The sequence below is a fragment of the Colletes latitarsis genome, chromosome 1 (genome assembly GCF_051014445.1).
Source record: "Colletes latitarsis isolate SP2378_abdomen chromosome 1, iyColLati1, whole genome shotgun sequence".
NCBI lineage: Eukaryota > Metazoa > Arthropoda > Insecta > Hymenoptera > Colletidae > Colletes > Colletes latitarsis.
The window spans coordinates 24,492,236-24,564,324 of record NC_135134.1 but is presented as its reverse complement, the minus strand read 5'-3'; positions in this window follow the sequence as shown (position 1 = coordinate 24,564,324).

The following is a 72,089-nucleotide window of genomic DNA, read 5'->3' as shown; positions in this document are numbered from 1 at the left end:
GCTCGGCAACTCGGCCGCTCCCTGCGGCCAAGTTGCAGCGAGGGCAGCTGCCATCAGGGCGTGGTTGTCCAGGCGCCGAAGCGCCCAGCGGCGTGGTGGGGTGCCACGCAGACGGCCGTGTCGGGATGCACTCGCGGCGGCAGAGACCTCCATCCGGATGTACCGGTGATCGGAGAGTGTCTCTGCCCCCGCGACCACGTGCCAACCCGACACCATGCGCACGGCGTTGGGGGTCGCGAATCCAACATCCACGATGGACCCCCCATATCGCCGCACGCATGTGTGCTCCGACCCCCGGTTCAATACCCGGAGGTCGAGCCCCGCCGCCCAATCGCCCAGAATCCCGCCGCGAACGGAGGTCCTGGGGGATCCCCAAGCCACCGACTTGGCATTAAAATCCCCCAGGACCAGCACCGGCCGGGCCGCGTAGCGCTGCACGCATGCCGCGACCTCGGCCAAGTACAGCTCGAACGCAGCGTGACCGCTACGGGGCGAAATGTAGCACCCCACCACAGCGACTCCCCCCCAGTCCACGGCGACGAATCCCCGACCGCGCTCCAACAAGGAGAACGGTGGGGACCCGTCGCCCCCTCCCCATACCGTCGCCACCAAACCGTCCGCGTCGCCCACCCAATGAGGGTGATCAGGGACGCGGTACGGCTCGGCGGCGACCGCCAGGCCAACCCCCCACTCCGCGAGGACTTGGGACATCAAGTCCTGTGCCGCGCGGCAGTGGTTGAGGTTGGCCTGGAGGAGGAGGCGGGGCGGCATTAATTAATGGCCGCGCCAGCCTCCTCCCGGCCGTCCGTCCCCGTAGCACCGTCCACCTCCATGGAGGACGATGCCACCGCCCTCGGCACCGGAGCCGGTGCAGCCCGCCTCTTCCTCTCCTTCCGGGAGGGGGGGGAGCACTTCTTGCTCCCCACCCTGTGATCGGCTGGCCTCCCCATGTCCGCACACAGCGGGCAGTGGGGGGCCGCCGAGCACTGGCTCGCACGGTGCTCTTTGGCACCGCAGCGGTAACACTGACCGCTGCGGTCCACCGGCGAGGTGCACCACTGCCTCACGTGCCCCAATTCGAGGCAGCGGTGACACTGGAGCGGGCGCGGCGCGAGGATTTCCACGCGCGCCGAAACCCACCCCACCAACACCCTCCCGGATTCCGCCACCTTATGGGCGGCGGAGAGGGGGCACCGGGCCCACACCGACCCGAGGCCGGAGGGCGACCTGCGGATCTCTCCGATCCGCAGGTCCTCCACAGGACAGTCCCCCGCCGTCGCAAGGGCACGGGATACATCCTGTGCGCTGACCGAGTCGTCCAGCCCACAAACGCGCATCTCCGTGCGCTTCGTGGGCCGGGCGACCCGGACACCTCGCTCGCCCAGCTGCTCCCGGAGCCTCTGGGCGAGACGATCCGCCTTCGCGCCGCCTTCTGCCCCGGGGATCTCCAGCAAGAGACCCCCGGTCACGGCCCTCTTCGCCCTCACGGAGGCGATGCCCAGCTCTTCCAGGGAGATATTCTCCCTGGCGAGCCGCATCGCCTCCGCGAGGGTCAGGTCGCCCCCCTGCGCAACAGTCAGCGTCACCGCTGCCGTTTTTGGGGGACGACCTGGTCGTGCCTTCCCGACCTTCGCGGCCTTTACCTTGGCCGCCGGCGGCGGAGGCGGAGGCTGCGGTTGCGAGGCCTTCCTCGCCGCCCGCTTCGCCTTCCGCCCCACCACCTCACTCCACGCCACCCCCCCTTGGGAGGGTGCTGTGGAGGACGCGACCACCGCGACCACGGGTACACCACCCCCCTTGGGGGTCGCGACCCGGGGCCCTGGTGCCGCAACGCTGGGCGGAGCCTTCACTCCGCCCTTCTTTGCCTTCCCCGACTGTACCGGAACAGGTCGGGGAGGCACCGCCTTCCTGCTGACCGCTCTTCCGGCGAGGAGCTCCTCCCGGAAGGCGGCCAGCTTGCCATCAATCATGTCCCCAATCCTCCTCAGAAGATCGTCTTCTGAGGAGGACGGGGACTTCTTCACGGGCGGAGTGCGGGTGGAGGGGCCCGCGGTGCCCCGCACCACTGCCGCCGCACTCCGCTTATTTACCTCCGCCGAGGGACGCGGCGGTGGAGGAGGAGGGAGGATGGGAGGGAGGGCCGCGCTGTTCCACAGCGCCTCTGCCCTCCTCCTCCCTTGTCGCTCCTCCTCCAACAGGAGCTGCAGACGGGCGTTCCGCCCTCTGAGCTCCCGCGCCGCCTCCCTCATTTCCTCCGCCGCGGCCTTCAGGGCCTCCGCGCCACCGCTTTTCTGCCCCTTAAAGGCGCAGGCAGCGGCGACTTTCTCCACCCGCCTCAGGGACGAGGAGATCCTCTCCGATATCTCCTCGGTCACCTCGTCCCTGAGGCAACTCAGCCTCACCGACGGGCTCATCGCCCCGCCCACCTCGACGACGGCCTGCCCCGTCCTCTTCCTCTTAGAGCCTATGTGGCTCGTGATGGAGGAGAAGGACGAGACCGACGCCGTCTCGTCGTCCTCCTCCACCCTCCACGAAGCCGGACCTGGCGCTGAGTGGGGCGCGAGCGCCGCCACCCTAACCCCAACCCCGTCTCCGTCCTCCCCAACCGACAAAACCCGCCCCATCCCCATTTTATTTTCTGTGTCCATAAGAATCCCACGAGATGGTCGGAATAAAGGTCCACCCGGGCAGAGCCGCCTTACCCGGGTAAGCCTAATACTCCGGGGGTTCGGCAGGTTCCCCGGAGGTGGTCGCTTGGGATTGGGCCTTCTCCCCCAACCATGCATCCCATCGCCGCGCACCATAGCTTAGGATTGGAGGGCGATTTTATAGAGTCGCCATACTCGTGGCCCAGGCGGTTAAGCCAAGACCCCCGTTCCTCCTGCCGTCACGTACCATTCACAAAACCAATAGGGAATTGTGAATGGGTCGTTGTGACGACCAACAGGAGGCTTACGGTGTGTGTATGACTCGGGTACCCCGGGTTCGTTAAGCCCGTACTGCAGCTGAAAGGCTGGCAGCCCCTGAGGGATTGGGCGGCGGGGCTCGACCTCCGGGTATTGAACCGGGGGTCGGAGCACACATGCGTGCGGCGATATGGGGGGTCCATCGTGGATGTTGGATTCGCGACCCCCAACGCCGTGCGCATGGTGTCGGGTTGGCACGTGGTCGCGGGGGCAGAGACACTCTCCGATCACCGGTACATCCGGATGGAGGTCTCTGCCGCCGCGAGTGCATCCCGACACGGCCGCCTGCGTGGCACCCCACCACGCCGCTGGGCGCTTCGGCGCCTGGACAAGGACGCCCTGATGGCAGCTGCCCTCGCTGCAACTTGGCCGCAGGGAGCGGCCGAGTTGCCGAGCATAGAGGAGGAGGTCGCCCGGCTCGGAGCATTGGTCGCGGGTATTTGCGACGCGGGGATGCCTCGGGTCGGGCGGGCTTCTCCTCGCCGGGCGGTGTACTGGTGGTCGGACGCGATCGCGGAGTTGCGAGTCGCGACTGTCCGCGCCCGACGCCAGTACACCCGCGCGCGCCGTCGTCAACGTACAGGCGACGGCGTGGCGCGAGCGAGGGCAGCTGATGACCTGTATGGAGCATACCGCGTGGCGGGGGTTTCTCTGCAGGTCGCCATCAAACGGGCCAAGACCCAGGCATGGAAGGAGCTCCTCCAGACCCTTGATGACGATCCATGGGGGCGCCCATATAAGGTGGTGCTGAATAAGCTCCGCCCGTGGGCGCCCCCCGTCACCGAGGGTCTTGACCCCCGGCTGCTGGAGGACGTGGTCAATACACTCTTCCCAATTGGGGAGAGGGGACCGCGTCCTCCGGCGGCGGCGGCTGTCCCGGTGGAGTGGACGGCCGAGCTGGGGGTCACGCAGGAGGAGCTGGCAGCGGCCATCAGACGGCTCGGGGTTCGTAACACGGCCCCGGGTCCGGATGGTGTGCCCGGCCGGGTTTGGGTCTTGACCCAGGGCGTCCTTGGGGCCGACCTCAGGCGGTTGTTCGACCGCTGCCTGAGGGACGGGCGATTCCCCCCCAGTTGGAAGGTGGCGAGGATGGTCCTCCTCCGGAAGGAGGGTCGGCCCGCGGAGTCTCCCTCCGCATACCGGCCCATTTGTCTCCTCGACGAGGTCGGCAAGCTCTTCGAGCGTGTGATTGCTGCCCGCCTCGTCGAGCACCTGTCGCGGGGTGATCCCGGTCTGGCCGACTGCCAGTTCGGTTTCCGGGGGGGCCGATTGACTATCGACGCGATAGGTCGTGTGAGGGCCCTCTCGGAGGCGGCCGTCTCCCGGGGAAGGGTGGCATTGGCAATATCCTTGGATATTGCCAATGCCTTTAACACCCTCCCCTGGGAAGAGATAAGGAGGGGACTCGAATATCATCGAGTCCCCCCTTGTCTCAGGGCGGTCGTCGGGGATTATCTCCGCGGCAGGTGGCTCGAGTATCCGGGCCGGGATGGTGATATGCGGAGGGAGGTGTACTGCGGTGTTCCGCAGGGGTCGGTCCTCGGGCCACTCCTGTGGAACATCGCGTACGACTCGGTGTTGCGGGCCGGCCTCCCCGACGGCGTCAGCACGGTGTGTTATGCGGATGGCACACTGGTGCTGGCCGTCGGGGCGCACTGGGGGAGGGCCATGCGTCGCGCGGAGGAGGGATCGCAACGCGTCGTCGACCGGATCAGGGGGATGGGGATGACGGTGGCGGTCCATAAGACCGAGGTGATTGCGTTTCATTCACCTCGGCAGGATCCGCCACCCCCTCTGATCCGGGTGGGTGGGGCTGACATCGAGGTGAAGCCCCAGATCAGGTATCTAGGGCTGATCCTCGATAGCCACTGGCGTTTCCGCTGCCTGGTCCCCCGGTTGGAAAGGATGGTTGCGGCTCTGGGCCGGATCCTGCCCAACCTGGGGGGCCCGGCGGGCCGAGTTCCTCGCCTCTATGTGGCAATGGTCCAGTCGGTGGCCCTATACGGGGCCCCCGTCTGGGCGGACGACCTGGCTGCCTCCAGGCGCAGCAGGACTATGCTGCGTCGGGTGCAGAGGCGCATGGCGCTCAGGATCGTCCGCGGGTATCGGACCATGTCACATGAGGCGGCGACGGTTCTAGCGGGGATGCCGCCCATGGACCTGCTCGCGCGGTCGCACGCGGTGATGTACCGGCACCGCGTCGACCGTCGCGCGGGGGTGGGGGCGGTCCCGGGCGGGCAGGAACCTGCTTGGGGCGATTTGAAGCGCCAGGCCCGGCAGTCCGTGATGCTCGCGTGGCAGGAGCGGTTGGCTCTGCCAACCGCGGGGCACCGGACTGTCGGGGCTGTTCGGCCAATCCTGAAGGAGTGGCTGGACAGAGGCCATGGCAGCCTCACCTACCGGCTGGCACAGGTATTTTCCGGGCATGGCAGCTTCGGAAGATACCTGTGCCGGATAGGGAAGGAGCCGACGGCGCGTTGCTGCCACTGCGACGCTGAGCAGGACACGGCGGATTGTACTGGTGGTCGGACGCGATCGCGGAGTTGCGAGTCGCGACTGTCCGCGCCCGACGCCAGTACACCCGCGCGCGCCGTCGTCAACGTACAGGCGACGGCGTGGCGCGAGCGAGGGCAGCTGATGACCTGTATGGAGCATACCGCGTGGCGCGGGTTGCTCTGCAGGTCGCCATCAAACGGGCCAAGACCCAGGCATGGAAGGAGCTCCTCCAGACCCTTGATGACGATCCATGGGGGCGCCCATATAAGGTGGTGCTGAATAAGCTCCGCCCGTGGGCGCCCCCCGTCACCGAGGGTCTTGACCCCCGGCTGCTGGAGGACGTGGTCAATACACTCTTCCCAATTGGGGAGAGGGGACCGCGTCCTCCGGCGGCGGCGGCTGTCCCAGTGGAGTGGACGGCCGAGCTGGGGGTCACGCAGGAGGAGCTGGCAGCGGCCATCAGACGGCTCGGGGTTCGTAACACGGCCCCGGGTCCGGATGGTGTGCCCGGCCGGGTTTGGGTCTTGACCCAGGGCGTCCTTGGGGCCGACCTCAGGCGGTTGTTCGACCGCTGCCTGAGGGACGGGCGATTCCCCCCCAGTTGGAAGGTGGCGAGGATGGTCCTCCTCCGGAAGGAGGGTCGGCCCGCGGAGTCTCCCTCCGCATACCGGCCCATTTGTCTCCTCGACGAGGTGGGCAAGCTCTTCGAGCGTGTGATTGCTGCCCGCCTCGTCGAGCACCTGTCGCGGGGTGATCCCGGTCTGGCCGACTGCCAGTTCGGTTTCCGGGGGGGCCGATCGACTATCGACGCGATAGGTCGTGTGAGGGCCCTCTCGGAGGCGGCCGTCTCCCGGGGAGGGGTGGCATTGGCAATATCCTTGGATATTGCCAATGCCTTTAACACCCTCCCCTGGGAAGAGATAAGGAGGGGGCTCGAATATCATCGAGTCCCCCCTTGTCTCAGGGCGGTCGTCGGGGATTATCTCCGCGGCAGGTGGATCGAGTATCCGGGCCGGGATGGTGATATGCGGAGGGAGGTGTACTGCGGTGTTCCGCAGGGGTCGGTCCTCGGGCCACTCCTGTGGAACATCGCGTACGACTCGGTGTTGCGGGCCGGCCACCCCGACGGCGTCAGCACGGTGTGTTATGCAGATGACACACTGGTGCTGGCCGTCGGGGCGCACTGGGGGAGGGCCATGCGTCGCGCGGAGGAGGGGTCGCAACGCGTCGTCGACCGGATCAGGGGGATGGGGATGACGGTGGCGGTCCATAAGACCGAGGTGATTGCGTTTCATTCACCTCGGCAGGATCCGCCACCCCCTCTGATTCGGGTGGGTGGGGCTGACATCGAGGTGAAGCCCCAGATCAGGTATCTGGGGCTGATCCTCGATAGCCACTGGCGTTTCGAGAAGCATTTCCGCTGCCTGGTCCCCCGGTTGGAAAGGATGGTTGCGGCTCTGGGCCGGATCCTGCCCAACCTGGGGGGCCCGGCGGGCCGAGTTCGTCGCCTCTATGTGGCAATGGTCCAGTCGGTGGCCCTATACGGGGCCCCCGTCTGGGCGGACGACCTGGCTGCCTCCCGGCGCAGCATGACTATGCTGCGTCGGGTGCAGAGGCGCATGGCGCTCAGGGTCGTCCGCGGGTATCGGACCATGTCACATGAGGCGGCGACGGTTCTAGCGGGGATGCCGCCCATGGACCTGCTCGCGCGGTCGCACGCGGTGATGTACCGGCACCGCGTCCACCGTCGCGCGGGGGTGGGGGCGGTCCCGGGCGGGCAGGAACCTGCTTGGGGCGATTTGAAGCGCCAGGCCCGGCAGTCCGTGTTGCTCGCGTGGCAGGAGCGGCTGGCTCTGCCAACCGCGGGGCACCGGACTGTCGGGGCTGTTCGGCCACTCCTGAAGGAGTGGCTGGACAGAGGCCACGGCAGCCTCACCTACCGGCTGGCACAGGTATTTTCCGGGCATGGCAGCTTCGGAAGATACCTGTGCCGGATAGGGAAGGAGCCGACGGCGCGTTGCTGCCACTGCGACGCTGAGCAGGACACGGCGGATCATACCCTGGAGGTATGCCCCGCGTGGGAGGGGGAGCGCCGTGTCCTGGTCGGCGTCGTCGGGCGGGATGTCTCGCTGCCGGGCGTGGTGCGCGCCATGCTCGGCAGCGAGGAGAAGTGGAGGGCCGTGGCCTCCTTCTGCGAGAACGTAATGTTGCAGAAGGAGGCCGCGGGGAGGGAGCGCGAGCTTCAGCGGCGCGCTGAAGCTCGCGCTCGTGCGGTGGCCCGAGGTCGTCGCCCGGTCGCGAGGCGTCGCGGGCGGCCGCTTCGGCGTGGCGGATGACCTAGGCTGGGAGGGGGGTCCTGAGGGGACCCTCCTCCCGCCAGGCGGCGCCGGGTCGGACCGGTTGGGGGTAGGAGTGCCTCCCTCTACCGGTCCGACGCAAGGGGAGGCACCCTCGGCGGTCTGGTGCGGCCATGAACGCCCGGCCGCCGAGGGGTGGAAACGGGGTCGCGGGCGGTTGCGAGTTGGGGCTCGCAGCCGCCACTAAACGCGGCCCCGGGACGGATAGCGGCGGGATGGAGTGGCCCCGTCCCGCCGCTATGAGGCAGTGTGTCTACTGGGGGGACCGATTGTCCCCCCGGGGGATGGGCGCGAAAGCGCGGGCACGGGGAGGATACCGGAAGAATGCTTCGAGCGATTCCCGGTATCCTCCCAAAGCGTGCCGAAGGGTCACCGTGGGGTTTTTAGTGGGTAGGTCCCGCGCCTGTCGTTGTACGGGCGCGGGGAATCCCACACACCCCTCCCACCTCTCCCCAAGGAGGTGGGAGGGAGTCTTTCGAAGATTTTCCCCACGACAAAAAAAAAAAAAAAAAAAAAAAAAAAAAAAAAAGTTATGTCTGGGATAGGTCTGGGATATGCCCTCATCAGGCTCATACTTTCGCGTTTTTCACATACTTGTTGAACAGATCCTGGGTTTTTTCTGGTTTGGATCGCGTAGTAATGTGGTACCACACTGAAACAGTCCATTAAACCTGGTTTCGGTCAATATTTTAGAGAATAATTCATGTTAGGTCTAGGTTTGGTCTGGGATTTGCTCACATCAGGCTCATTCTTTCGCATATTTCTCATACTTGATGGCTAGATCCTAGGCTTTTTCTGGATTGCATCACGTAGTAATGTAGTACCACACTGAAACAGTCAATAAAACCTGTTTTCCATCAATATTTTAGAGAATAATTTATGTTAGGCCTAGGTTAGGTCTGGGATTTGCTCACATCAGACTCATTCTTTCGCATATTTCTCATTCTTGATGGCTAGATCCTGGGCTTTTTCTGTAGTGCATCACGCAGTAATGTAGTACAACACTGAAACAGTCAATTAAACCTGGTTTCGATCAATATTTTTGAGGATAACGCATGTTAGGTCTAGGTTAGGTCTGGGATTTGCTCTCACCAGGCTCGTACTTTCGCATATTTCTCATACTTGATGGCCAGATTGTGGGCTTTTTCTGGTTTGGATCACGTAGTAATGTGGTGTACCACACTGAAACAGTCGATTAAACCTGGTTTCGATCAATATATTTGAGGATAACGCATGTTACGTCTAGGTTATGTCTGGGATTTGCTCTCATCAGGCTCATACTTTCGCATATTTCTCATTCTTGTTGGCCAGATCCTGGGCTTCCACTGGTTTGGATCACGCAGTAATGTGATGCCACACTGAAACAGTCAATTAAACCTGGTCTTGATAAATATTTTAGAGGATAACGCATGTTATGTCTAGGTTAGGCCTGGGATTTGCCCTAATCAGGCTCATAATTTCGCATATTTCTCATACTTCATGGCTAGATCCTGGGCTTTGTCTGGATTGGATCACGTAGTAATGTGGTACCACACTGAAACAGTAAATTAAACCTGGTTTCGATCAATATTTTAGAGAATAACGCAAGTTTGGTCTGGGATAGGTGTGGGATTTGCCCTCATCAGGGTCAATTTTCGCATTTTTCACATACTTGTAGAACAGATCCCTGGCTTTTTCTGGTTTGGATCACGTAGTAATGTGGTACCACACTGAAGCAATCCATTAAACCTGGTTTCGATCAATATTTTAGAGGATAACGCAGTTATGTCTGGGATAGGTCTGGGATTTGCCCTCATCAGGCTCATACTTTCGCGTTTTTCACATTCTTGTTGAACAGATCCTGGGTTTTTTCTGGTTTGGATCCCGTAGTAATGTGGTACCACACTGAAACAGTCCATTTAACCTGGTTTCGATCAATATTTTAGAGGATAACGCATGTTAGGTCTTGGTTAGGTCTGGGATTTGCTCTCATCAGTCTCGTTCTTTCGCATATTTCTCATACTTGATGGCCAGATTCTGGGCCTTTTCTGGTTTGGGTCACGTAGTAATATGGTACCACACTGAAACAGTCGATTAAACCTGGTTTCGATCAATATTTTAGAGGACAACGCAAGTTAGGTCTGGGATAGTTCTGGGATTTGCCCTCATTAGGCTCATACTTTCGCGTTTTTCACATTCTTGTTGAACAGATCCTGGGTTTTTTCTGGTTTGGATCACGAAGTAATGTGGTACCACACTGAGACAGTCCATTAAACCTGGTTTCGATCAATATTTTAGAGAATAATTTATGTTAGGTCTAGGTTAGGTCTGGGATTTGCTCTCAACAGGCTCGTACTTTCGCATATTTCTCATACTTGATGGGCAGATTCTGTGCTTTTTCTGGTTTGGATCACGTAGTAATGTGGTACCACACGGTAACAGTCCATTACACCTGGTTTCGATCAATATTTTAGAAGATAACGCATGTTAGGTCTAGGTTAGGCCTGGGATTTGCCCTCAAAAGACACATACTTTCGCATATTTCTAATACTTCATGGCTAGATCCTGGGCTATTTCTTGATTGGATCACGTAGTAATGTGGTACCACACTGAAACAGTCCATTAAACCTGGTTTCGATCAATATTTTATAGGATAACGCATGTTAGGTCTGGGACAGGTCTTGGATTTGCTCTCATTAGACTCGTACTTTCGCATATTTCTCATACTTGATGGCCAGATTCTGGGCCTTTTCTGGTTTGGATCACGTAGTAATGTGGTACCACACTGAAACAGTCAATTAAACCTGGTTTCCATCAATATTTGAGAGGACAACGCATGTTAGGTCTAGGTTAGGCCTGGGATTTGCCCTCATCAGGGTCATACTTTCACAGTTTTATCATACATGTGTGGGGTGTGAATGTATGAGCGCGTGTGTGTGTGAATGCGTGAGGTGAGTGACCAGGGTCAGCTGTGCGAGCCTCGGAAACAAATCGATTGATTCCGGGGTCGCGAAGACGAATGCAGAATGCGTGCGGTTTTTGTTCTAAGGCGAATGTGTGGGTATGTATGTGTAATTAAGGAAATGAAAAGCGACGAGAGGGCTGAGAAAAAAGAGCGATTGAAGCGATTGGAGTGTGAAAAGCGAGCTGGTGTATTTTAAATGTCTTGGTATAATAATGTTCCATATCCTACAAATTTGGGGGCTCGTCCGGGATTTATTGTGAGAAACAGTGTTTGTGACGGAGGTGAGATAATCTTGTGCTTGGTGATAAGCGATAATAGTGATTTTGTGTCGGATATGGAGAAGCTCCAAGAACTGTCCGTGGCGCGACTCAAAGAAGTACTGAGGAAGTTGGGATTGTCTTCATCTGGCGTGAAGGCCGAGTTGGTGCAGAGGTTGTTGGCGGCGGATCCGAGCGGATCGGTGGCATCGGGGGATGCAACCGAACCAGGAATATCTAGGATGGACGAAAACGCCGGCTCTTCCCGTGAGCCGATAGAGATGGATGGCGACGAACGGGAGATGCAGCTCTTGCGACGGGAGAACGAGCTCATGAAGCGTGAGCTAGAGCTGCAGCGTCGCGAAATGGAAATGTTGCGAGGGATGCAGTCTCCGGGTGTAACGGCATCGGTTGGGGCAGGACATAGGAGTCCTCGGGGAAATATGAGCATCACGGCGATTGCCGATCTCCTTAATTATTTTGATGGCGACGGGAACCAGTTCGAGAGATGGGAGAAACAATTGACGATGCTCAAAACGTCGTACGATTTGGCCGAAGCCGAGTGCCGAATTTTAATAGGTTCGCGATTGCGTGGGAAAGCCCTTGATTGGTTTCACTCGAAGCCAGAATTCGTGTGGGTTCCAATCGGGCAGCTTTTGGAGGAGATGCGGTCGATGTATCATCATAGGCCAAGCAAAACGGCAAGAAGGAAACAATTCGAACAACGTGTCTGGAAGAAAGGGGAATCCTTCGGGGAGTACTTCCATGACAAGATGATATTGGCGAACCGCGTCCCCATAGAGGAGGACGAACTAGTCGAGCAATTGATTGAAGGTATTCCGGATGTAACTTTACAGAATCAGGCCCGAATCCAACGGTTTGGGGATAAGTCATTATTGCTCGCGGCATTCGAGAAAGTACGATTAGATGCGGCTGGGAGATCGCATGTGTGGAAAAGCCCTGTGCCGAGGAGAGAAGATCTGGTGAAACAGGAGGTGCGTGTGCAGGCTGGCGAGTCGATAAGAAGGTGTCGTAGCTGTGGAGGGAAGGACCATGCGTTGGTGGACTGTCCGACGAAGGATAAGGGTAGGAAGTGTTTCCAGTGTCGCGAGTTCGGGCACATATCAGCGTATTGTCCGACCAAGAAACCAGCGGTTAGAGACAGTTGCGGTGTTAGCGAAGCCAACGGGAGGGGCAAGTATTGTAAAGACGCGCGAATTAGCGGGCATAATGTTAAAGCCCTGATCGATACCGGTAGCGACATAAGCTTGATGCGGGCGAGCAAATATGTTGAGATCGGTATGCCGAAATTGACTCGGAAAGAAATTATTTTCCGCGGTGTAGGTTTGGGTGATCATAAGACTTTCGGCGAATTCGAGACGAACATCGCAATCGATAGCGACGTATTCGGGATAACGGTTAACGTCATTCCGGATAGTCTGACAACGCACGATCTAATTGTCGGAACCGACTTTTTGAACGAGACGGAAGTGATGATTAAAGATGGGAAAATTTCGATCAAAAAACCTGTACCCCGGTGTAACTACGCGGAACGCGAGATCTTGAATATAGACTGTATTTACGAATCGAACAGCGTGGATTTATCGGACATTCAAAACAAACAATATCGAGCTGCGGTAGGACATTTAATAACGGCGTACAGTCCGTCGAAAACTCGTGAAGTGAACGTCGAAATGAACATCGTGTTAAAGGACGACGAACCGGTGTATCAACGTGCGAGGCGTTTGTCACCAAAGGGGAAAGAGGAGGTGCAAAAACAGGTGGAAGAATAGCTTTGCGACGGTATTATACAACCGTCTTTGTCGGACTACGCGAGTCCAGTTGTACTAGTAAACAAGAAAGACGGTGCGAAAAGACTATGTGTAGATTATAGGTTACTGAATGCGAAGATAGTTAAGGACCGCTACCCCCTTCCCCTTATTGAGGACCAACTGGATCGCCTGCAGGGTGCACGGGTTTTCAGTACTCTTGACTTAAAAAATGGCTTCTTCCATGTTTCCCTTAACAAAAACAGCCGGAAATATACGGCTTTCGTGATTCCCGATGGTCAGTTTGAATTTTTGAAAGTTCCGTTTGGGTTGTGTAACGCGCCCGCAGTTTTCCAAAGATTTATTAATGCCGTGTTTAAGGAGTTGATAGCGAAAGGGGTAGTGTTGTCCTATATGGATGACCTTATCATACCTTCGGCCGGGTACGAGAGTGCGCTAGAAAATCTTGTTTTGGTATTGAAGACAGCAGCTCAGTATGGGCTCGTAATTAATTGGAAAAAATGCGCCTTTCTACAGGAACGGGTCGAATTTTTAGGACACATTGTCGAAAATGGAAGCGTCCGACCGTCGGAAAGGAAAACCTTAGCAGTAATTAATTTTGAGAGGCCGCGAAATATTAAAAATCTCCTAAGTTTTTTAGGCCTAACGGGATACTTCCGGAAATTTATCCGTAACTATTCGATTATAGCGCGACCGTTGACGGACTTGACGAAGGCGAATCGCGAATTTGTATTTGGGGATAGGGAAGAGTGTGCGTTCAGACATTTGAAAATGTTATTGTGTGAAAAGCCGGTACTGCGATTATATCGGGTGGGAGCAGACACCGAATTGCATACCGATGCATCGAGTGCCGGTTACGGAGCGATTCTTTTGCAACGCGATGCGAGCGACGGCGCTCTGCATCCCATATATTATGCGAGTGGAAAGACGAGTGAGGCGGAAGCGAAATATTCGAGCTATGAACTGGAAGCGTTGGCCATAGTGAAAGCAGTAAAAAAATTCCAGGTTTACTTGTTGGGTGTGCCATTTAAAATTGTGACGGACTGTAGGGCGTTCGCGTTGACCCTCAAGAAGAAGGACTTGTGCGTAAGAGTGGCAAGATGGGCACTTCTCCTGGAAGAATTCCAGTATGTGATAGAACACAGATCGGGAAAAGGTATGCCGCATGTTGACGCGCTCAGTCGGCAACCGTTGCCTAATTGTCTAGTGGTGGATCGCGAGGAAGAAGGTCTGATGGCTCGGCTTAAGCGAGCACAGCGTGAGGATACCACTTTGCGGAGAATATTGGAGGCATTCAAGGAAGGGCACCTAGATGGTTACGTCGTGAGAAACGGTGTCTTGTTTAAAGAGATGAATGACGAAATCCGTTTGGTGGTGCCTGCGAGTATGCAGTCGCAGATAGTCAGGCAAGACCACGAGAGGGGACACTTTTCGGTCGGGAAGACATTACTTCTCGTGCAAAGGGAATATTGGTTTCCCAACATGAGGTCAAAGATAGAGAAAGTGGTAAGAAATTGCGTGCCGTGTATCCTGGCAAATAAAAAACAAGGCAAGCAGGAGGGTCTTCTACATTCGATCGATAAAGGAGACGCATCTCTACTAACGTACCACATGGACCACTTGGGTCCGGTGCCGTCGACACGGAAAAATTACAAGTATGTATTCGTCGTAACGGATGCATTCAGCAAGTTTGTTTGGTTGTACGCAACGAGGTCAACGGATACGGCCGAGGTCGTCAAGCGGTTGGAAAACCAAGCGGCAGTATTCGGGAACCCAAGGAGAATAATATCGGATAGAGGGACCGCCTTTACATCTCAAGATTTTAAACAGTATTGCGAGCGAGAAGGTATTCAACATGTAAAAATAGCGACTGGTGTACCACGAGGGAATGAGCAAGTGGAACGCGTCAATCGGACCCTTATTCCGCTGATAACGAAGTTGTCTGCCGCGAAGCCAGAGGAATGGTTTAAACATTTGGATACGGCGCAGAAATATATAAATTCGGTGCCGCACCGAAGTACTGGAATGACACCATTTAAAATACTATTTGGCACGGATATGAAATTACGGGAAGATCCAGCGATACGCGAAATGCTAGAGGAAGAGGTAACCACCATGTTTCAAGAAAATCGCGACGAGTTACGGGAAAAGGCGAGACAGAAAATATCTCAGATTCAGCAGGAAAACAGAAGAGGCTTCAATAGGAAAAGGAAGAAAGCGCAATGTTACAGGCAAGGAGATTTAGTGGCCATACAGCGGACACAGTCCCACCCTGGGGCAAAGTTTACATCAAAGTTTCTCGGACCGTACGAGATCACCCGAGAGCTGAGGAATGATCGTTATCTGGTGAGAAAGGTTGGCGATCATGAAGGTCCACTGCAGACTTCGGCGTCAGCCGACCACATGAAGCTGTGGATCATCAATGACAGCGGAAACGAGGACGACGGGGAATTTGAAGATTTGAATGAATCGATCGGCGACACCTGAGGGCAGATGTCAAATTCAGGACGGCCGAGTGTGGGGTGTGAATGTATGAGCGCGTGTGTGTGTGAATGCGTGAGGTGAGTGACCAGGGTCAGCTGTGCGAGCCTCGGAAACAAATCGATTGATTCCGGGGTCGCGAAGACGAATGCAGAATGCGTGCGGTTTTTGTTCTAAGGCGAATGTGTGGGTATGTATGTGTGATTAAGGAAATGAAAAGCGACGAGAGGGCAGAGAAAAAAGAGCGATTGAAGCGATTGGAGTGTGAAAAGCGAGCTGGTGTATTTTAAATCTCTTGGTATAATAAAGTTCCATATCCTACACATGTTTACCTGATCGAAGGTTTTTTCTGCTTTGGATCACCTAGTAAAGTGGTACCACACTGAAACAGTCAATTAAATCTGGTTTCGATCAATGTTTTAGAGGATAACGCATGTTAGGTCTAGGTTAGGCCTGGGATTTTCACTCATCAGACTCATACTTTCGCATTCTTCACATACTTGTTGAACGGATCCTGGGCTATTTCTGGATTGGATCACGTAGTAATGTGGTACCACACTGAAACAGTCAATTAAATCTGGTTTCGATCAATGTTTTAGAGGATAACGCATGTTAGGTCTAGGTTAGGCCTGGGATTTTCACTCATCAGACTCATACTTTCGCATTCTTCACATACTTGTTGAACGGATCCTGGGCTATTTCTGGATTGGATCACGTAGTAATGTGGTACCACACTGAAACACTAAATTAAACCTGGTTTCGATCAATATTTTAGAGGATAACGCAAGTTTGGTCTGGGATAGGTGTGGGATTTGCCCTCATCAGGGTCATATTTTCGCATTTTTCACATACTTGTAGAACAGATCCTGGGTTTTTTCTGGATTGGATCAGGTAGTAATGTGGTACCACACTGAAACAGTCGATTAAACCTGGTTTCGAACAATATTTTTGAGGATAACACATGTTACGTCTAGGTTAGGTCTGGGATTTGCTCTCATCAGGCTCATACTTTCGCATATTTCTCATTCTTGTTGGCCAGATCCTGGGCTTCCACTGGTTTGGATCACGTAGCAATGTGATGCCACACTGAAACAGTCAATTAAACCTGGTCTTGATAAATATTTTAGAGGATAACGCATGTTAGGTCTAGGTTAGGTCTGGGATTTGCCCTAATCAGGCTCATAATTTCGCATATTTCTAATACTTCATGGCTAGATCCTGGGCTATTTCTGGATTGGATCACGTAGTAATGTGTACCACACTGAAACAGTCCATTAAACCTGGTTTCGATCAATATTTTATAGGATAACGCATGTTAGGTCTGGGATAGGTCTGGGATTTGCTATCATAAGGGTCATACCTTCACAGATTTAACTTACATGTTGACCTGATCGAAGGTTTTTTCTGCTTTGGATCACGTAGTAAAGTGGTACCACACTGAAACAGTCAATTAAACCTGGTTTCCATCAATATTTTAGAGGACAACGCATGTTAGGTCTAGGTTAGGCCTGGGATTTGCCCTCATCAGGGTCATACTTTCACAGTTTTAACATACATGTTGACCTGATCGAAGGTTTTTTCTGCTTTGGATCACGTAGTAACGTGATGCCACACTGAAACAGTCAATTAAACCTGGTCTTGATAAATATTTTAGAGGATAATGCATGTTACGTGTCGGTTAGGTCTGGGATTTGCCCTAATCAGGCTCATAATTTCGCATATTTCTCATACTTCATGGCCAGATTCTGGGCCTTTTCTGGTTTGGATCACGTAGTAATGTGGTACCACACTGAAACAGTCGACTAAACCTGGTTTCGATCAATATTTTAGAGGATAACGCAAGTTATGTCTGGGATAGGTCTGGGATTTGCCCTCATCAGGCTCATACATTCGCGTTTTTCACATACTTGTTGATCAGAGCCTGGGTTTTTTCTGGTTTGGATCCCGTAGTAATGTGGCACCACACTGAAACAGTCCATTAAACCTGGTTTCGATCAACATTTTAGAGGATAACGCATGTTATGTCTAGGTTAGGTCTGGGATTTCCCTACGTCAGGCTCATAGTTTCGCGTTTCTTACATACTTGTAGAACAGATCCTGGGTTTTTTCTGGTTTGGATCACGTAGTAATGTGGTACCACAATGAAACGTTCAATTAAACCTGGTCTTGATAATTATTTTAGAGGATAACGCATGTTATGTCTGGGTTAGGTCTAGGATTTGCTCTCAGCAGGCTCATACTTTCGCATATTTCTCATACTTGATGGCCAGATCCTGGGCTTCCACTGGTTTGGATCACGTAGTAATGTGGTACCACACTGAAACAGTCGATTAAACCTGGTGTCGATCAATATTTTTGTGGAAAACGGATGTTAGGTCTAGGTTAGTTCTGGGGTTTGCCCTCATCAGGGTCATATTTTCGCATATTTCTCATAGTTGATCGCCAGATTCTGGGCTTTTTCTGGTTTGGATCACATTGTAATGTGGTACCACACTGAAACATTCAATAAAACCTGGTCTTGATAAATATTTTAGAGGATAACGCATGTTAGGTCTGGGCTAGGTCTGGGATTTGCCCCAATCGGGCTCATAATTTCGCATATTTCTCATACTTCATGGCTAGATCCTGGGGTTTCTCTGGATTGGTTCACGTAGCAATGTGGCACCACACTGAAACATTCAATTAAACCTGGTCTTGATAAATATTTTAGAGGATAACGCATGTTAGGTCTGGGTTAGTTCTAGGATTTGCCCTCATCAGACACATACTTTCGCATTCTTCACTTACTTGTTGAACAGATCCCTGGCTTTTTCTGGTTTGGATCACGTAGTAATGTGGTACCACACTGAAACATTCAATTAAACCTGGTCTTGATAAATATTTTAGAGGATAACGCATGTTAGGTCTGGGTTAGTTCTAGGATTTGCCCTCATCAGACACATACTTCCGCATTCTTCACATACTTGTTGAACGGATCCTGGGTTTTTTCTGGTTTGGATCACGTAGTAATGTGGTACCACACTGAAACAGTCGATTAAACCTGCTTTCGATCAATATTTTAGAGAATAACTCATGTTAGGCCTAGGTTAGGTCTGGGATTTGCTCTGATCAGGCGCGTACTTTCGCATATTTCACATACTTGTTGATCAGATCCTGGGCTTTTTCTGGTTTGGATCACGTAGTAATGTGGTACCACACTGAAGCAGTCGATTAAACCTGGTGTCGATCAATATTTTTGAGGATAACGCATGTTAGGTCTAGGTTAGGCCTGGGATTTTCCCCCATGAGACACATACTTTCACATTCTCCACATACTTGTCGAACGGATCATGGGTTTTTTCTGGTTTGGATCACGTAGTAATGTGGTACCACACTGAAACATTCAATTAAACCTGGTCTTGATAAATATTTTAGAGGATAACGCATGTTAGGTCTGGGTTAGTTCTAGGATTTGCCCTCATCAGACACATACTTTCGCATTTTTCACATACTTGTTGAACAGATCCCTGGCTTTTTCTGGTTTGGATCACGTAGTAATGTGGTACCACACTGAAACAGTCGATTAAACCTGGTGTCAATCAATATTTTTGTGGAAAACGCATGTTAGGTCTAGGTTAGTTCTGGGGTTTGCCCTCATCAGGGTCATATTTTCGCATATTTCTCATAGTTGATCGCCAGATTCTGGGCTTTTTCTGGTTTGGATCACATTGTAATGTGGTACCACACTGAAACATTCTATAAAACCTGGTCTTGATAAATATTTTAGAGGATAACGCATGTTAGGTCGGGGTTAGGTCTAGGATTTGCCCTAATCGGGCTCATAGTTTCGCATATTTCTCATACTTCATGGCTAGATCCTGGGGTTTCTCTGGATTGGTTCACGTAGCAATGTGGTACCACCCTGAAACAGTAAATTACACCTCGTTTCGATCAATATTTTAGAGGATAACGCAAGTTAGGTCTGGGATGTCCCCCGGTTGGAAAGGATGGTTGCGGCTCTGGGCCGGATCCTGCCCAACCTGGGGGGCCCGGCGGGCCGAGTTCGTCGCCTCTATGTGGCAATGGTCCAGTCGGTGGCCCTATACGGGGCCCCCGTCTGGGCGGACGACCTGGCTGCCTCCCGGCGGAGCATGACTATGCTGCGTCGGGTGCAGAGGCGCATGGCGCTCAGGGTCGTCCGCGGGTATCGGACCGTGTCACATGAGGCGGCGACGGTTCTAGCGGGGATGCCGCCCATGGACCTGATCGCGCGGTCGCACGCGGTGATGTACCGGCACCGCGTCGACCGTCGCGCGGGGGTGGGGGCGGTCCCGGGCGGGCAGGAACCTGCTTGGGGCGATTTGAGGCGCCAGGCCCGGCAGTCCGTGTTGCTCGCGTGGCAGGAGCGGCTGGCTCTGCCAACCGCGGGGCACCGGACTGTCGGGGCTGTTCGGCCACTCTTGAAGGAGTGGCTGGACAGAGGCCATGGCAGCCTCACCTACCGGCTGGCACAGGTATTTTCCGGGCATGGCAGCTTCGGAAGATACCTGTGCCGGATAGGGAAGGAGCCGACGGCGCGTTGCTGCCACTGCGACGCTGAGCAGGACACGGCGGATCATACCCTGGAGGTATGCCCCGCGTGGGAGGGGGTGCGCCGTGTCCTGGTCGGCGTCGTCGGGCGGGATGTCTCGCTGCCGGGCGTGGTGCGCGCCATGCTCGGCAGCGAGGAGAAGTGGAGGGCCGTGGCCTCCTTCTGCGAGAACGTAATGTTGCAGAAGGAGGCCGCGGGGAGGGAGCGCGAGCTTCAGCGGCGCGCTGAAGCTCGCGCTCGTGCGGTGGCCCGAGGTCGTCGCCCGGTCGCGAGGCGTCGCGGGCGGCCGCCTCGGCGTGGCGGATGACCTAGGCTGGGAGGGGGGTCCTGAGGGGACCCTCCTCCCGCCATGCGGCGCTGGGTCGGACCGGTTAGGGGTAGGAGTGCCTCCCCCTACCGGTACGACGCAAGGGGAGGCACACTCGGCGGTCTGGTGCGGCCATGAACACCCGGCCGCCGAGGGGTGGAAACGGGGTCGCGGGCGGTTGCGTGTTGGGGCTCGCAGCCGCCACTAAACGCGGCCCCGGGACGGATAGCGGCGGGATGGAGTGGCCCCGTCCCGCCGCTATGAGGCAGTGTGTCTACTGGGGGGACCGATTGTCCCCTCGGGGGATGGGCGCGAAAGCGCGGGCACGGGGAGGATACCGGAAGAATGCTTCGAGCGATTCCCGGTATCCTCCCAAAGCGTGCCGAAGGGTCACCGTGGGGTTTTTAGTGGGTAGGTCACGCGCCTGTCGTTGTACGGGCGCGGGGAATCCTACACACCCCTCCCACCTCCTTGGGGAGAGGGAGTCTTTCGAAGATTTTCCCCACGACAAAAAAAAAAAAAAAAAAAAAAAAAAGTTATGTCTGGGATAGTTCCGGGATTTGCCCTCGACAGGCTCATACTTTCGCATTCTCCACATACTTGTTGGTCAGATCCTGAGTTTTTTCTGGTTTGGATCACGTAGTAATGTGGTACCACACTGAAACATTCAATTAAACCTGGTCTTGATAAATATTTTAGAGGATAACGCATGTTAGGTCTGGGTTAGGTCTGGGATCTGCTCTCATCAGGCTCGTACATTCGCATATTTCTTATACTTGATGGCCAGATTCGGGGCTTTTTCTGGCTTGGATCACGTAGGAATGTGGTACCACACTGAAACAGTCGATTAAACCTGGTTCCGATCAATATTTTAGACGATAATGCATGTTAGGTCTAGGTTAGGCCTGGGTTTTTCCTTCATCAGACTCATATTTTCGCATTCTTCACATACTTGTTGAACAGATCCTGGGTTTTTTTCTGGTTTGGATCACGTAGTAATATGGAACCACAATGAAACAGTCGATTAAACCTGGTCTTGATAAATATATTTGAGGGAAACGCATGTTAGGTCTACGTTAGGCCTGGGATTTTCCGTCATCAGACACATACTTTCGCATTCTTCACATACTTGTTGAACGGATCCTGGGTTTTTTCTGGTTTGGATCACGTAGTAATGTGGTAGCACACTGAAACAGTCCACTAAACCTGGTTTCGGCCAATATTTTAGAGGATAACGCAAGTTATGTCTGGGATAGGTCCGGGATTTGCCCTCGTCAGGCTCATACTTTCGCATTCTTCACATACTTGTTGTACAGTTCCTGGGTTTTTTTCTGGTTTGGATCACATAGTAATGTGGTACCACACTGAAACAGTCGATTAAGCCTGGTTTTGATCAATATTTTAGAGGATAACGCATGTTATGTCTAGGTTTGGCCTGGGATTTGCCCTCATCAGGGTCATATTTTCGCGTTCTTCACATACTTATTGAACAGATCCTGGGCTTTTTCTGGTTTGGATCACGTAGTAATGTGGTACCACACTGAAACAGTCAATTAAACCTGGTTTCGATCAATATTTTAGAGGATAACGCAAGTTATGTTTGGGATAGGTCCAGGATTTGCCCTCGTCAGGCTCATACTTTCACATTTTTCGCATACTAGTTGGCCCGATCCCGGGCTTTTCCTGGTTTGGATCATGTGGTAATGTGGTATCACACTGATACAGCCCATTAAACCTGGTTTCGATGAATAGTTTAGAGGATAACTCATGTTAGGTCAAGGTTAGTCCTGGGATTTGGCCTCATCAGACTCATACTTTCGCATATTTCTCATACTTGTTGGCCAGATCCTGGGTTTTTTTCTGGTCTGGATCACGTAGTAATGTGGTACCACACTGAATCAGTCCACTAAACCTGGTTTCGATCAATATTCTAGAACTTAACGTATGTTAGGTCTAGGTTAGGCCTGGGATTTGCCCTCATCAGGCTCATACCTTCGCATTCTTCACATGCTTGTTGAACAGATCCTGGGTATTTTTCTGGTTTGGATCAGGTAGTAATGTGGTACCACACTGAAACAGTCGATTAAACCTGGTTTCGACCAATATTTTAGAGGATAACGCATGTTAGGTCTGGGTTAGGGCTAGGATTTGCCCTCATCAGACACATACTTTCGCATTCTTCACATACTTGTTGAACAGATCCCTGGCTTTTTCTGGTTTGGATTACGTAGTAATGTGGTACCACACTGAAACAGTCCATTAAACCAGGTTTCGATCAATATTTTAGAGAATAACGCATGTTAGGTCTTGGTTAGGTCTGGGATTTGCTCTCATCAGGGTCATACATTCGCGTTTTTCACATTCTTGTTGAACAGATCGCTGGCTTATTCTGGTTTGGATCACGTACTAATGTGGTACCACACTGATACAGTCCATTAAACCTGGTTTCGATCAATATTTTAGAGGATAACGCATCTTAGGTCTGGGATAGGTCTGGGATTTGCCCTCATCAGGCTCATAGTTTCGCGTTTTTCACATACTTGTTGAACAGATCCTGGGTATTTTTCTGGTTTGGATCAGGTAGTAATGTGGTACCACACTGAAACAGTCGATTAAACCTGGTTTCGACCAATATTTTTGAGGATAACGCATGTTAGGTCTAGGTTAGGCCTGGGATTTTCTCTCATCAGACTCATACTTTCGCATTCCACACATACTTGTTGAACGGATCCTGGGTTTTTTCTGGTATGGATCACGTAGTAATGTGGTACCACACTGAAACAGTCCATTAAACCTGGTTTTGATCAATATTTTAGATGATAACGCATGTTAGGTCTGGGATAGGTCTGGGATTTGCCCGCATCAGGCTCATAGTTTCGCATATTTCTCAAACTTGTTGGCCAGATTCTGTGCTTTCACTGGTTTGGATCACGTAGTAATGTTGTACCGCCCTGAAACAGTCAATTCAACCTGGTCTCGATAAATATTTTAGATGATAACGCATGTTAGGTCTAGGTTAGGCCTGGGATTTGCCCTCATCAGACCCATACTTTCGTATATTTCTCATACCTGTTGGCCAGATACGTTGCATTTTCTGGATTAGATCACATACTGATGTAGTACCACACGGAAACAGTCAATTATACCTCAATATTTTAGAGGATAACGCATGTTAGGCCTGGGATAGGTCCAGAATTTGCCCGCATCAGGCTCATACTTTCGCATATTTCTCATACTTGTTGGCCAGATCCTGGGGTTTTTCTGGTTTGGATCACGTAGTAATGTGGTACCACTCTGATATAGTCCATTAAACCTGGTTTCGATCAATATTTTAGAGAATAACGCATGTTAGGTCTTGGTTAGGTCTGGGATTTGCTCTCATCAGGGTCATACATTCGCGTTTTTCACATTCTTGTTGAACAGATCCCTGGCTTATTCTGGTTTGGATCACGTACTAATGTGGTACCTCACTGAAGCAGTCCATTAAACCTGGTTTCGATGAATATTTTAGAGGATAACGCATGTTAGTTCTGGGATAGGTCTGGGATTTGCCCTCGTCAGGCTCATAGTTTCGCGTTTTTCACATACTTGTTGAACAGATCCCTGGCTTTTTCTGGTTTGGATCACGTAGTAATGTTGTACCGCCCTGAAACAGTCATTTCAACCTGGTCTCGATAAATATTTTAGATGATAACGCATGTTAGGTCTAGGTTAAGCCTGGGATTTGCCCTCATCAGACTCATACTTTCGCATATTTCTCATACTTATTGGCCAGATCCTGGCTTCTTTTCTGGTCTGGATCACGTAGTAATGTGGTACCACACTGAATCAGTCAATTAAACTTGTTCTTGATAAATATTTTAGAGGATAACGCATGATAGGTCTAGGTTACGCGTGGGATTTGCCCTCATCAGGGTCATACTTTCGCATATTTCACATACTTTTCGAACAGATCCCTTGGCTATTTCTGGTTTGGATCACGTGGTAATGTGGTATCACACTGAAACATTCAATTAAACCTGGTCTTGATAAATATTTTAGAGGATATCGCACGTTGGGTCTGGGATATGTCTGGGATTTGCCCTCATCTGGCTCATACTTTCGCATTCTTCACATACTTGTTGAACAGATCCTGGGTTATTTCTGGTTTGGATCATGTAGTAATGTGGTACCACACTGATACAGTCCATTAAACCTGGATTCGATCAATAATTTAGATGATAACGCATGTTAGGTTTAGGTTAGGCCTGGGATTTGCCCTCACCAGGCTCATACTTTCGCATATTTCTCATACTTGATGGCTAGATCCTGGGCTTTTTCTCGATTGGATCGCGTAGTAATGTGTTACCACACTGAAACAGTCGATTAAACCTGGTTTCGATCTATATTTTAGATGATAACGCATGTTAGGTCTAGGTTAGGCCTGGGATTTGCCCCCATCAGGGTCATATTTTCGCGTTCCTCACATACTTGTTGATCAGATCCTGGGTATTTTTGTGGTTTGGATCAGGTAGTAATGTGGTACCACACTGGAACAGTCGATTAAACCTGGTTTCGATCAATATTTTTGAGGATAACGCATGTTAGGTCTTGGTTAGGCCTGGGATTTTCCCTCGTCAGACTCATACTTTCGCATTCTTCACATACTTGTTGAACGGATCCTGGGTATTTTCTGGTTTGGATCACGTAGTAATGTGGTACCACACTGAAACATTCAATTAAACCTGGTCTTGATAAATATTTTAGAGGATAACGCATGTTAGGTCTGGGTTAGGTCTAGGATTTGCCCTAATCAGGCTCATAATTTCGCATATTTCTCATTGTTTAAATATCGCGTTAATTCGACAATCGAAAAACGTCGGTTAAACCATCGCGTGATCGAGAGAAAAACGGACCATTTCTTGTACGGTGTTGTTCCTTGTTTACGCGACATTCCTGAGGCTTCTCTGAGGCGTAATACGTTACGGGAACAATACCGCATAGAAAAACTCCGTATTTACATTCGATAACAGTTCCGCGATCGGCCCAGTAACGGTTCCAAGAGAACAGGTGTTGCTACGCCGAAACGAAGAGAGGATTCAAAATTAATAAGAGACAGACAGCTTAGACCAGACAGCGCCACGAGATAAAAATTTGCCCTCCCTCGTGGCCACGGTTAAGCAGGTATGTCTCAGGTGGACTCGCTATTTGGTTCTCGACGAGAGCGGACCTCATCGTCGACCTCGTCTGAAGTCGGAGACCGATTCTCGACAAGTTAGTTTTGTCTAACCTGTCGTAGAATCATGTGAACAAAGTTGCTCGGAATTGAGACTGCAGCGGATTTAAATAATCCTGCCCTTGAGTCAAAATATTCCGGTCATACGTTCACATGCAGAAATCGGTCACCGCGACGAACGAATCATTTTGGAAAGAAACAAAATCCAACGGATTTTCATTCCACTTCGCTCAAAAAGCAACCGATGGCTGAATAGTACCAAATTTACACTTTTATAGTGATTGGTTACCGCCATCGGTGCTGAATAAACACGTATTGCTGTAATCAGTGGTCGTGTAGAAGTTGAAATGAATAAAATCAGCGTGATTATCTTTCCAAAGATTTATCCCGCAATCGGTGGCTGAGCATAATCAAATTTACACTTAAATAGTGCTTGATTATCGCCACCGTTGCGACGAAGAACACGGATTGCTGTAATCAGTGGTCGTGTTCGAGAACCGAGAGAATTTCTTGATTCTCTGCTTGGCTATTGCACGGTTCAAAAACCCAATCTATAGGGCAACTTTGTTGCATACTCCCTGGGTTGGGTTCGTCGTTTTCCAGGGTCGAAACAAAAGTTTGGGATAACACCCGATAGGGGCCTTATTTGGCATTCCCTGGGTGAATATCACGGCTGGTTTCGACCTGCTCGAGCGTGGGTTCCAGATCGTCAGTGGGTACGGACACTCGACGTAGAACTACGTTCAAAGGGCACCGTGGTGTTAGAACCTTAATAATCAGTCGCTTCTGCGCAGTTAAGGCTCTGCATCACACCGGTCCCGTACGGACCAGGGAACGGCGAGGGACCGCGGAGTTGACAATCTTTGGAGCCTTACAACCTCCACTTGTTGTCCTCTCCTGCAAAAACCAAGCCTGCAGCAGTGGGAAGATCGAGATTAGAATCTCGTCTTCCCCATCTGCAATTCAACGTTTCCAAAATCTGAAACGTTGAAATAATAATACAGTCCACTAACACAGTTGTGTATCGCTGTGTAAGAATCCCGCTCCTGTTTACCGTAAAAGGAAGAAGGGGCGTGTGGATTAGAGCGAGTCAGACAACGCACCGAGCGTTGTCAGGTATTAACCGCCGGATTTCGGTATTTCTTTTGATTACAGAAGACCGAGACGAGAGCCGTAGGGGCCAACGGCGGCGCAGGTTTTTTTTCCCGAGCCATCAGCTCGGGGTTAATTCCTGCAATTTTTTAAATAATAAATAAATTCAATTTCGATTATTTTAATTTCCTTCATTTTTGTTTATTTTCAAGTTTATTTTGATTAAATAAACGGCCTGTGTCCGGTGGACCAGGCGAAGGAAATTTTTAAATGTACAATTCACTTTCCCACACAATTCCAATACCTCGAAATTCGGACACCCCGTTAAAGGGTGAGAGATCGGGTCAGGGGAGAAAACCCCCCACCAGACCGACTCGCACCTATTTTAACACTCATACATCATGGCTAGATCCTGGGCTTTTTCTGGATTAGATCACGTAGTAATGTGGTACCACACTGAAACAGTCCATTAAACCTGGTTTCGATCAATACTTTAGATGATAATGCATGTTAGGTCTAGGTTAAGCCTGGGATTTGCCCTCATCAGACTCATACTTTCGCATATTTCACATACATGTTGGCCAGATCCTTGGAGTTTTCTGGATTGGATCACGTAGTAATGTGGTACCTCACTGAAACAGTTAATTAAACCTGGATACGACCAATATTTTTGAGGATAACGCATGTTAGGACTAGGTTAGGCCTGGGATTTGCCCCCATCGGACCCATACTTTCGCATTCGTCACATACTTGTTGTACAGATCCTGTGCTTTTCTGGTTTGAATCACGTGGTAATGAGGTACCACACTGAAACAGTCCATAAAACCTAGTCTCGGTCAATATTTTTGAGGATAACGCATGTTAGGACTAGGTTAGGCCTGGGATTTGCCCCCATCGGACACATACTTTCGCATTCTTCACATACTTCTTGAACAGATTCGGGGTCTTTTCTGGTTTCGATCACGTAGTAATGTGGTACCACACTGAAACAGTCGACTAAACCTGGTCTCCACCAATATTTTAGAGGATAACGCAAGTTAGGTCTGGGATAGGTCTGGGATTTGCCCCCATCAGGGTCATACTTTCACATTTTTCGCATACTTGTTGGCCAAATCCCGGTCTTTTTATGGTTCGGATCACGTGGTAATGTGTTATCACACTGAAAGAGTCCATGAAACCTGGTTTCGATCAATATTTTAGAGGATAACGCATGTTAGGTCTAGGTTACGCCTGGGATTTGCCCTCATCAGGGTCATTCTTTCGCATTTTTCACATACTTGTTGAACAGATCCCTGGCTTTTTCTGGTTTGGATCACGTTGCAAAGTGGTACCACACTGAAACAGTCGATTAATCCTGGTCTCGATCAACATTTTATAGGATAACGCATGTTAGGTCTCCGTTAGGTCTAGGACTTGCCCTCATCTGGGTCATACTTTCGCATATTTCTCAAACCTGTTGGCCAGACTCTGGGCTTTCACTGGTCCGGATCACGTAGTAATGTGGTACCACGCTGAAACAGTCCATTAAACCTGGTTTCGATCAATATTTTGGACGATTACTCATGTTAGGTCTAGGTTAGGCCTGGGATTTGCCCTCATCAGACTCATACTTCCGCATTCTTCACATACTTGTTGAACAGATCCTGGGTTTATTCTAGTTTGGATCATGTAGTAATGTGGTACCACAAAGAAGCAGTCGATTGAACCTGGCCACGATCAATATTTTAGATGATAACGCCGGTTAGGACACGGTTAGGTGTGGGATTTGCCCTCCTCAGGCTCATACTGTTGCATATTTCTCATACTTGTTAGCCAGATCCATTGCTTTTTCTGGATTCGATCACACAGTAATGTAGTACCCTACACTGAAACAGTATATTATACTTGGTCTCGATCAATATTTTAGGGGATAACGCATGTTAGGTCTGGCTTAGGTCCAGGATTTGCCCGCATCAGGCTCATACTTTCGCATATTTCTCATACTTGTTGAACAGATCCCTGGCTTTTTCTGGTTGGGATCACGTAGTAATGTGGTACCACACTGAAACAGTCGATTAATCCTGGTCTCGATCAACATTTTATAGGATAACGCCGGTTAGGACACGGTTATGTGTGCGATTTGCCCACCTCAGGCTCATACTGTCGCATATTTCTCATACTTGTTAGCCAGATCCATTGCTTTTTCTGGTTTGGATCACGTGGTAATGTGGTATCACACTGAAACAGTCAGTTAAACCTGGATACGACCAATCTTTTACAGGATAACGCGTGTTAGGTCTGGGTTAGGTCTAGGATTTGCCCTTATCTGGCTCATACTTTCGCATTTTTCGCATACTCGTTGGCCAGATCCGGGGCTTTTTGTGGTTTGGATCACGTGGTAATGTGGTACCACACAGAAACAGTCAATTAAACCTAGTCTCGGTCAATATTTTAAAGCATAACGCATGTTAGGTCTGGGTTAGATCTGGGATTTGCCCTCATGAAGGTCAAACTTTCACATTTTTCGCATACTAGTTGGCCCGATCCTGGGTTGTTTCTGGTTTGGGTCATGTGGTAATGTGGTATCACACTGAAATAGTCCTTTAAACCTGGTTTCGATCAATAGTTTAGAGGATAACTAATTTTAGGTCAAGGTTAGGCCTGGGATTTGCCCTCATCAGACACATACTTTAGCATTCTTGGCAAACTTGTTGAACAGATCCTGGGTTATATCTGGTTTGGATCAGGTAGTAATGTGGTACCACACTGAAACAGTCGATTAAACCTGGTCACGATCAACATTTTAGAGGATAACGCCGGTTAGGACGCGGTTAGGTGTGGGATTTGCCCTCATCAGGCTCATACATTCGCATATTTCTCTTACTTGTTGGCCTGATCCGTTGCTTTTACTGGTTTGGATCACATACTGATGTAGTACCACACTGAAACAGCCAATTATACCTGGTCTCGATCAATATTTTAGAGGATAACGCATGTTAGGTCTGGGTTAGGGCTAGGATTTGCCCTCATCAGACACATACTTTCGCATTTTTCACATACTTGTTGTACAGATCCTGGGTTTTTTCTGGTTTGGATCTCGTAGTAATGTGGTACCACACTGAAATAGTCCATTAAACCTGGTTTCGATCAATATTTTGGACGATTACTCATGTCAGGTCTAGGTTAGGCCTGGGATTTGCCCTCATCAGACTCATACTTCTGCATTCTTCACATACTTGTTGTACAGATCCTGGGTTATTTCTGGTTTGGATCTCGTAGTAATGTGGTACCACACTGAAACAGTCCATTAAACCTGGTCTCGACCAATATTTTAGATGATAACGCAAGTTGGGTCTGGGACCATTCACAATTCCTTTTTTCGTTTTGTGAATGGTACGCGACTGCAGGAGGAACGGGGGCCTTGGCTTAACCGCCCGGGACCGCGAGTATGGCGACTCTATAAAATCGCCCTCCAATCCTAAGTTATGGTGCGCGGCGATGGGATGCATATTTGGGGGAGGAGGCCCAATCCCAAGCGACCACCTCCGGGGCACCTGCCGAACCCCCGGAGTATATAGGCTTACCCGGGTAAGGCGGCTCTGCCCGGGCGGACCTTTTCTTCCGACCTGCTCGTGGGAATAATATGGAGTATAAAATTAAAACGGGGATGGGACGGGATAAGTCAGAGGGGGAGGAGGAATGCGGTGTTGGGACTGGAGTGGCGGCGCTCGCGCCGCCTCCAGCGCCTGGTCCGGCTTCGTGGAGGGTGGAGGAGGACGACGAGACTGCGTCAGTTTCGTCCTTCTCCTCCAACAGGAGCCTTATAGGCTCCAAGAGAAAGATGACGGGGCAGGCCGTCAATGAAGTGGGCAGGGCGATGAGCCCGGTTGTCCGGATGAGCTGCCTCAGGGACGAGGTGACCGAGGAGATATCGGAGAGGATCTCCTCGTCCCTGAGACGAGTGGAGAAAGTGGCCGCTGCCTGCTCTTTTAAGGGGCAGAAGAGCGGCGGGGCAGAGGCTCTGAGGGAGGCTGCCCAAATGATGAGGGACGCGGCGCGGGAGCTAAGCGGGCGGAACGCCCGTCTGCAGCTCCTGTTGGAGGAGGAGCGACGGGGGAGGTTGAGGGCAGAGGCGCGCTGGAACAGCGCGGCCCTCCCTCCTGTCCTCCCTCCTCCTACGCCGCGCCCTCCTGCGGCCGTTAGGAAGCGGAGTGCGGCAGAGGTGGTGCGGGCCTCCACGGGCCCTTCCACACGCACTCCGCCCGCGCAGAGGTCCCCGTCCTCCTCAGAGGACGATCTCCTGAGGAGGATAGGGGACATGATTGAGAAGAAGCTGGCCGCCTTCCGGGAGGAGCTCCTCCCCGGAAGAGCGGTCGGTGGGAGGGTGGTGCCAACCCGACCAGTGCCAGCACGGCCGGGGAAGGCGAAGGAGGGGGGAGCGAAGGCTCCGCCCACCGTGGCGACTCCGGGGCCTCGGGTCGTGACCCCCAAGGGGGGAAGCGTACCCGTCGTCCCGGTTCCCGCGTCTTCCGCGGCACCGCCCCAAGGGGGGGTGTCGTGGAGCGAAGTGGTGGGGCGGAGGGCGAGGAGGGTGGCGAGGAAGGCCTCGCAGGCGCAGCCTCCGCCCCCGCCGCCCGCGGCCAAAGGATTGGCCGCGAAGGCGCGACTTGGCCGCCCCCCTAAAACGGCAGCGGTAGCGCTGACCGTTGCGCAGGGGGGCGACCTGACACTCGCGGAGGCGATGCGGCTCGCCAGGGACAATGTGTCCCTGGAAGAGCTTGGCATCGCTTCCGTCAGGGCGAAGCGGGCCGTGACTGGGGGCTCCTGCTGGCGATCCCCGGTCCAAACGGCGGCGTGAAGGCCGACCGACTCGCCCAGAGGCTCCGGGAGCAGCTGGGCGAGCAGGGCGTCCGGGTCGCCCGGCCCACGAAGCGCACGGAGATGCGCGTGTGTGGGCTGGACGACTCGGCCACCGCGGAGGACGTGGCGCGTGCCCTAGCAAGGGCGGGGGATTGCCCTGAGGGGGATTTGCGGGTCGGGGAGATCCGCAGATCTCCTTCCGGCCTGGGGTCCGTGTGGGCCCGCTGCCCCCTCTCCGTCGCCCATAAATTGGCGGAATCCGGGAGGGTTTTGGTGGGGTGGGTTTCGGCGCGAGTGGAGATACTCGTGCCGCGCCCGCTCCAGTGTCACCGCTGCCTCGAATTGGGGCATGTGAGGCAGTGGTGCACCTCGCCGGTGAACCGCAGCGGTCAATGTTACCGCTGCGGGGCAAAGGACCACCGCGCGAGCCAGTGCTCGGCGGCCCTCCACTGCCCGCTATGTGCGGTCAGGGGGATGCCAGCCGACCACAGGGTGGGGAGCAGGAAGTGCTCTCCCCCTTCCCGGAAGGAGTGGTAGAGGCGGGCCGTTCCGACTCCGGCGCCGCGGGCGGTGGCATCGTCCACCATGGAGGTGGACGGTGCCACGGGGACGGACAGCCGGGAGGAGGCTGGGGCGGTCGGTAATTAATGGCGCCCCGTCTCCTCCTCCAGGCCAACCTCAACCACTGCCGCGCGGCACAGGATATGATGTCCCAAGTCCTCGCGGAGTGGGGGGTTGGCCTGGCGGTCGCCGCCGAGCCGTACCGCGTCCCTGATCACCCTCATTGGGTGGGCGACGCGGACGGCTTGGTGGCGACGGTATGGGGAGGTGGCGACGGGTCCCCGCCGTTCTCCATGCTGGAGCGCGGTCGGGGATTCGTCGCCGTGGACTGGGGGGGAGTCGCCGTGGTGGGGTGCTACATATCGCCTCGGAGCGGTCACGTCGCGTTCGAGCAGTACCTAGCCGAGGTCGCGGCATGCGTGCAGCGCTGCGCGGCCCGGCCGGTGCTGGTCCTGGGAGACTTCAACGCCAAGTCGGTGGCGTGGGGGTCCCCCAAGACTTCCGTTCGCGGCGGGATCCTGGGCGACTGGGCGGCGGGACTCGACCTTCGGTTACTGAAACGGTGGTCGGAGCACACGTGTGTGCGGCGATATGGGGGGTCTATCGTGGATGTTGGATTCGCGACCCAAACGCCGTGCGCATGGTGTCGGGATGGCACGTGGTCGCGGGGGCAGAGACACTCTCGGATCACCGGTATATCCGGATGGAGGTCTCTGCCGCCGCGGGGGATGCATCCCGACACCACCGTCCGGGTGGCAACCCACCGCGCCGCTGGGCGCTTCGGCGCCTGGACAAGGATGCCCTGATGGCAGCTGCCCTCGCTGCAACTTGGCCGCAGAGGGCGGCCGAGTTGCCGAGTATAAAGGAGGAGGTCGCCCGGCTCGGGGGGATGGTCGCGAACATATGTGACGCGGCGATGCCCCGGGTCGGGCGGACTTCACCTCGCCGGGCGGTGTACTGGTGGTCGGCCGCGATCGCGGAAATGCGAGACGCGAGTGTCTGCGCCCGACGCCAGTACACCCGCGCGCGCCGTCGTCTACGGAGAGACGATAGCGTGGCGCGAGCGAGGGCAGATGACCTGTATGAGGCATACCGCATGTCGCGGATGGCTCTGCAGGTCGCCATCAAACGGGCCAAGACCCGGGCATGGAAGGAGCTCCTCGAGACCATTGATGACGACCCTTGGGGGCGCCCTTATAAGGTGGTGCTGAACAAGCTCCGCCCGTGGGCGCCCCCCGTCACCGAGGGTCTTGACCCCCGGCTGCTGGAGGGCGTGGTCAATACTCTCTTCCCAATTGGGGAGATGGGACCACGTCCTCCGGCAGAGGCGACGGCCCCGTTGGAGTGGGTGGCGGGGCGGGGGTCACGCAGGGGGAGCTGGCCGCAGCAATCAGACGGCTCGGGGCACGTAACACGGCCCCGGGTCCGGATGGTGTGCCTGGCCGGGTTTGGGTCTTAACCCACGGCGTCCTTGTGGCCGACCTCAGGCGGTTGTTTAACCGATGCCTGAGGGACGGGCGATTCCCCCCCAGTTGGAAGGTGGCGAGGATGGTCCTCCTCCGGAAGGAGGGTCGGCCCGCGGAGTCTCCATCCGCATACCGGCCCATCTGTCTCCTCGACGAGGTGGGCAAGCTCTTCGAGCGAGTGATTGCTGCCCGCCTCGTCGAGCACCTGTCGCGGGGTGCTCCGGGCCTGGCCGACTGCCAGTACGGTTTCCGGGGGGGGGGGGGGCCGGTCGACGGTCGACGCGATCAGTCGGGTCAGGGTCCTCTCGGAGTCGGCCGTTTCCCGGGGCGGGGTGGCGTTGGCGGTATCGCTGGATATTGCCAACGCGTTTAACACCCTTCCCTGGGGGGAGATACGGAGGGGGCTCGAATATCATCGGGTACCCCCGTGTCTCAGGGCAGTGGCGTCTAGAAGCCGTCCGGGCGTATAGCTTGCTATACGGCACCAGGATCGCATGTGCCAACCCCTCCTCCTCGCGGTGGACGCTGGAAATGGCATTTATGCCGGCCAACGGGGCTCTGGTTTAGGCAGGGGCGGTGCAGGGGCACACCGTATGGGAGTAGCGACCCCACCTTCCCGAGCAAGACGAGATCCGTCAATTGTACTGTGCAATACAGAGATGTCAGAAAGGAGTGGTGCCAGGAAAGCAAAGAGAGATGGGGAAGCATTATGACTAGCGTATATTGAACACCTGGGGGCTTCAGCCCCCATTTCACGTTAAGGCTTATTGGAGAAGGTATATTGTACATAAAGGGGCTATATGCCCCTTTTTCACTTTAAGGAACTTTTCGAAGTTCATACTCGAACATCTGGGGCTTCTCCAAGAAAGACCTAACTAATACCAGGGGGCTTTAAGCCCCCTTTTTGCTTTAATGCCTTTCCGAGGAGGCGATCCTGACACCAGAAATCAAAAGGGGGGCTATATGCCCCCTTTTCACGTTCAGCAAAAAACCAAGATCAGGATGAGACACAAAACGACGTCTGTATGCGTCCCCAAAAGCAATACGCCGCTGGGAAAAGCAATACGCCGCTGGGCTTGGCAGAACCCAGCACACCAAAACATCTGGTGGCAGACGTCGTAATGCCAGACGATTGACGGAAGGAGGCCACCGTAGAAGTAACTGAGCTGCTCCTTACTGCCTGAAGGTGTCGGCTGGGAAACCACGCTAGTATCCTAGGTAGGGAGACGGGCCTCGAAACGTGGATCGCTCCCCTGGCCATTAGAAGACTCCGCCTAGACCAGCTCAACTCCGAGCTGTAAACCGGTGGTGTACGGCTCTGTCAGACTCGGAGTCCTTGCCATACGGACGCTGCATATAGGAAGGATATGCAGCGTATGACGAAAACACTGAAAGGTACGCCAACGACGAAAGACAACAATTTATACATGTAAGACCGTCGTCGCGCTGCTGACAGCAGCTCCCGTCGTTGGCGATGGCAAAAGGACGCTGAAGCGTCAAGAGCATAGTTGATGATGGCAAAGTGAATTCTACTAGTCGTGCTAAGGACGAGTCCCACGTTTTGGAGCTAATGCTACAGGGACATGATGCCCGAGGTCATGTCCTAGTTACGCAGCGGGTTCCCTGCAAAAACAGGGAGCAGAAACCGGGCGTAGCGAAGCAGAGGGAACATCTGCTTGAGGTTTGTTCCCCACGTGTTTGCCGTGCGTGGCGACCTGTGTCGGCGGAAAGGAGGAACCTGGGATCTGAGGGCCCTCTCTCCTGCGGGAGTGTAGCTGCCCAACACGTACCTTTGGCCTCTGCTTCGTCTAGACAGGCGGCTAGGCGAGAAAAGCAGCCCTGTGCCTAGTCAATCGGCTCGGAACGCCATCCGTGGGTTCTATTGGGCGAGGAAGTGAACCTAGAAGTCCGGGGAAAGCCCGGTCGGCCTTTGTTCGCGGACTATATCCCGGGTGCAAGTCCTAACCCAGGCGGAGCCGGGTTCCATTTGAGGGTCCATGGAGGCCGGGACACACGCCGGGACGAAAAGGAATATACATAAGTATGGATCACAAAATAAAAATCACCAAAATAGACGCCTTAGTACCCCGCAAGGGGGAAAAGGGAGGAAAGGAGGCCGTTGTTGTTGCTCCCGGTAGGACAACAACGGTGAGTAAGAAAGCTGGGGTGGTCTCACCACTCCAGAAGAAAGAGAAAGCGAAGGCGGTTGAAGCGGGTAAGGGCGCTAAAACGCCCCCCTGCACCAGACCCTCAACGCGAAAGACGGCTTCACCATCTAAGCCGGCAGGAACGATATCCCCTGCGCCGATCAAGGATATCAAGAAGGACGGACCGGGTCACCACCTCGCACAAATCCACCGAAGAAGCCGGAGGCCAAAAAGCCGAAGGCAACTTCCGAAGGCAACGCCACGTCCACGGACGGAGGATTGGGCCAAGTCGACAGCGACGGTTGGGTAACCGTCGTGAAGAAGGAGAAGCCGCAAAGGGCGGAAAAAGCCCGAAAAAGCGGCGAGGAGTTGCCAGGAAAGGTGTCGGCGGAGGCGACACCTGGTCCATCGAACAGGCCTCTCAACAAAATCAGTGGAGAGGCCTCGAAATTGTTCAAGGGTATCCGGACCAGCTGTCTTGGAAAAGAATCCAGGCTCAGCAAGGAGACCGGAGCCTTGATCGTAGGCAACGCGGCAGCTCTCTACGAGCTAGTCCAGGAGGTTCTCGTGCAGAACTCCTTCCTGAAAGGACAGCTCGCGGCGATCCGGCAAGAGGTGAGAGCCTCCCAGAGGATCGCAGAGAGGGTTGCCCCTACGGTTTCGCAGACGACGGGAACCCGTCCGACTGTGAAACCTGTACCAGTTCGTGCGGCAACAACCTACGCGCAAGCGGTAAAGGTTGACGCCAATCGAGTTTCCCGGAAGCGGTTAAACCACCACGACACGTGGTGCGTATTTTCCCGCAGAAAGGGAAAGGACAGAACAGTGATGTCACAAAACAGACTGTTCTGTCCCTGGTAAAGCCGGCGAAAGCCAAGATCCGCGTAAGGTCCGTCCGACGCATCCACTCCGGTGGCATAGCTGTCGAGACCGAACGCAAGGAGGATCTAAAGGCCTTCGTCAACTGCGCGAAGCTGAAAGAAGTAGGACTTTCAGCTACTCTACCGACCTTGAGGAACCCTACACTTATAGTGTACGACGTTCCCAAGGCGATGAGGAAAGAGGAGGTTTCTTCCAGTATCTGGAAGCAAAACCTCAGCGATATGACCCAGGGGGATGTGTCGTCCAGCCTGAAGGTCCGGTTTGCAACCGGCCCGAAGGAAAAGGACACTGCCAACTGGGTCATGGAAGTCAGTCCGCAGGTTCGCCAGCGGCTGAAGAGCTCGGGCAGAGTGTACCTGGGGTGGTCGTCATGCAGAGTGCAGGACTACGTTTCGGTGACACGCTGCTTTAAGTATCAAATGTTTGGCCACATGGACCAACATTGTAAAGCAAAAAACGAGGTTTGCGGTTACTGCTCCGAAGAAGGGCATACCATTGCCTCTTGTACGGCGAAGAGTAAGTCCCCGACTTGCTCGAACTGTAAATCAAGAGGCAAGCAGCACAACCATAAGTCGCGAGACAAAAACTGCCCTGCCTATAAGGCAGCTTTAGACCTTGCAGTATCTCGTACCAATTATGGATAGAAACGACCCGGAGAATCCTCTAAGGCAATTGCGCATCGCGCAGCATAATATGCGGCGTGCGCTAATTGTTCATGGTGAGGTGAGCGAGCTAATGCACACAAAGGAGATCGACGTGTTGCTCATGCAGGAACCTTACCAATTTCAGGGACAGATTCCAGGCTTTGGGCTCACGGCGAAGGTGATCGCCGAGAATGAAAGGGCTGCGGCCGCAATAGTGGTCAGAAACCCGGACATCTCGGTGGTAAAAATCACACAGCTGTGTGATACTCACACCTCCTGCGTTTGCATTAGCGGACCCTTCGGTAGTTTCTACCTCGTTAGCCAGTACTTTCAATGCTCGGAAGACATTGAACCAAGTCTGGCACGCTTGGAGAGGACACTCGATGCTCTCCAACACCGTCGAGTCGTAATAGCCGCGGACGTCAATGCCAAATCCCACCTTTGGGGGGGGGGGGGAGAAAGCGTTCGACCGGACACGCGAGGCGAGAAACTCGAAGAGTTTATCGCATTACACGACTTGACGATTTTGAACGAGGTTGGGAGTATTCCTACATACTCTAGCCCTGCCGGTGAGTCATGGATCGATGTCACATTATCGACTCCAGACATGGCGACAATTGTGCGAAACTGGACGGTACACGAGGATTGGACCTCCAGTGACCACCGACTCATTGATTTTGTCTTACAGTTCACGGACGTGAATGAGAATCGAAGCCCACAGCCTCGATTCCGCACGTTGCATGCGAACTGGGAGCGATTTGATCAAGTTCTTCTTGAAGGCGCGAGGCAATTACCCCTCGGCACTGGTTGCCGCAGGGAAGTCGAACATCTAGCACAAGAGGTCGAGAAATCGATCATCGATGCGTGCAATGCCTCAATGCGCCCCAAGAAGTGGCATTCAAAGTCCGTCCCATGGTGGACGGAAAATTTGACGAGAATGAAAGCGCGAGTCTATCGACTTAGACGAGCCTTTCAGCGCGAGAGGAACTCGGAGGAGAGAGCGGCAAAGCAGGCTGAGTATCGAACATCTAGACTCGCCTACACAGCCGCAGTGCGCGCTGCGAAAGCACAAAGCTGGCAGAACCTTGTGACGGAGCAGGGGAATAATGAGCCATGGGGACTTGTTTACAAGATCGCCCAAAGGAAACTCTGTGTTGAGACTACGGTCTCAAACATTCGAACACCAGAAGGATATACGACTGACTGGGAAACGACTGCCTCGCAGCTCCTACAGGCGCTAATCCCGGACGACTCGTCCACGGATGAAACGCCGGAGCAAGCAAACACCAGAGCTGATGCTGCAACCGATCCGCCGACTGATGACTGTCCAGTCTTCACGAGGAATGAGCTCGGAGCTGCAGTATCGCGCTTAAAGCGAGGCAAATGCCCTGGGCTGGACCGTATAGAGGCCGAAGTAGTTAAATGTGCTTATGGATCCATCCATAGTGCTCTACTAAGACTCTACAACGGGTGTCTAGCGCACGGGGTCTTCCCCGTTAGGTGGAAAATCGGCTCGATCAGAGCAATCTTGAAAGGGCCCGATAAACCACCAACGGATGTCAAGTCGTATAGACTGATATGCCTACTTTCCATCCTAGGCAAAGTATTAGAGAGACTAATGCTTAACCGAATGAGTAACATATTCCTAAACCCAGAACATAGTTCCGATCGGCAATATGGATTCAGGCCTGGACGATCCACGGAAGACGCCGTGGTGAAGCTCAGGGAATTGATATCCCAGCGAGAGGAACGATATGTGATGGGTCTCTCCTTCGACATCGCCGGAGCTTTTGATAATGTTTGGTGGCCAAGCATACTTCAGAAGCTGAAACGCCGGGGATGTCCCCGAAATCTTTATCGACTCATGGTCGACTACTTCGCTGACCGTACGGTTACAATAGTTTCCAAACACGGTAATGTGCGTAAGCAAGTCACCAAGGGCTGCCCACAGGGGTCGATACTCGGTCCGAGCTGCTGGAACCTAGTTTTTGACGAAGTTCTGCAGCTCCTATCAAACGAACACCTGGCTTGCGAGCCAATAGCCTACGCTGACGACTTACTCGTGGTATTCTACGGAAACTCGAGGAATCAGTTGCAGCAAAGAGGGCAAAGAGTCGCGGATACAATTTCTGAGTGGTGCGCCACGCAGAAACTTACACTATCCGCGACTAAGACCGAGATGATTCTCTTGAAAGGAAATCTGGATAGAGAACGACCTCCTGTGATAAAGATAAACGGGAGAAGTGTGGCACTCAAGCAAACCATAAGGTACTTGGGTGTTCACATCGATGCGCGAATGGGAGTAAGATCCCACGTCGAATACTTGAATGCCAAAGTCATGCGAACGTTTTATACGCTAGCAAGACTTGCTCGATCAAACTGGGGATTGGGACACAGAGCCATGCGTACTTTGTACAAAGGTCTCTTCGTCCCGATCACGACATACGCCGCCGCCGGATGGGTAGACATGCTCACCTCTGAGACAAGAACTAAACTTGCCAGGGCGCAGAGACATGTTTTGCTCGCCGTCACCAAGGCCTATCGCACGGTATCTACCGACGCGATCACTGTGATCGCCGGGACGATGCCGATAGACTTGGTGTTAGTGGAGCGCGCGTGTGCTTACCAGATTAGAAGACAAATCAATATCGAAGTCGGAAATTGTCGAATAAGTCGAGCCGATTTGGCGGCTGGAGAAGTAACCGCTGCTCAGGCGAAAGCCTTGGTGCGAGCGGAACTTCTCAATATGTGGCAAACGAGATGGCCGTCATCGGAGAAAGGTAGGGTCACCTGCCGCTACTTCTCTGATGTATCTGACCGTCTCAATGCAAGCTGGGTGATCTTGGATCACTACGTGGTACAATTCCTAAACGGGCACGGAGATTTCCGAGCCAAGCTCAAGGAATTTGCTTTAGTACCGCACGAGAATTGCGACTGTGGCCAAGTGGAAACACCAAACCACGTCCTATTCAAGTGCCGGAGGTACCGAGACGCGCGAGAACTCCTGAGACATGCGGCTGAAGAAACTGGCCATCCGTGGCCGGTGACCGAAGCCGATCTTGTAACACAAGACCTATACAGGGAGTTCCGGACACATACGCGCTCGGTACTACTTACGAAAGCAGGGCGAAACCAAAATCGCCATTGAACGCATTACGCTACGTAACAGAACGAGAGAAGTCTGCGGATTCTCTTTAAGAACCATGCTTGAAAATGTACTCGAACGGATGCTAGGTCATGTGCTTCGGCAATGACCTCCTCGGGCCGGGATACAAGCCCCGCTTGCTTCGGCAAGCGTTCCTGGATTGGGTTGGACTCGAGGTGGCAGCAGGTTTCGACGTCGTTAGCCTCCAAAACGCATAACGACGCGTGAAAAGTAGATGCCCGAACATCAGGCAAAATGTAGTTGCTGGTATAGACCTTCGGTCTGAGGTACAGCATAGTCCCCAAGTGGCAATCGCGCTTGGACAGAATAACGGCTACACACTACATGTCTCAGGGCAGTCGTCGGGGATTATCTCCACGGCAGGTGGATCGAGTATCCGGGCCGGGATGGTGATATGCGGAGGGAGGTCTACTGCGGGGTTCCGCAGGGGTCGGTCCTCGGGCCACTCCTGTGGAACATCGCGTACGACGCGGTGTTGCGGGCCGACCTCCCCGACGGCGTCAGTGCCGTGTGTTACGCAGATGACACACTGGTGCTGGCCGTCGGGGCTCAGTGGGGGAGGGCCAAGCGCCTCGCCGAGGAGGGGGCGCAACGCGTCGTCGACCGGATCAGGGGGATGGGGATGACGGTGGCTGTCCATAAGACCGAGGTGATAGAGTTCCACTCACCTCGGCAGGATCCGCCACCCCCTCTGATCCGGGTGGGTGGGGCTGATATCGAGGTGAAGCCCCGGATGAGGTACCTGGGGCTGATCCTCGATAGCCACTGGCGCTTCGAGGAGCATTTCCGCTGCCTGGTTCCCCGGTTGGAGAGAATGGCCTCGGCTTTAGGCCGGATCCTCCCCAACCTTGGGGGCCCGGCGGGACGAGTTCGCCGCCTCTATGTGGCAATGGTTCAGTCGGTGGCCCTATACGGGGCCTCCGTCTGGGCGGACAACCTGGCGGCCTCCCGGCGCAGCATGACGATGCTGCGTCGGGTGCAGAGGCGGATGGCGCTGAGGGTCGTCCGCGGCTACCGGACCGTGTCGCATGAGGCGGTAACGGTTCTTGCGGGGATGCTGCCCATGGATCTCCTCGCGCGGTCGCACGCGATGATGTATCGTCATCGTGTCGACCATCGCGCGGGAGTGGGGGCGGTCCCGGGAGAGCAGGAACCTGCTTGGGGCGATTTGAAGCGCCAGGCCCGGCAGTTCGTGGTGCTCGCGTGGCAGGAGCGGTTGGCCCTGCCAACTGCGGGGCACCGAACAGTCGGGGCTGTTCGGCCACTCCTGTGTGAGTGGCTGGACAGAGGCCATGGAAGCCTTACTTACCGGATGGCACAGGTATTTTCCGGGCATGGTAGCTTCGGAAGATACCTGTGCCGGATAGGGAAGGAGCCGACGGCGCGTTGCTGCCATTGTGACGCCGAGCAGGACACGGCTGATCATACCCTCCAGGTATGCCCAGCTTGGGAGGGGGAACGACGTGTCCTGGTCGGCGTCATAGGGCGGGATGTCTCGCTGCCGGGTGTGGTGCGCGCCATGTTCGGCAGCGAAAGGAAGTGGAGGGCCGTGGCCTCCTTCTGCGAGACCGTAATGCTGCAAAAGGTGGCCGCGGGAAGGGAGCGCGAGCATCAGCGGCGCGCTGAGGCTCGCGCTCGTATGGTGGCGCGAGGGCGTCGCCCGGGCGCCAGGCGCCGCGTGCGGCGGCCTTTGCGTGGCGGATGACCCTGGCTGGGAGGGGGGCCCTGAGGGGAGCCTCCTCCCGCCAGGCGGCGATTAATTATGGAGCCGACACAATTTCCGTGGAAATTCATGGATTTTGTGACGCTTCGCTCGCAGCCTACTCAGCGGTCACTTACTTACGAGTGACCACAATGAGCAATGTCACCTCCTCGACATTGATAATGGCAAATACGCGAGTGGCTCCAATTAAAACGCAGTCAATTCCTGTACTGGAATTGAACGACGCCGTGCTGCTCGCCGAGCTTATTGTGCACGTGGAGAAGTCACTTTCATTGAAGGTCGACAGAATAATCTGCTGGACAGATTCCACGATCGCATTGGCATGGTTGAGAAAGCACGCCTCCACATGGAAGGTTTTAATCGCCAACCGTGTGTCAAAGGTCCAAACGTTACTTCCGAAGGCTGAATGGAGGCACGTTCCCACCCGCTTCAATCCCGCGGATCTGAATTCGCGCGGAGTGGAAGCTGCGGAACTCCTTCAATCTAAGCTGTGGATTTCAGGACCAAGTTGGCTAACGGAGTCGAAAGATTGTTGGCCGAAAACGCCTTCGTCCATCGAGACCGAAGAAGGGAAGCGCAAAGTGCACGCCCACGTCGTAATTCCGGAGAAAGAATGGGAATTTGTATTTCGATTCTCGACCTGGAATAAACTACTTCGTGTAACCGCATACTGTCTCCGACTGAAGGGACCGATGCAAGGTGAGCGAAGGTCGTATGATGCGAAGATCGTTGACGCGTCTGAGATGCAGCTCGCAAGCGAGAGAATTGTCCGCTACATCCAGCGCACGCATTTTGCAAAGGAGTACCGGTGTTTGAAAAACCACCGAAAAATCCCAGCAAAATCAACATTAAAAAGTCTGAACCCTTTTCTCGATGACAAAGATGTCTTGATAGTCGGAGGCAGACTGGAAAATACAACACTGTCATGGGAAACCAAGCACCCCATAATTTTGCCGAAACATCACGTTTCCACGATGATAATTCGGCAGTGCCACATTGACACGATTGCAGTTGACCATGTACACAGTAAGACAAAGATTTTGGATTCTCGGCTGTCGAAATGCAGCGCGAACGGTAATCCACGGATGCACGCGATGCGTTAGATGGAGGGCAAAAACCTCCACGCAAATCATGCAGGATTTAATACCTGAGCGTTGCCGCGAGGCGAGAGCATTTTCGAACTGTGGAGTGGATTATGCGGGACCTTTTCGTGTCCGCGACTCCGCCGGTCGAGGAAAAACCGCCCACAAAGCGTACATAGCAGTTTTTGTCTGTTACGCGACACGGGCCATCCACATCGAACTCGTCCACGATTATACGACGAGTGCCTTTTTCGCAGCATTAGATCGATTCATTGCACGAAGGGGAGTTCCGTCCTGCATTTTCAGTGACAATGGAACGAACTTTGTCGGGGCAGATCGAGAATTACGCGAAAATTTCGAAGCAGTGTACAACACGCAAGAAATGCGTAATAAATGCAGTCAAAAAGGAATTAGATGGAAATTTAACCCACCGAGTGCACCGCACTTCGGTGGCATGCAAGAGGCCGGTGTGAAATCGGTGAAATTTCACCTGAAGCGGACTCTGGGCGAATTCACTCCCACAAGCGAAGAGTTACAAACATTGCTTTGTAAAATCGAAGCAAGTTTAAACTCGCGACCGATTGCCGCTTTGAGTGATAGCCCGGACGATTACGCGCCGCTCACACCGGGGCATTTCTTAGTCGGGAGTCCGCTGACCGCGCTTCCGACGCAATCAGTGGAAATTGAAAAACTCTCCCGTCTGACACGATGGAGGGCGATTCAAAAATTCCACGAACAAATCTGGAGGCATTGGACACGTGATTATCTCACGCACCTCCAGAATCGTTATAAGTGGCGTACAGCCCAAAAAACATTAAAACTAAACGACTTAGTTTTAGTGCAAAATCCTCTCCTCCCCCCGAATCAATGGGAAATGGGACGAGTAGAGGAGGTATTCACCGGCAGGGATGGAAATGCACGTGTTGTTAAAATACGCACGGAAAAATCCATTTTTACGCGACCTATTACGCGGTTGTGTAAGCTGCCTGTGGAAGAAACCGAGTCGGCGACGGTTAGCGACGCCGACGAGGTCACATAAAAACCATAACATCCAACGGCCGAAAGTGATCGAAAGGTGAGAAACGACCGTTTCTAGAAATAAACGGTGTTGATTCTCACCTGACCGTTGTCACTGAAAGTTCAAACGGATTAGTGGGGGTTACGAATCCACCAATCTGAGTTGGATTATTGGTAGGGCGTATCGAATAATCCGAGCGCCCCCAAATCGTAACGAAATTCGCCGAACCGAAAACCGCTCAGTCGCAAACGCAGCATCATGAGTGACACCGCGTCCAACATATCTTGCGAGAGCAGTGCGGTATCCTTTTCCGGGGACCCGGAAATAGATGAGCGATTCGGGCGCATTTTGCAGCTCGGGGAAAGGCCCATATCCCCGAGAGGCAATAACGAGGAGCCTACCACCGAACAGGCGCCAAGGGAACCGGAGGTGACCCTCAATTTCGCGGTCGACTCCTTCAGGATTCCGGCCAGGGTTATAACAACAACTCGAAAATACCACTGCCGGGCCCCCGGAGGCCAATACGTCCTCCGATGGGACAAGGACGGACACATGCGGTCCTGTGCGTGGCGGGCCGACAAACCGGAGGAATCGACCCCGCCGCCACCACCAGCAGTGCCGGGGTCGACTTTGGCTGCCCCCACCGACCGAGCTCCGCAACCAAAGCGGAAGCGGAGGAGGCCGGGAAAAAATACTCCCGCCAATCCTGCACCGTCCACCAGCGGCTTGCAGCCACCAACCCCAGCAGCCCCGGCCAGAAAGAAAAAACGAACCTGGCAGCCAGCATTCGGTCAGATCGCCATGGCAAAAGCCATGGCGGACCAAATGCTGACAACGTCGATGCGGTTCCTTCAGCAGGCTGCAGCTGGTCAATCGTAAGTACTTTTGATTTTTTACAATTAAAAGTGCGCGAGTTCTCTCTCTCCGCGTAAAAAAGTGACCGTACGGGACTACCGCGTTCTCCGGGTATTGCACAATTCGTGCAAGGGGGGCGGTATGTTTAAATATGTTAAAAAACTATTTAAAATCGCGTTAGTCTGAAATATTAAATTCTCGGCTGCGATTCCCGTATCCGTTTGTGTACGTGACACTGCGGAAGGTTAAGCGTTCGTCAGGTTCGTTGAACGTTCGGACGATTTAAAACCGCGGCCGTTTACGTGTTTTTGTACGCCGACCTCACGCGAAGATTCGCTTCGCACTGGTTTAAACGGTATCGTGACGTCAGCGTCGAGAGAGAGAACCGTATAATATATTGAAAAGAGATCGACAGCTGAATTCGGCAGCGCCGCGTCGTGACGACAAGGCGCGACCGAGTCTTCGTCTGTCGATCCGCGACGATATTCGCAATTATTCACGAGCCGACTGCCAACGGGAGCGGATCCCAGAAGATCTCGCTCCTCAAGTACGGACTCACATAATATTCGGACTTGTATAACAAAGAATTCTCTCCGTTGCTGCGGTTAGAGTTTCCCAGAACAATCTACCTGCGACAAAAGGGAGGTCGTAATACACGCTGCGCGTGACGCGACCGCCTTCGCTAGGAAGGATTGTACGTTGCAGTCGTTGCCGCGACCGCGACGTAAGGGACTCAGGATGCACCCACCCAGAATCCCTTTAAAGCTATACGGCTTTGGAGCCTCCCAAAGGTCATACCGTTGAATCGGTACCGCCTCGTGGAGTGCTCTTCGTGCAAAGGTCGCCAAAAAACCCTCTCCAAAAACCCGTCGGTGTACGAGTCGACCGTACACCCTACGGAGGAGTTCGGGTTCAAGGTCGCCTCACCTTCCGTCACGCCGCCTACCAAATACGGTCCCCGTGCAACACGGTCGCCGGGTAGGCTTTATAGTGCGGTTGGACCCGCGAGGGATTTTTTGCAAAGGACACTTTACCGTCACGGTCCCCGGTAGAAACGGTCGCCGTGCAGTAATTTTACAGTGTCGCAGGAAATCACCTCGCACGACGATCCTACGTCACCCGCACGGAGAGCGTGCTCACGGGATCCACCCATTTGGAGCTTTACGACCTCCATTTGGTGACCCGTCCGTGGCTAAGTCGCCCCCGACAGATACGAGTGAATTCTCTTCTGTTCAGGGCAAAAGTATCCCTGATAATTTCAATAAATAATTATCAGCGTACAAGTACAAATTTACAGTCCACTGATTCACGTTAAACGACAGCTGATTCCCCCCTCCCAGCGCACCGCTAGTCGCTAGGAGAGCGAGGCGAACAGCTGATGAGCGTGTTTACGATACGTGTACGCACGTATTTAATCTGAACGAACCTTTGTTACAGCAACCAAGGTCCATCCCAACCGGGGCAACGCCGGTGAAGCCACACCCCCGGCTGGATTATAAAAAACTAATTCTCTTTTTGTAATTTTATATTTTTTTCATTTTTTCATTTTTTGTGAAATTTAAATAAAAGGCTTGTCGCAAAGCGACAAGCGAAAATTACAAATCAAAACTTATCAATCACTTTCCCTAGTATTTCCCTCGTCCGGACCCCGGTTAGAACCCTTAGTTTTCTAACAATCACGTAGTAATGTGGTACCACACTGAAACAGTCCATTAAACCAGGTTTCGATCAATATTTTAAAGGTAACGCATGTTATGTCTAGCTTAGGCCTGGGATTTGCCCTCATCAGGGTCATATTTTCACGTTCTTCACATACTTGTTGGTCAGATCCTGGGTATTTTTCTGGTTCGGATCAGGTAGTAATGTGGCACCACACTGAAACAGTCAATTAAACCTGGTCTCGATCAATATTTTAGAGGATAACGCATGTTAGGTCTGGGATAGGTCTGGGATTTGCCCTCGTCAGGCTCATATTTTCGCATTTTTCACCTACATGTTGAACAGATCCCTGGCTTTTTCTGGTTTGGATCACGTAGTAATGAGGTACCACACTGAAACAGTCCATTAAACCTGGTTTCGATCAATATTCTAGAGGATAACGCATGTTATGTCTGGGATAGGTCTAGGATTTGCCCTCATCAGGCTTATACTTTCGCACATTTCTCACACTTGTTGGCCAGATCCTGCGTTTTTTTCTGGTCTGGATCACGTAGTAATATGGTACCACACTGAAACAGTCGATTAAACCTGGTTTCGATCAGTATTTTAGAGGATAACTCATGCTAGGTCTAGGTTAGGCCTGGGATTTGCCCCATCAGACTCATACTTTCGCATATTTCTCATACTTCTTGGCCAGATCCTGGGTTATTTCTGGTTTGGATCAGGTAGTAATGTGACACAACACTGAAACAGTCGATTAAACCTGGTCACGATCAACATTTTAGAGGATAACGCATGTTAGGTCTAGGTTAGGCCAGGGATTTGCCCTCATCAGACTCAAACTTTCGCATATTTCTCATACTTGTTGGGCAGATCCTTGGATTTTTCAGGATTGGATCACGTAGTAATGTGGTACCACACTGAAACATTCGATTAAACCTGGTTTCGATCAATATTTTAGAGGATAACGCATGTTAGGTCTAGGTTAGGCCTGGGATTTGCCCTCATCAGACTCATACTTTCGCATTTTTCACATACTTGTTGTACAGATCCTGGGTTTTTTCTGGCTTGAATCACGTGGTAATGTGGTATCACACTGAAACAGTCCATGAAACCTGGTTTCGATCAATATTTTAGAGGATAACGCATGTTAGGTCTAGGTTTGGCCTGGGATTTGCCCTCATCAGACTCATACTTTCGCATTTTTCACATACTTGTACAGATCCTGGGTTTTTTCTGGTTTGAATCACGTGGTAATGTGGTACCACACTGAAACAGTCCATGAAACCTAGTCTCGGTCAATATTTTAGAGGATAACGCAAGTTAGGTCTGGGATAGGTCTGGGAGTTGCCCTCATCAGGGTCATACTTTCACATTTTTCGCACACTTGTTGGCCAGATCCCGGTCTTTTTCTGGTTTGGATCACGTGGTAATGTGTTATCACACTGAAACGGTCCATGAAACCTGGTTTTGATCAATATTTTAGACGATAACTCATGTTAGGTCTAGGTTTGGCCTGGGATTTGCCCTCATCAGACTCATACTTTCGCATATTTCTCATACCTGTTGGCCAGGTCCTGGGTTTTTTCTGGCTTGAATCACGTGGTAATGTGGTATCACACTGAAACGGGTAATTAAACCAGGATACGACTAATATTTTAGAGGATACACCAAGTTAGGTCTAGGTTAGGCCTGGGTTTTGCCCTCATCAGACTCATACTTTCGCATATTTCTCATACCTGTTGGCCAGGTCCTGGGTTTTTTCTGGTTTGAATCACGTGGTAATGTGGTATCACACTGAAACGGGTAGTGAAACCAGGATACGACTAATATTTTAGAGGATACACCAAGTTAGGTCTAGGTTAGGCCTGGGATTTGCCCTCATTAGACTCATACTTTCGCATTTTTCACATACTTGTTGTACAGATCCTGGGATTTTTCCGTTTTGGATCACGTAGTAATGTGGTACCAATCTGAAACATTCGATTAAACCTGGTTTCGATCAAGATTTTAGATGATAACGCATGTTAGGTCTAGGTAAGGCCTGGGATTTGCCCTCATCAGGCTCATACAATCTCATTCTTCACATACTTGTTGAACAGATCCTGGGTTATTTCTGGTTTGGATCACGTAGTAAAGTGGTACCACACTGAAACAGTCAATTAAACCTGGTTTCGATCAATATTTTAGAGGATATCGCATGTTAGGTCTGTGTTAGGTCCAGGATTTTCCCGCATCAGGCTCATTCTTTCGCATATTTCTCATACAAGTTGGCCAGATCCTGGGCTTTTTCTGGTTTGGATCACGTAGTAATGTGGAACCACACTGAAACAGTCAATTAAACCTGGTTTCGATCAATATTTTAGATGATAACGCAGGTTAGGTCTAGGTTAGGCCTGGGATTTGCCCTCATCAGACTCATACTTTCGCATTGTTCATATACTTGTCGCACAGATCCTGGGTTTTTTTCCCGTTTGGATCACGTAGTAATGTGGTACCACTCTGAAACAGTCGATTAAACCTGGTTTCGATTAATATTTTTGATGGTAACGCATGGTAGATCTGGGTTAGTTCTAGGATTTGCACTCATCTGGCCCATATTTTCGCATTTTTCGCATACTCGTTGGCCAGATCCGGGGCTTTTTCTGGATTGGACCATGTGGTAATGTGGTACCACACTGAAACAGTCCATTAAACCTGGTTTCGATCAATAGTTTAGAGGATAACTCATGTTAGGTCAAGGTTAGGCCTGGGATTTGCCCTTATCAGACTCATACTTTCGCATATTTCTCATACTTGTTGGCCAGATCCTGGGTTATTTCTGGTTTGGATCAGGTAGTAATGTGACACCACACTGAAACAGTCGATTAAACATGGTTTCGATCTATATTTTAGAGGATAACGCATGTTAGGTCTGGGTTAGGTCTAGGATTTTCCATCATCTGGCTCATACTTTCGCATTCTTCACATACTTGTTGGCCAGATCCTGGGTTATTTCTGGTTTGGATCAGGTAGTAATGTGATACCACACTGAAACAGTCGATTAAACCTGGTCACGATCAACATTTTAGAGGATAACCCCGAATAGGACTCGGTTGGGTGTGGGATTTGCCCTCATGAGGCTCATACTTTCGCATATTTCTCATACTTGTTGGCCAGATCCTGGGCTTTTTCTGGTCTGGATCACGTAGTAATGTGGTACCACACTGAAACAGTCGATTAAACCTGGTTGCGATCAATATTTTAGATGATAACGCATGTTAGGTCTGGGTTAGGTCTAGGATTTGCCATCATCTGTCTCATACTTTCGCATTCTTCACATACATGTTGAACAGATCCTGGGTTATTTCTGGTTTGGAACACGTAGTAATGTGGTATCACACTGAAACAGTCCATGAAACCTGGTTTCGATCAATATTTTAGCGGATAACGCATGTTAGGTCTAGGTTAGGCCTGGGATTTGACCTCACCAGACTCAAACTTTCGCATATTTCTCATACTTGTTGGGCAGATCCTTGGATTTTACTGGATTGGATCACGTAGTAATGTGGTACCACACTGAAGCGGTTAATTAAACCAGGATACGACTAATATTTTAGAGGATACACCAAGTTAGGTCTAGGTTAGGCCTGGGATTTGCCCTCATCAGACTCATACTTTCGCATTTTTCACATACTTGTTGAACAGATCCTGGGTTATTTCTGGTTTGGATCAGGTAGTAAAGTGGTACCACATTGAAACAGTCAATTAAACCTGGTTTCGATCAATATTTTAGAGGATAACGCATGTTAGGTGTGGATTAGGTCTAGGATTTGCCCTCATCAGGCTTATACTTTCGCACATTTCTCACACATGTTGGCCAGATCCTGCGTTTTTTTCTGGTCTGGATCACGTAGTAACATGGTACCACACTGAAACAGTCAATTAAACCTGGTTTCGATCAGTATTTTAAAGGATAACTCATGCTAGGTCTAGGTTAGGCCTGGGATTTGCCCCATCAGACTCATACTTTCGCATATTTCTCATACTTGTTTGCCAGATCCTGGGTTATTTCTGGTTTGGATCAGGTAGTAATGTGACACAACACTGAAACAGTCGATTAAACCTGGTCACGATGAACATTTTAGAGGATAACGCATGTTAGGTCTAGGTTAGGCCAGGGATTTGCCCTCATCAGACTCAAACTTTCGCATATTTCTCATACTTGTTGGGCAGATCCTTGGATTTTTCTGGATTGGATCACGTAGTAATGTGGTACCACACTGAAACCGTTAATTAAACCTGGATACGACCAATATTTTAGAGGCTACACCATGTTAGGTCTAGGTTAGGCCTGGGATTTGCTCTCATGAGACTCATACTTTCGCATATTTCTCATACTTGTTGGGCAGATCCTTGGATTTTACTGGATTGGATCACGTAGTAATGTGGTACCACACTGAAACGGTTAATTAAACCAGGATACGACTAATATTTTAGAGGATACACCAAGTTAGGTCTAGGTTAGGCCTGGGATTTGCCCTCATCAGACTCATACTTTCGCATTTTTCACATACTTGTTGTACAGATCCTGGGTTTTTTCTGGCTTGAATCACGTGGTAATGTGGTACCGCCCTGAGTCAATTCAACCTGGTCTCGATAAATATTTTAGAGGATAACGCATGTTAGGTGTGGATTAGGTCTAGGATTTGCCCTCATCAGTCTTATACTTTCGCACATTTCTCACACTTGTTGGCCAGATCCTGCGTTTTTTTCTGGTCTGGATCACGTAGTAACATGGTACCACACTGAAACAGTCAATTAAACCTGGTTTCGATCAGAATTTTAAAGGATAACTCATGCTAGGTCTAGGTTAGGCCTGGGATTTGCCCCATCAGACTCATACTTTCGCATATTTCTCATACTTGTTGGCCAGATCCTGGGTTATTTCTGGTTTGGATCAGGTAGTAATGTGACACAATACTGAAACAGTCGATTAAACCTGGTCACGATGAACATTTTAGAGGATAACGCATGTTAGGTCTAGGTTAGGCCAGGGATTTGCCCTCATCAGACTCAAACTTTCGCATATTTCTCATACTTGTTGGGCAGATCCTTGGATTTTTCTGGATTGGATCACGTAGTAATGTGGTACCACACTGAAACCGTTAATTAAACCTGCATACGACCAATATTTTAGAGGTTACACCATGTTAGGTCTAGGTTAGGCCTGGGATTTGCTCTCATGAGACTCATACTTTCGCATATTTCTCATACCTGTTGGCCAGGTCCTGGGCTTTTTCTGGTTTGGATCACGTAGTAATGTGGTACCACACTGAAACAGTTGCTTAAACCTGGTTTCGATCAATATTTTAAATGATAACGCATGTTAGGTCTGGGTTAGGTCTAGGATTTTCCATCATCTGGCTCATACTTTCGCATTCTTCACATACTTGTTGGCCAGATCCTGGGTTATTTCTGGTTTGGATCAGGTAGTAATGTGATACCACACTGAAACAGTCGATTAAACCTGGTCACGATCAACATTTTAGAGGTTAACCCCGAATAGGACTCGGTTGGGTGTGGGATTTGCCCTCATGAGGCTCATACATTCGCATATTTCTCATACTTGTTGGCCAGATCCTGGGCTTTTTCTGGTCTGGATCACGTAGTAATGTGGTACCACACTGAAACAGTCGATTAAACCTGGTTTCGAACAATATTTTAGATGATAACGCATGTTAGGTCTGGGTTAGGTCTAGGATTTGCCATCATCTGTCTCATACTTTCGCATTCTTCACATACTTGTTGAACAGATCCTGGGTTATTTCTGGTTTGGAACACGTAGTAATGTGGTATCACACTGAAACAGTCCATGAAACCTGGTTTCGATCAATATTTTAGAGGATAACGCATGTTAGGTCTAGGTTAGGCCTGGGATTTGCCCTCACCAGACTAAACTTTCGCATATTTCTCATACATCTTGGGCAGATACTTGGATTTGTCTGGATTGGATAGCGTAGTATGTGGTACCACACTGAAACAATTAATTAAACCTGGATACGACCAATATTTTAGAGGATACACCATGTTAGGTCTAGGTTAGGCCTGGGATTTGCCCTCATCAGACTCATACTTTCGCATATTTCCCAAACTTGTTGGCCAGATCCTGGCCTTTTTCTGGCTTGGACCACGTAGTAATCTGGTACCACACTGAAACAGTCAATTAAACCTGGTTCCCATTAATATTTTAGAGGATAACGCCGGTTATGTGTGGGTTAGTTCTGGTATTTGCAATCATCTGGCTCATACTTTCGCATTCTTCACATACTTGTTGAACAGATCCTGGGTTTTTTCTGGTTTGGATCACGTAGTAATGTGGTATCACACTGACACAGTCCATGAAACCTGGTTTCGATCAATATTTTAGAGGATAACGCATGTTAGGTCTAGGTTAGGCCTGGGATTTGCCCTCATCAGACTCAAACTTTCGCATATTTCTCATACTTGTTGGCCAGATCCTGGGCTTTTTCCGGTTTGGATCACCTAGTGATGTGGTACCACACTGAATCAGTCAATTAAACCTGGTTTCGATCAATATTTTAGATGATAACGCAGGTTAGGTTTACGTTAGGCCTGGGATTTGCCCTCATCAGACTCATACTTTCGCATTCTTCACATATTTGTTGAATAGATCCTTGGTTTTTTTCCAGTTAGGATCACGGAGTAATGTGGTACCAATCTGAAACGTTCGATTAAACCTGGTTTCGATCAATATTTTAGATGATAACGCATGTTAGGTCTAGGTAAGGCCTGGGATTTGCCCTCATCAGGTTCATACAATCGCATTCTTCACATACTTGTTGAACAGATCCTGGGTTATTTCTGGTTTGGATCACGTAGTAAAGTGGTACCACATTGAAACAGTCAATTAAACCTGGTTTCGATCAATATTTTAGAGGATACCGCATGTTAGGTCTGTGTTAGGTCCAGGATTTTCCCGCATCAAGCTCATACTTGCGCATATTTCTCATACAAGTTGGCCAGATCCTGGGCTTTTTCTGGTTTGGACTACGTAGTAATGTGGTACCACACTGAAACAGTTAACTAAACCTGGATACGACCAATATTTTACATGTTACACCATGTTTGGTGTAGGTTAGGCCTGGGATTTGCCCTCATCAGACACATACTTTCGCATTGTTCACATACTTGTTGGACAGATCCTGGGTTTTTTTCCGGTTTGGATCACGTAGTAATGTGGTACCACTCTGAAACAGTCGATTAAACCTTGTTTCGATTAATATTTTTGATGGTAATGCATGGTAGATCTGGGTTAGTTCTAGGATTTGCACTCATGTGGCTCATACTTTCGCATTTTTCGCATACTCATTGCCCATTTCCTGGGCTTTTTCTGGTTTGGATCACGTGGTAATGTGGTACCACACTGAAACTGTCGGTTAAACCTGGTTTCGATCAATATTTTAGATGATAACGCATGTTAGGTCTAGGTTAGGCCTGGAATTTGCCCTCATCAGACTCAGACTATCGCATTCTTCACATACTTGTTGAACAGATCCTGGGTTTTTTCCGGTTTGGATCACATATTAATGTGGTATCATACTGAAACAGTCCATGAAACCTGGTTTCGATCAATACTTTAGAGGATAACGCATGTTACGTCTAGGTTAGGCCTGGGACTTGCCATCAGCAGAACCATACTTTCGCATTCTTCACATACTTGTTGAACAGATCCTGGGTTTTTTCTGGTTTGGATCACGTAGTAATGTGGTATCACACTGACACAGTCCATGAAACCTGGTTTCGATGTTAAGTCTAGGTTAGGCCTGGGATCTGCCCACATCAGACTCAAACTTTCGCATATTTCTCATACTCGTTGGGCACAGCCTTGGATTTTTCTGGATTGGATCACGTAGTAATGTGGTACCACACTGAAGCAGTTAATTAAACCTGGATAGGACCAATATTTTAGACGTTACACCATGTTAGGTCTAGGTTAGGCCTGGGATTTTCCCTCATGAGACTCATACTTTCGCATATTTCCCAAACTTGTTGGCCAGATCCTGGGTTTTTTCTGGTTTCGGTCACGTAGTAATGTGGTACCTCACTGAAACAGTCGTTTAAACCTTGTTGCGATCAATATTCTAGATGATAACGCATGTTAGGTCTGGGTTAGGTCAAGGATTTGCCATGATCTGTCTCATACTTTCGCATTCTTCACATACTTGTTGAACAGATCCTGGGTTTTTTCCGGTTTGGATCACGTAGTGATGTGGTACCACACTGAATCAGTCAATTAAACCTGGTTTCGATCAATATTTTAGAGGATAACGCATGTTAGGTCTAGGTTAGGTCTGGGGATTTGCTCTCATCAGGCTCGTACTTCCCCATATTTATCACACTTGATGGCCAGATTCTGGGCTTTTTCTGGTTTAGATCACGTAGTAATGTGGTGCCACACGGAAACGGTTCATGAAACCTAGTCTCGGTCAATATTTTAAAGGATATCGCATGTTAGGTCTGGGTTAGGTCCAGGATTTTCCCGCATCAGGCTCATACTTCCGCATATTTATCACACTTGATGGCCATATCCTGGGGTTTTTCCGTTTTGGATCACGTAGTAATGTGGTATCATACTGAAACAGTCCATGAAACCTGGTTTCGATCAATACTTTAGAGGATAACGCATGTTACGTCTAGGTTAGGCCTGGGACTTGCCATCAGCAGAACCATACTTTCGCATTCTTCACATATTTGTTGAACAGATCCTTGGTTTTTTTCCAGTTAGGATCACGTAGTAATGTGGTACCAATCTGAAACATTCGATTAAACCTGGTTTCGATCAAGATTTTAGATGATAACGCATGTTAGGTCTAGGTAAGGCCTGGGATTTGCCCTCATCAGGCTCATACAATCTCATTCTTCACATACTTGTTGAACAAATCCTGGGTTATTTCTGGTTTGGATCACGTAGTAAAGTGGTACCACACTGAAACAGTCAATTAAACCTGGTTTCGATCAATATTTAGAGGATATCGCATGTTAGGTCTGTGTTAGGTCCAGGATTTTCCCGCATCAGGCTCATTCTTTCGCATATTTCTCATACAAGTTGGCCAGATCCTGGGCTTTTTCTGGTTTGGATCACGTAGTAATGTGGAACCACACTGAAACAGTCAATTAAACCTGGTTTCGATCAATATTTTAGATGATAACGCAGGTTAGGTCTAGGTTAGGCCTGGGATTTGCCCTCATCAGACTCATACTTTCGCATTGTTCATATACTTGTCGCACAGATCCTGGGTTTTTTTCCGGTTTGGATCACGTAGTAATGTGGTACCACTCTGAAACAGTCGATTAAACCTGGTTTCGATTAATATTTTTGATGGTAACGCATGGTAGATCTGGGCTAGTTCTAGGATTTGCACTCATCTGGCCCATATTTTCGCATTTTTCGCATACTCGTTGGCCAGATCCGGGGCTTTTTCTGGATTGGATCATGTGGTAATGTGGTACCACACTGAAACAGTCCATTAAACCTGGTTTCGATCAATATTTTAGAGGATAACGCATGTTAGGTCTGGGTTAGGTCTAGGATTTTCCATCATCTGGCTCATACCTTCGCATTCTTCACATACTTGTTGGCCAGATCCTGGGTTATTTCTGGTTTGGATCAGGTAGTAATGTGATACCACACTGAAACAGTCGATTAAACCTGGTCACGATCAACATTTTAGAGGATAACCCCGAATAGGACTCGGTTGGGTGTGGGATTTGCCCTCATGAGGCTCATACTTTCGCATATTTCTCATACTTGTTGGCCAGATCCTGGGCTTTTTCTGGTCTGGATCACGTAGTAATGTGGTACCACACTGAAACAGTCGATTAAACCTGGTTTCGATCAATATTTTAGATGCTAACGCATGTTAGGTCTGGGTTAGGTCTAGGATTTGCCATCATCTGTCTCGTACTTTCGCATTCTTCACATACTTGTTGAACAGATCCTGGGTTATTTCTGGTTTGGAACACGTAGTAATGTGGTATCACACTGAAACAGTCCATCAAACCTGGTTTCGATCAATATTTTAGCGGATAACGCATGTTAGGTCTAGGTTAGGCCTGCGATTTGCCCTCATCAGACTCAAACTTTCGCATATTTCTCATACTTGTTGGGCAGATCCTTGGATTTTACTGGATTGGATCACGTAGTAATGTGGTACCACACTGAAACGGTTAATTAAACCAGGATACGACTAATATTTTAGAGGATACACCAAGTTACGTCTAGGTTAGGCCTGGGATTTGCCCTCATCAGACTCATACTTTCGCATTTTTCACATACTTGTTGTACAGATCCTGGGTTTTTTCTGGCTTGAATCACGTGGTAATGTGGTACCGCCCTGAGTCAATTCAACCTGGTCTCGATAAATATTTTAGAGGATAACGCATGTTAGGTGTGGATTAGGTCTAGGATTTGCCCTCATCAGTCTTATACTTTCGCACATTTCTCACACTTGTTGGCCAGATCCTGCGTTTTTTTCTGGTCTGGATCACGTAGTAACATGGTACCACACTGAAACAGTCAATTAAACCTGGTTTCGATCAGTATTTTAAAGGATAACTCATGCTAGGTCTAGGTTAGGCCTGGGATTTGCCCCATCAGACTCATACTTTCGCATATTTCTCATACTTGTTGGCCAGATCCTGGGTTATTTCTGGTTTGGATCAGGTAGTAATGTGACACAACACTGAAACAGTCGATTAAACCTGGTCACGATGAACATTTTAGAGGATAACGCATGTTAGGTCTAGGTTAGGCCAGGGATTTGCCCTCATCAGACTCAAACTTTCGCATATTTCCCATACTTGTTGGGCAGATCCTTGGATTTTTCTGGATTGGATCACGTAGTAATGTGGTACCACACTGAAACCGTTAATTAAACCTGGATACGACCAATATTTTAGAGGTTACACCATGTTAGGTCTAGGTTAGGCCTGGGATTTGCTCTCATGAGACTCATACTTTCGCATATTTCTCATACCTGTTGGCCAGGGGCTGGGCTTTTTCTGGTTTGGATCACGTAGTAATGTGGTACCACACTGAAACAGTTGCTTAAACCTGGTTTCGATCAATATTTTAAATGATAACGCATGTTAGGTCTGGGTTAGGTCTAGGATTTTCCATCATCTGGCTCATACTTTCGCATTCTTCACATACTTGTTGGCCAGATCCTGGGTTATTTCTGGTTTGGATCAGGTAGTAATGTGATACCACACTGAAACAGTCGATTAAACCTGGTCACGATCAACATTTTAGAGGTTAACCCCGAATAGGACTCGGTTGGGTGTGGGATTTGCCCTCATGAGGCTCATACTTTCGCATATTTCTCATACTTGTTGGCCAGATCCTGGGCTTTTTCTGGTCTGGATCACGTAGTAATGTGGTACCACACTGAAACAGTCGATTAAACCTGGTTTCGATCAATATTTTAGATGATAACGCATGTTAGGTCTGGGTTAGGTCTAGGATTTGCCATCATCTGTCTCATACTTTCGCATTCTTCACATACTTGTTGAACAGATCCTGGGTTATTTCTGGTTTGGAACACGTAGTAATGTGGTATCACACTGAAACAGTCCATGAAACCTGGTTTCGATCAATATTTTAGAGGATAACGCATGTTAGGTCTAGGTTAGGCCTGGGATTTGCCCTCACCAGACTAAACTTTCGCATATTTCTCATACATCTTGGGCAGATACTTGGATTTGTCTGGATTGGATAGCGTAGTATGTGGTACCACACTGAAACAATTAATTAAACCTGGATACGACCAATATTTTAGAGGATACACCATGTTAGGTCTAGGTTAGGCCTGGGATTTGCCCTCATCAGACTCATACTTTCGCATATTTCCCAAACTTGTTGGCCAGATCCTGGCCTTTTTCTGGCTTGGACCACGTAGTAATCTGGTACCACACTGAAACAGTCAATTAAACCTGGTTCCCATTAATATTTTAGAGGATAACGCCGGTTATGTGTGGGTTAGTTCTGGTATTTGCAATCATCTGGCTCATACTTTCGCATTCTTCACATACTTGTTGAACAGATCCTGGGTTTTTTCTGGTTTGGATCACGTAGTAATGTGGTATCACACTGACACAGTCCATGAAACCTGGTTTCGATCAATATTTTAGAGGATAACGCATGTTAGGTCTAGGTTAGGCCTGGGATTTGCCCTCATCAGACTCAAACTTTCGCATATTTCTCATACTTGTTGGCCAGATCCTGGGCTTTTTCTGGTTTGGGTCAGGTAGTAATGTGGTACCACACTGAAACAGTCGATTAAACCTGGTTTCGATCAATATTTTAGATGATAACGCATGTTAGGTCTGGGTTAGGTCTAGGATTTTCCATCATCTGTCTCATACTTTCGCACTCTTCACATACTTGTTGAACAGATCCTGAGTTTTTTCCGGTTTGGATCACGTAGTGATGTGGTACCACACTGAATCAGTCAATTAAACCTGGTTTCGATCAATATTTTAGATGATAACGCAGGTTAGGTTTACGTTAGGCCTGGGATTTGCCCTCATCAGACTCATACTTTCGCATTCTTCACATATTTGTTGAATAGATCCTTGGTTTTTTTCCAGTTAGGATCACGTAGTAATGTGGTACCAATCTGAAACATTCGATTAAACCTGGTTTCGATCAATATTTTAGATGATAACGCATGTTAGGTCTAGGTAAGGCCTGGGATTTGCCCTCATCAGGTTCATACAATCGCATTCTTCACATACTTGTTGAACAGATCCTGGGTTATTTCTGGTTTGGATCACGTAGTAAAGTGGTACCACATTGAAACAGTCAATTAAACCTGGTTTCGATCAATATTTTAGAGGATATCGCATGTTAGGTCTGTGTTAGGTCCAGGATTTTCCCGCATCAAGCTCATACTTTCGCATATTTCTCATACAAGTTGGCCAGATCCTGGGCTTTTTCTGAATTGGACTACGTAGTAATGTGGTACCACACTGAAACAGTTAACTAAACCTGGATACGACCAATATTTTACATGTTACACCATGTTTGGTGTAGGTTAGGCCTGGGATTTGCCCTCATGAGACTCGTACTTTCGCATATTTCTCATACTTGTTGAACAGATCCTGGGTTTTTTCTGGTTTGGATCACGTAGTAATGTGGAACCACACTGAAACAGTCAATTAAACCTGGTTTCGATCAATATTTTAGATGATAACGCAGGTTAGGTCTATGTTAGGCCTGGGATTTGCCCTCATCAGACACATACTTTCGCATTGTTCACATACTTGTTGGACAGATCCTGGGTTTTTTTCCGGTTTGGATCACGTAGTAATGTGGTACCACTCTGAAACAGTCGATTAAACCTTGTTTCGATTAATATTTTTGATGGTAACGCATGGTAGATCTGGGTTAGTTCTAGGATTTGCACTCATCTGGCTCATACTTTCGCATTTTTCGCATACTCATTGCCCAGTTCCTGGGCTTTTTCAGGTTTGGATCACGTGGTAATGTGGTACCACACTGAAACTGTCGGTTAAACCTGGTTTCGATCAATATTTTAGATGATAACGCATGTTAGGTCTAGGTTAGGCCTGGAATTTGCCCTCATCAGACTCAGACTATCGCATTCTTCACATACTTGTTGAACAGATCCTGGGTTTTTTCCGGTTTGGATCACATAGTAATGTGGTATCATACTGAAACAGTCCATGAAACCTGGTTTCGATCAATACTTTAGAGGATAACGCATGTTACGTCTAGGTTAGGCCTGGGACTTGCCATCAGCAGAACCATACTTTCGCATTCTTCACATACTTGTTGAACAGATCCTGGGTTTTTTCTGGTTTGGATCACGTAGTAATGTGGTATCACACTGACACAGTCCATGAAACCTGGTTTCGATGTTAAGTCTAGGTTAGGCCTGGGATTTGCCCGCATCAGACTCAAACTTGCGCATATTTCTTATACTCGTTGGGCACAGCCTTGGATTTTTCTGGATTGGATCACGTAGTAATGTGGTACCACACTGAAGCAGTTAATTAAACCTGGATAGGACCAATATTTTAGACGTTACACCATGTTAGGTCTAGGTTAGGCCTGGGATTTTCCCTCATGAGACTCATACTTTCGCATATTTCCCAAACTTGTTGGCCAGATCCTGGGTTTTTTCTGGTTTCGGTCACGTAGTAATGTGGTACCTCACTGAAACAGTCGTTTAAACCTTGTTGCGATCAATATTCTAGATGATAACGCATGTTAGGTCTGGGTTAGGTCAAGGATTTGCCATGATCTGTCTCATACTTTCGCATTCTTCACATACTTGTTGAACAGATCCTGGGTTTTTTCCGGTTTGGATCACGTAGTGATGTGGTACCACACTGAATCAGTCAATTAAACCTGGTTTCGATCAATATTTTAGAGGATAACGCATGTTAGGTCTAGGTTAGGTCTGGGGATTTGCTCTCATCAGGCTCGTACTTCCCCATATTTATCACACTTGATGGCCAGATTCTGGGCTTTTTCTGGTTTAGATCACGTAGTAATGTGGTGCCACACGGAAACGGTTCATGAAACCTAGTCTCGGTCAATATTTTAAAGGATATCGCATGTTAGGTCTGGGTTACGTCCAGGATTTTCCCGCATCAGGCTCATACTTCCGCATATTTATCACACTTGATGGCCAGATCCTGGGGTTTTTCCGGTTTGGATCACGTAGTAATGTGGTATCATACTGAAACAGTCCATGAAACCTGGTTTCGATCAATACTTTAGAGGATAACGCATGTTACGTCTAGGTTAGGCCTGGGACTTGCCATCAGCAGAACCATACTTTCGCATTCTTCACATATTTGTTGAACAGATCCTTGGTTTTTTTCCAGTTAGGATCACGTAGTAATGTGGTACCAATCTGAAACATTCGATTAAACCTGGTTTCGATCAAGATTTTAGATGATAACGCATGTTAGGTCTAGGTTAGGCCTGGGATTTGCCCACATCAGACTCAAACTTTCGTATATTTCTCATACTCGTTGGGCACAGCCTTGGATTTTTCTGGATTGGATCACGTAGTAAAGTGGTACCACACTGAAACAGTCAATTAAACCTGGTTTCGATCAATATTTAGAGGATATCGCATGTTAGGTCTGTGTTAGGTCCAAGATTTTCCCGCATCAGGCTCATTCTTTCGCATATTTCTCATACAAGTTGGCCAGATCCTGGGCTTTTTCTGGTTTGGATCACGTAGTAATGTGGAACCACACTGAAACAGTCAATTAAACCTGGTTTCGATCAATATTTTAGATGATAACGCAGGTTAGGTCTAGGTTAGGCCTGGGATTTGCCCTCATCAGACTCATACTTTCGCATTGTTCATATACTTGTCGCACAGATCCTGGGTTTTTTTCCGGTTTGGATCACGTAGTAATGTGGTACCACTCTGAAACAGTCGATTAAACCTGGTTTCGATTAATATTTTTGATGGTAACGCATGGTAGATCTGGGCTAGTTCTAGGATTTGCACTCATCTGGCCCATATTTTCGCATTTTTCGCATACTCGTTGGCCAGATCCGGGGCTTTTTCTGGATTGGATCATGTGGTAATGTGGTACCACACTGAAACAGTCCATTAAACCTGGTTTCGATCAATAGTTTAGAGGATAACTCATGTTAGGTCAAGGCTAGGCCTGGGATTTGCCCATATCAGACTCATACTTTCGCATATTTCTCATACTTGTTGGCCAGATCCTGGGTTATTTCTGGTTTGGATCAGGTAGTAATGTGACACCACACTGAAACAGTCGATTAAACCTGGTTTCGATCTATATTTTAGAGGATAACGCATGTTAGGTCTGGGTTAGGTCTAGGATTTTCCATCATCTGGCTCATACCTTCGCATTCTTCACATACTTGTTGGCCAGATCCTGGGTTATTTCTGGTTTGGATCAGGTAGTAATGTGATACCACACTGAAACAGTCGATTAAACCTGGTCACGATCAACATTTTAGAGGATAACCCCGAATAGGACTCGGTTGGGTGTGGGATTTGCCCTCATGAGGCTCATACTTTCGCATATTTCTCATACTTGTTGGCCAGATCCTGGGCTTTTTCTGGTCTGGATCACGTAGTAATGTGGTACCACACTGAAACAGTCGATTAAACCTGGTTTCGATCAATATTTTAGATGCTAACGCATGTTAGGTCTGGGTTAGGTCTAGGATTTGCCATCATCTGTCTCATACTTTCGCATTCTTCACATACTTGTTGAACAGATCCTGGGTTATTTCTGGTTTGGAACACGTAGTAATGTGGTATCACACTGAAACAGTCCATGAAACCTGGTTTCGATCAATATTTTAGCGGATAACGCATGTTAGGTCTAGGTTAGGCCTGGGATTTGCCCTCATCAGACTCAAACTTTCGCATATTTCTCATACTTGTTGGGCAGATCCTTGGATTTTACTGGATTGGATCACGTAGTAATGTGGTACCACACTGAAACGGTTAATTAAACCAGGATACGACTAATATTTTAGAGGATACACCAAGTTAGGTCTAGGTTAGGCCTGCGATTTGCCCTCATCAGACTCATACTTTCGCATTTTTCACATACTTGTTGTACAGATCCTGGGTTTTTTCTGGCTTGAATCACGTGGTAATGTGGTACCGCCCTGAGTCAATTCAACCTGGTCTCGATAAATATTTTAGAGGATAACCCATGTTAGGTGTGGATTAGGTCTAGGATTTGCCTCATCAGTCTTATACTTTCGCACATTTCTCACACTTGTTGGCCAGATCCTGCGTTTTTTTCTGGTCTGGATCACGTAGTAACATGGTACCACACTGAAACAGTCAATTAAACCTGGTTTCGATCAAGATTTTAGATGATAACGCATGTTAGGTCTAGGTAAGGCCTGGGATTTGCCCTCATCAGGCTCATACAATCTCATTCTTCACATACTTGTTGAACAAATCCTGGGTTATTTCTGGTTTGGATCACGTAGTAAAGTGGTACCACACTGAAACAGTCAATTAAACCTGGTTTCGATCAATATTTAGAGGATATCGCATGTTAGGTCTGTGTTAGGTCCAGGATTTTCCCGCATCAGGCTCATTCTTTCGCATATTTCTCATACAAGTTGGCCAGATCCTGGGCTTTTTCTGGTTTGGATCACGTAGTAATGTGGAACCACACTGAAACAGTCAATTAAACCTGGTTTCGATCAATATTTTAGATGATAACGCAGGTTAGGTCTAGGTTAGGCCTGGGATTTGCCCTCATCAGACTCATACTTTCGCATTGTTCATATACTTGTCGCACAGATCCTGGGTTTTTTTCCGGTTTGGATCACGTAGTAATGTGGTACCACTCTGAAACAGTCGATTAAACCTGGTTTCGATTAATATTTTTGATGGTAACGCATGGTAGATCTGGGTTAGTTCTAGGATTTGCACTCATCTGGCCCATATTTTCGCATTTTTCGCATACTCGTTGGCCAGATCCGGGGCTTTTTCTGGATTGGATCATGTGGTAATGTGGTACCACACTGAAACAGTCCATTAAACCTGGTTTCGATCAATAGTTTAGAGGATAACTCATGTTAGGTCAAGGCTAGGCCTGGGATTTGCCCATATCAGACTCATACTTTCGCATATTTCTCATACTTGTTGGCCAGATCCTGGGTTATTTCTGGTTTGGATCAGGTAGTAATGTGACACCACACTGAAACAGTCGATTAAACCTGGTTTCGATCTAGATTTTAGAGGATAACGCATGTTAGGTCTGGGTTAGGTCTAGGATTTTCCATCATCTGGCTCATACCTTCGCATTCTTCACATACTTGTTGGCCAGATCCTGGGTTATTTCTGGTTTGGATCAGGTAGTAATGTGATACCACACTGAAACAGTCGATTAAACCTGGTCACGATCAACATTTTAGAGGATAACCCCGAATAGGACTCGGTTGGGTGTGGGATTTGCCCTCATGAGGCTCATACTTTCGCATATTTCTCATACTTGTTGGCCAGATCCTGGGCTTTTTCTGGTCTGGATCACGTAGTAATGTGGTACCACACTGAAACAGTCGATTAAACCTGGTTTCGATCAATATTTTAGATGCTAACGCATGTTAGGTCTGGGTTAGGTCTAGGATTTGCCATCATCTGTCTCATACTTTCGCATTCTTCACATACTTGTTGAACAGATCCTGGGTTATTTCTGGTTTGGAACACGTAGTAATGTGGTATCACACTGAAACAGTCCATGAAACCTGGTTTCGATCAATATTTTAGCGGATAACGCATGTTAGGTCTAGGTTAGGCCTGGGATTTGCCCTCATCAGACTCAAACTTTCGCATATTTCTCATACTTGTTGGGCAGATCCTTGGATTTTACTGGATTGGATCACGTAGTAATGTGGTACCACACTGAAACGGTTAATTAAACCAGGATACGACTAATATTTTAGAGGATACACCAAGTTAGGTCTAGGTTATGCCTGGGATTTGCCCTCATCAGACTCATACTTTCGCATTTTTCACATACTTGTTGTACAGATCCTGGGTTTTTTCTGGCTTGAATCACGTGGTAATGTGGTACCGCCCTGAGTCAATTCAACCTGGTCTCGATAAATATTTTAGAGGATAACGCATGTTAGGTGTGGATTAGGTCTAGGATTTGCCTCATCAGTCTTATACTTTCGCACATTTCTCACACTTGTTGGCCAGATCCTGCGTTTTTTTCTGGTCTGGATCACGTAGTAACATGGTACCACACTGAAACAGTCAATTAAACCTGGTTTCGATCAGTATTTTAAAGGATAACTCATGCTAGGTCTAGGTTAGGCCTGGGATTTGCCCCATCAGACTCATACTTTCGCATATTTCTCATACTTGTTGGCCAGATCCTGGGTTATTTCTGGTTTGGATCAGGTAGTAATGTGACACAACACTGAAACAGTTGATTAAACCTGGTCACGATGAACATTTTAGAGGATAACGCATGTTAGGTCTAGGTTAGGCCTGGGATTTGCCCTCACCAGACTAAACTTTCGCATATTTCTCATACATCTTGGGCAGATACTTGGATTTGTCTGGATTGGATAGCGTAGTATGTGGTACCACACTGAAACAATTAATTAAACCTGGATACGACCAATATTTTAGAAGATACACCATGTTAGGTCTAGGTTAGGCCTGGGATTTGCCCTCATCAGACTCATACTTTCGCATATTTCCCAAACTTGTTGGCCAGATCCTGGCCTTTTTCTGGCTTGGACCACGTAGTAATCTGGTACCACACTGAAACAGTCAATTAAACCTGGTTCCCATTAATATTTTAGAGGATAACGCCGGTTATGTGTGGGTTAGTTCTGGTATTTGCAATCATCTGGCTCATACTTTCGCATTCTTCACATACTTGTTGAACAGATCCTGGGTTTTTTCTGGTTTGGATCACGTAGTAATGTGGTATCACACTGACACAGTCCATGAAACCTGGTTTCGATCAATATTTTAGAGGATAACGCATGTTAGGTCTAGATTAGGCCTGGGATTTGCCCTCATCAGACTCAAACTTTCGCATATTTCTCATACTTGTTGGCCAGATCCTGGGCTTTTTCTGGTTTGGGTCAGGTAGTAATGTGGTACCACACTGAAACAGTCAATTAAACCTGGTTTCGATCAATATTTTAGATGATAACGCAGGTTAGGTTTACGTTAGGCCTGGGATTTGCCCTCATCAGACTCATACTTTCGCATTCTTCACATATTTGTTGAATAGATCCTTGGTTTTTTTTCCAGTTAGGATCACGTAGTAATGTGGTACCAATCTGAAACATTCGATTAAACCTGGTTTCGATCAATATTTTAGATGATAACGCATGTTAGGTCTAGGTAAGGCCTGGGATTTGCCCTCATCAGGTTCATACAATCGCATTCTTCACATACTTGTTGAACAGATCCTGGGTTATTTCTGGTTTGGATCACGTAGTAAAGTGGTACCACATTGAAACAGTCAATTAAACCTGGTTTCGATCAATATTTTAGAGGATATCGCATGTTAGGTCTGTGTTAGGTCCAGGATTTTCCCGCATCAAGCTCATACTTTCGCATATTTCTCATACAAGTTGGCCAGATCCTGGGCTTTTTCTGGTTTGGACTACGTAGTAATGTGGTACCACTCTCAAACAGTCGATTAAACCTTGTTTCGATTAATATTTTTGATGGTAACGCATGGTAGATCTGGGTTAGTTCTAGGATTTGCACTCATCTGGCTCATACTTTCGCATTTTTCGCATACTCATTGCCCAGTTCCTGGGCTTTTTCTGGTTTGGATCACGTGGTAATGTGGTACCACACTGAAACTGTCGGTTAAACCTGGTTTCGATCAATATTTTAGATGATAACGCATGTTAGGTCTAGGTTAGGCCTGGAATTTGCCCTCATCAGACTCAGACTATCGCATTCTTCACATACTTGTTGAACAGATCCTGGGTTTTTTCCGGTTTGGATCACATAGTAATGTGGTATCATACTGAAACAGTCCATGAAACCTGGTTTCGATCAATACTTTAGAGGATAACGCATGTTACGTCTAGGTTAGGCCTGGGACTTGCCATCAGCAGAACCATACTTTCGCATTCTTCACATACTTGTTGAACAGATCCTGGGTTTTTTCTGGTTTGGATCACGTAGTAATGTGGTATCACACTGACACAGTCCATGAAACCTGGTTTCGATGTTAAGTCTAGGTTAGGCCTGGGATTTGCCCACATCAGACTCAAACTTTCGCATATTTCTCATACTCGTTGGGCACAGCCTTGGATTTTTCTGGATTGGATCACGTAGTAATGTGGTACCACACTGAAGCAGTTAATTAAACCTGGATAGGACCAATATTTTAGACGTTACACCATGTTAGGTCTAGGTTAGGCCTGGGATTTTCCCTCATGAGACTCATACTTTCGCATATTTCCCAAACTTGTTGGCCAGATCCTGGGTTTTTTCTGGTTTCGGTCACGTAGTAATGTGGTACCTCACTGAAACAGTCGTTTAAACCTTGTTGCGATCAATATTCTAGATGATAACGCATGTTAGGTCTGGGTTAGGTCAAGGATTTGCCATGATCTGTCTCATACTTTCGCATTCTTCACATACTTGTTGAACAGATCCTGGGTTTTTTCCGGTTTGGATCACGTAGTGATGTGGTACCACACTGAATCAGTCAATTAAACCTGGTTTCGATCAATATTTTAGATGATAACGCAGGTTAGGTTTACGTTAGGCCTGGGATTTGCCCTCATCAGACTCATACTTTCGCATTCTTCACATATTTGTTGAACAGATCCTTGGTTTTGTTTCCAGTTAGGATCACGTAGTAATGTGGTACCAATCTGAAACATTCGATTAAACCTGGTTTCGATCAATATTTTTGATGATAACGCATGTTAGGTCTAGGTAAGGCCTGGGATTTGCCCTCATCAGGCTCATACTATCGCATTCTTCACATACTTGTAGAGCAGATCCTGAGTTATTTCTGGTTTGGATCACGTAGTAAAGTGGTACCACACTGACACAGTCAATTAAACCTGGTTTCGATCAATATTTTAGAGGATAACGCATGTTAGGTCTAGGTTAGGTCTGGGGATTTGCTCTCATCAGGCTCGTACTTCCCCATATTTATCACACTTGATGGCCAGATTCTGGGCTTTTTCTGGTTTAGATCACGTAGTAATGTGGTGCCACACGGAAACGGTTCATGAAACCTAGTCTCGGTCAATATTTTAAAGGATATCGCATGTTAGGTCTGGGTTAGGTCCAGGATTTTCCCGCATCAGGCTCATACTTCCGCATATTTATCACACTTGATGGCCAGATCCTGGGGTTTTTCCGGTTTGGATCACGTAGTAATGTGGTATCATACTGAAACAGTCCATGAAACCTGGTTTCGATCAATACTTTAGAGGATAACGCATGTTACGTCTAGGTTAGGCCTGGGACTTGCCATCAGCAGAACCATACTTTCGCATTCTTCACATACTTGTTGAACAGATCCTGGGTTTTTTCTGGTTTGGATCACGTAGTAATGTGGGATCACACTGAAACAGTCCATGAAACCTGGTTTCGATCAATACTTTAGAGGATAACTCACGTTAGGTCTAGGTTAGGCCTGGGAGTTGCCCTCATCAGACTCAAACTTTCGCATATTTCTCATACTTGTTGGGCAGATCCTTGGATTTTACTGGATTGGATCACGTAGTAATGTGGTACCACTCTGAAACAGTCGATTAAACCTGGTTTCGATCAATATTTTGGATGATAACGCATGTTAGGTCTGGTTTAGGTCTAGGATTTGCCCTCATCAGACACATTCTTTCGCATTCTTCAGATACTTGTTCAACAGATCCTGGGTAATATCTGGTTTGGATCACGTAGTAAAGTGGTACCACACTGAAACAGTCGATTAATCCTGGTCTCGAACAATATTTTAGAGGATAACGCATGTTAGGTCTAGGTTAGGTCTGGGGATTTGCTCTCATCAGGCTCGTACTTCCGCATATTTCTCATATTTGTTTGCCTGATCCCTGGCTTTTTCTGGTTTGGATCACGTAGTAATGTGGTACCACACTGAAACAGTCGACCAATCCTGGTCTCAATCAATATTTTAGAGGATAACGCAAGTTTGGTCTGGGATAGGTGTGGGATCTGCCCCCATCGAGCCCATACCTTCGCATTTCTCACATACATGTTGGCCAGATCCTGGGTTATTTCTGGTTTGGATCATGTAGTAATGTGGTACCACACTGAAACAGTCGATTAAACCTGGTCACGATCAACATTTTAGCGGATAACGCATGTTAGGTCTAGGTTAGGCCTGGGATTTTCCCTCATGAGACTCATACTTTCGCATATTTCCCAAACTTGTTGGCCAGATCCTGGGTTTTTTCTGGTTTCGGTCACGTAGTAATGTGGTACCTCACTGAAACAGTCGATTAAACCTGGTTTCGATCAATATTCTAGATGATAACACATGTTAGGTCTGGGTTAGGTCAAGGATTTGCCATGATCTGTCTCATACTTTCGCATTCTTCACATACTTGTTGAACAGATCCTGGGTTTTTTCCGGTTTGGATCACGTAGTGATGTGGTACCACACTGAAACAGTTAATTAAACCTGGATAGGACCAATATTTTAGACGTTACACCATGTTAGGTCTAGGTTAGGCCTGGGATTTGCCCTCATGAGACTCATACTTTCGCAAATTTCCCATACTTGTTGGCCAGATACTGGGCTTTTTCTGGTTTGGGTCACGTAGTAATGTGGTACCACACTGAGACAGTCGATTAAACCTGGTTTCGATCAATATTTTTGATGATAACGCATGTTAGGTCTGGGTTAGGTCTAGGATTTGCCATCATCTGTCTCATACTTTCGCATTCTTCACATACTTGTTAAACATATCCTGGGGTTTTTCTGGTTTGGATCACGTAGTAATGTGGTACCACACTGAATCAGTCAATTAAACCTGGTTTCGATCAATATTTTAGATGATAACGCAGGTTAGGTTTACGTTAGGCCTGGGATTTGCCCTCATCAGACTCATACTTTCGCATTCTTCACATATTTGTTGAACAGATCCTTGGTTTTTTTCCAGTTAGGATCACGTAGTAATGTGGTACCACACTGAAACATTCGATTAAACCTGGTTTCGATCAATATTTTAGATGATAACGCATGTTAGGTCTGGGTTAGGTCTAGGATTTGCCATCATCTGTCTCATACTTTCGCATTCTTCACATACTTGTTGAACAGATCCTGGGGTTTTTCCGGTTTGGATCACGTAGTGATGTGGTACCACACTGAATCAGTCAATTAAACCTGGTTTCGATCAATATTTTAGATGATATCGCAGGTTAGGTTTACGTTAGGCCTGGGATTTGCCCTCATCAGACTCATACTTTCGCATTCTTCACATATTTGTTGAACAGATCCTTGGTTTTTTTCCAGTTAGGATCACATAGTAATGTGGTACCACACTGAAACATTCGATTAAACCTGGTTTCGATCAATATTTTAGATGATAACGCATGTTAGGTCTAGGTAAGGCCTGGGATTTGCCCTCATCAGACTCAAACTTTCGCATATTTCTCATACTTGTTGGGCAAATCCTTGGATTTTTCTGGATTGGATCACGTAGTAAAGTGGTACCACACTGAAACAGTCGATTAATCCTCGTCTCGATCAATATTTTAGAGGATAACGCAAGTTAGGTCTGGGATAGGTGTTGGATCTGACATCATCAGTCTCACACCTTCGCATTTCTCACACACTCGTTGGCCAGATCCTGGGCTTTCACTGGTCTGGATCACGTAGTGATGTGGTACCACACTGAAACAGTCTATTAAACCTCGTTTCGATCAATATTTTAGATGATAACGCATGCTAGGACTGGGTTAGGTCTAGGATTTGCCCTCATGAGACTCATACTATCGCATTCTTCACATACTTGTTGAACAGATACTGGGTTTTAATCTGGTTTGGATCACGTAGTAATGTGGTATCACACTGAAACAGTCCATGAAACCTGGATACGACCAATATTTTAGAGGTTACACCATGTTAGGGCTAAGTTAGGCCTGGGATTTGCCTTCATGAGACTTGTACTTTCGCATATTTCTCATACTTGTTGGGCAGATCCTGGGCTTTTTCTGGTATGGAACACGTAGTAATGTGGTACCATACTGAAACAGTCTATTAAACCTCGTTTCGATCAATATTTTAGATGATAACGCATGCTAGGTCTGGGTTAGGTCTAGGATTTGCCCTCATGAGACTCATACTATCGCATTCTTCACATACTTGTTGAACAGATCCTGGGTTTTTTCTGGTTTGGATCACGTAGTAATGTGGTATCACACTGAAACAGTCCATGAAACCTGGTTTCGATCAATATTTTAGCGGATAACGCATGTTAGGTCTATGTTAGGCCTGGGATTTGCCCTCATCAGACTCAAACTTTCGCATATTTCTCATACTTGTTGGGCAAATCCTTGGATTTTTCTGGATTGGATCACGTAGTAATGTGGTACCACAATGAAACAGTTAGTTCAACCTGGATACGACCAATATTTTAGACGTTACACCATGTTAGGTCTTGGTTAGGCCTGGGATTTGCCCACATGATACTCGTACTTTCGCATATTTCTCATACTTGTTGAACAGATGCTGGGTTTTTTCTGGTTTGGATCACGTAGTAATGTGGTGCCACACGGAATCAGTCAATTAAACCTGGTTTCGATCAATATTTTAGATGATAACGCAGGTTAGGTTTACGTTAGGCCTGGGATTTGCCCTCATCAGACTCATACTTTCGCATTCTTCACATATTTGTTGAACAGATCCTTGGTTTTTTTCCAGTTAGGATCACGTGGTAATGTGGTACCAATCTGAAACATTCGATTAAACCTGGTTTCGATCAATATTTTTGATGATAACGCATGTTAGGTCTAGGTAAGGCCTGGGATTTGCCCTCAT